The sequence below is a fragment of the Jaculus jaculus genome, chromosome 4, assembly GCF_020740685.1.
Source record: "Jaculus jaculus isolate mJacJac1 chromosome 4, mJacJac1.mat.Y.cur, whole genome shotgun sequence".
Lineage (NCBI taxonomy): Eukaryota > Metazoa > Chordata > Mammalia > Rodentia > Dipodidae > Jaculus > Jaculus jaculus.
In genome coordinates, this window is record NC_059105.1 from 146,283,897 (window position 1) to 146,355,985 (window position 72,089).

The 72,089-nt window shown below is 40.9% G+C and overlaps 2 pseudogenes; one reads left to right on the forward strand and one right to left on the reverse strand.

Annotated features, from left to right (window-relative positions):
• The first annotated feature begins 31,315 nt into the window (after window positions 1-31,315).
• Window positions 31,316-31,938, forward strand: LOC101615852 (annotated as a pseudogene).
• A 6,242-nt stretch (window positions 31,939-38,180) lies between these two features.
• LOC101616141 lies at window positions 38,181-39,132 on the reverse strand (annotated as a pseudogene).
• Window positions 39,133-72,089: the final 32,957 nt, after the last annotated feature.

Sequence of the window (72,089 nt, forward strand, 5' to 3'; positions counted from 1 at the left end):
GGTGCTGGGATTATAGGGGTGCACCACCATGCCCGGCCGGATGTTTTTGATACTTATTAACATAAAAACAAACATTCTTTTTTTAAATTTTTATTAACATTTTCCATGATTATAAAATATATCCCATGGTAATTCCCTCCCTCCCCACCCCCACACTTTCCCATTTGAAATTCCATTCTCCATCATATTACCTCCCCATTACAATCATTGTAATTACATATATACAATATCAACCTATTAAGTATCCTCCTCCCTTCCTTTCTCTACCCTTTATGTCTCCTTTTTATCTCACTGGCCTCTGCTACTAAGTTTTTTCCTTCTCAAGCAGAAGCCCAGTCATCTGTAGCTAGGATCCACATATGAGAGAGACATGTGGCGCTTGACTTTCTGGGCCTGGGTTACCTCACTTAGTATAATACTTCACAGGTCCATCCATTTTACTGCATATTTCATAACTTCATTTTTCTTTACCGCTGAGTAGAACTCCATTGTATAAATGTGCCACATCTTCATTATCCAATCATCTGTTGAAGGACATCTAGGCTGGTTCCATTTCCCAGCTATTACAGATTGAGCAGCAATAAACATGGTTGAGCACGTACTTCTAAGGAAATAAGATGAGTCCTTTGGATATATGCCTAGGAGTGCTATAGCTGAGTCATATGGTAGATCAATATTTAGCTGTTTTAGGAACCTCCACACTGTTTTCCACAATGGCTGGACCAGATTGCATTCCCAACAGCAGTGTAGAAGGGTTCCTTTTTTTCCACATCCCAGCCAACATTTATGATCATTTGTTTTCATGATGGTGGCCAATCTGACAGGAGTGAGATGGAATCTCAATGTAGTTTTAATCTGCATTTCCCTGATGACTAGTGACGTAGAACATTTTTTTTTAGATGCTTATATGCCATTTGTAGTTCTTCCTTTGAGAACTCTCTATTTAGCTCCATAGCCCATTTTTTGATTGGCTTGTTTGATTCCTTATTATTTAACTTTTTGAGTTCTTTGTATATCCTAGATATTAATCCTCTATCAGATATATAACTGGCGAAGATTTTTTTCCATTCTGTAGGTTGCCTCTTTGCTTTTTTCACTGTGTCCTTTGCAGTGCAAAATCTTTGTAATTTCATGAGGTCCCAGTGATTAATCTGTGGTTTTATTGCCTGAGCAATTGGGGCTGTATTCAGAAAGTCTTTGCCAAGACCAGTATGTTGAAGGGTTTCCCCTACTTTTTCCTCTAGCAGTTTCAGAGTTTCAGGTCTGATGTTAAGGTCTTTAATCCATTTGGACTTAATTCTTGTGCATGGCGAGAGAGAAGAATCTATTTTCATCCTTCTGCAGATATATATCCAGTTTTCAAAACACCATTTGCTGAAGAGGCTGCCTCTTCTCCAATGAGTATTTTTGGCATTTTTATCGAATATCAGGTGGCTATAGCTACTTGGGCTTACATCTGGGTCCTCTATTCTGTTCCACTGATATACATGTCTGTTTTTGTGCCAGTACCATGCTGTTTTTGTTACTATGGCTCTGTCGTATAGGTTAAAATCAGGTATGGTGATACCACCAGCCTCATTTTTGTAGCTCAGTATTATTTTAGATATTCGAGGTGTTTTGTGTTTCCAAATGAATTTTGGATTGTTTTTTCTATTTCCATGAAGAAAGCCTTTGGAGTTTTCATAGGGATTGCATTAAATGTGTAGATTGCTTTAGGTAAGATTGCCATTTTCACGATATTGATTCTTCCAATCCAGGAACAAGGGATGTTTCTCCACTTTCTAGTGTCTTCTCCAATTTCTCGCTTGAGTGTTTTAAAGCTCTCATTGTAGAGATTCTTTACTTCCTTGGTTAGGTTTATTCCAAGGTACTTTATTTTTTTTTGATGCAATTGTGAATGGGAGTGATTCTCTGATTTCATCTTCTGTGTGCTTGTTGTTAGCATATATGAAGGCTACTGATTTCTGTGCATTTATTTTGTATCCTGCTACATTGCTGTAGGTTTTGATCAGCTCTAACAGTTTTCTAGTAGAATCTTTAGGGTCCTTTATGTATAGAATCATGTCATCTGCAAATAATGATAACTTGATCTCTTCCTTTCCAATTTGTATCCCTTTTATGTGTATCTCTTGCTTTATTGCTATGGCTAAGACTTCCAAAACTATATTAAATAATAAAGTGGACACCCTTGTCTTGCTCCTGATTTTAGTGGAAAAGCTTCCAGTTTTTCCCCATTTAGTAATATGTTGGCTGTAGGCTTGTCATAAATAGCCTTTATTATATTGATTGAGTTCCTTCTATTCCCAGTCTCTGTAGGACTTTTATCATGAAGGGATGTTGGATTTTGTCAAATGCTTTCTCTCCGTCTAATGAGATGATCATGTGATTTTTGTCCTTCAACCCGTTTATGTAATGTATTACATTTATAGATTTGCGTATGTTGAACCATCCCTGCATCTCTGGAATAAAGCCTACTTGGTCAGGGTGACTGATCTTTTTGATATACTTTTGTATTCTGTTTGCCAATATTTTGTTGAGAATTTTTGCATCTATGTTCATGAGGGATATTGGTCTGTAATTTTCACTTTTTGTTCTATCTTTGCCTGGTTTTGGTATCGGGGTGATGCTGGCCTCATAGAAGGAGTTTGGTAGAGTTCCTTCTTTTTCTATTTCCTGGAAAAGCTTAAGAAGCAATGGTGTTAGCTCTTCCTTAAAGGTCTGGTAAAATTCAGCAGTGAATCCATCTGGGCCTGGGCTTTTTTTACTTGGGAGATTATTGATAACTGTTCGGATCTCCATGTTTGTTATAGGTCTATTTAAGTGATTAATCTCATTTTGATTTAATTTAGGTAGGTCATATAGATCAAGGAAATCATCCATTTCTTTCAGATTTTCATACTTTGTGGAGTATATGCTTTTATAGTATGTCCCTATGATTTTTTGAATTTCTCTGGAATCTGTTGTGATGTTACCTTGTTCATCTCTGATTTTATTAATTTGTGTCTCATCTCTCCTTCTTTTGGTCAGATTTGCTAAGGGTTTATCAATCTTGTTTATCCTTTCAAAGAACCAACTCTTTGTTTCATTAATTCTTTGGATTGTTCTTTTTGTTTCTATTTCACTAATTTCTGCCCTAATCTTTATTGTTTCTTCCCGTCTACTGATTTTTGGTTTGCCTTGTTCTTCTTTTTCCAAGGCTTTAAGGCGAAGCATTAGGTCGTTTACTTGCAACCTTTCTAATTTCTTAATATAGGCACTTAAGGCTATAAATTTACCTCTTAGAACTGCCTTCATTGTGTCCCAGAGATTTTGGTATGTTGTGTTCTCATTATCATTTGACTCTATAAATTTTTTGATTTCCTTTTTGATTTCTTCATTGACCCATTCATCATTTAGTAGTGTATTGTTTAGTTTCCATGATTTTGTGTATGCTCTATAGCCTTTCTTGCTACTGATTTGTAGTTTAATTCCATTGTGGTTAGATAGAATGCAAGGAATTATTTCAATTTTCCTGAATTTGCTAAGATTTGCTTTGTGTCCTAATATATGGTCTATTTTAGAGAATGTTCCATGTGCTGCTGAAAAGAATGTATATTCTGCAGCCTTTGGATGAAATGTCCTGTATATATCTGTTAAGTCCATTCCTTCTATGACCTCATTTAGTCCAGATGCCTCTCTGTTTATTTTTTCCCGGGATGACCTGTCAATTGATGAGAGTGGGGTGTTAAAGTCACCCACCACCACTGTGTTTGGTGTTATCTGTGACCTTAGTTCTAATAGTGTTTGTTTGACAAATTTGGGAGCCCCCATATTAGGTGCATATATATTTAGGATTGTAATGTCCTCCTGTTGGAGTGTAAAAACAAACATTCTTTTTTAAGGAGCAGGAGGCATAATCCCCCTTTTTCAGAAGTTAAGAGACCTAGTCTCTTTTGATTTTAGAAAGTTATTGCTGCTAGTAAGCTATAATTTTGAGGTTGTGTACATCATATTTATCTGCTGAAAAAAGTGTCTCCTTGGCATTTAGGGGTCTGTTTGTACACTTTGTGATTTTTTACTTATTTATTTATTTTTGTTTTGTTTTTTGATTTTTTGATGTAGGGTCTAACTCTAGCCCAGGTTGGCCTGAAATTCCCCATGTAGTCTCAGGGTTGCCTTGAATTCACAGTGATCTTCCTACCTCTGCCTCCCAGGTGCTAGGATTAAAGGCATGAGCCACCATGCCTGGCTTTTTTGTACATTTTAAAAGGTTTTGCCTAATAGTTACAAGGATGTCAGGCCACACACAGAGGCAAGTAACAAATTATAGGCTATTTCAGGGATGAAAGGTAACCCACAATAATTTGGCTCCCAAACAAGTTCGCTCTCCACAAACATTCTGTCAGCTTTGTACAATGTTTAACATAGGTATGGCTTTTTCTGGGAACTTTAGTTCACAGTTCCCCTTGTTTTCTTTTCTTTTTTTTAAGTTAGTATATTTGTTGAGGGAAGTAGAGCCAAGGAAAGGCACCCACATGGCTAGGAGGCCCAGGGAAAAACTCACCCACACCTGGAAGTCCCCAAGTGATCAGAGAGAGAGCCTGACCTTCCCTTGCAAGGTATTTATAACCTTTTAGTGGAAGTGGGCTGTCTTCTGACTCAAGTGAACCAGAGGTCCAGATAATTGGTTCCTTTTCTTTTTCTTTTTTGTTTTTTGAGGTAGGGTCTCGCAGTAGCCCAGGCTGACCTGGAGTTCACCATGTAGTCTCAGGGTGGCCTTGAACTCATGGTGATCCTCCTACCTCTGCCTACTGAGTGCTGGGATTAAAGGCATGCGCCCCCCCCCCACCTCCCACCGCCCGCTTGTTTTCTATCTATCACATTTTCTGCATGTGGAGACTGATTATTGTTTTATGTGCCATGGTGCTGAGAAGGCTTTTTTTTAAAAAAAAAATATATGTATTAGAGACAGAGGGAAAGAGAGAGAGAAAAAAAGAGAGAGTGAGAATGGGAGTGCCAGGACCTCTTGTCACTGCAAACAACTCCAGACTCATGTACTACCACAAGCATCTGGATTAGGTGGGACCTGGAGAATCGAACTAGGGTCTTTAGGCTTTGCAGGCCTGCACCTTAACCACTAAGCAATCTCTCCAGCCCAAGAAGTCTTATTCCTAGGATCTGATACAGAAGAAGCTCTGTAGGCAGGAAAGCAGGAGAGAGGATAATACAGCCATTAAGGAAGAAATCCCTTGGTCATATAAAATCTACTGACCATCATGATGTAGGATAGATTTTTATATTGTATTTTGTCTTCTGCATCTAACAACATTTACATATGACACAGAGTAGAAGTGATACAGGATTTGGGTCCAAGGAGGGATTAAATTCCATAAAGATGTAGGACCCCAAATTTTGGGACCTTATCTATATTATCAAAGAATTGAAAACATTAACTCCATAATTATGAAGTTTATTTAGGGAGAGGTAGGGTCCTAGGCTGGGAGGGGGAGAGGGGAGATGGAGAAAATGCCCTTCACATAGGGAAAAGCCTGCGCATGAACACATTTATATACACCAAGGTAAAGTGTGAGAGCCCAAGTCAAAAGATCCCCTCACATAAGAGATAGGAAGAGGATGAAGAGATAGAGAAGGACTCAGATTAAAGAGATTATGTATGTAGCAAAGCAAGAAGACCCCTCAAAACAAGGCAGGAAAGTACATGGAAAAGAAATTCTCCCTCTTCCTAGGCTGGCTGGGAAGGGGGAAAGCTTGCCCAAGTAAGGACCATGAGAGTCAGGGGCCAGAAAATGAAGAGCTAAGAGAGTTTTGCAGGAAGCTATTGCTGAGAAATTGCTTGTGGTCATCTTGAATGAGACTGGATCAGATATGGGTTTTAGTCCTGCCAGGGCAGGCAAGGTGGCATCCACGATATTCTTGGGCCACTGCCCTTGGCTGACTACCTATTAATAAAATAATCAAAAATAAAAAAGCTGCCTTACTCCTGTTCTCCTTCAGAAGTACTATACCTAAACTTAAAATACCAGGAACACAGATTGATTAAAAGATGTAAAGGGAGCAGATAAAGGAGGCAGGCATCCTAGCCAGCTAAAACCTCTAAACATCTGCATGTCTCACCATATCTTCAACTACTGACTTTGTCTCCTCTACTTCCCGGGTCTGCAGAGTCCTTTTTTTATCTTTAGTTTGAGAGAGAGAAAGAGAGAGAGAGAGAGAGAGAGAGAGACAAAGGGAGAGAGAGAGAATAGGCACACCAGGGCCTCCAGTCACTGCAAATGAACTCCAGATACATGCGCCCCCTTGTGCATCTGATTTATGTGGGTCCTGGGGAATCAAACTGGGGTTCTTTCTTTGGCTTTGCAGGCTAATGCCTTAACTGCTAAGCCATCTCTGCAGCCTCTGCAGAGTCCTTTTAACTATTAACACTGGATTCAAGTAAGGTTGCAGGTTTATGTAGGCAAACAGATCACTAAGAAAGCAACAAAGAATTCTAAACATCTTGGACAAGTTTTAAGTATCTAGATATGAAAGGATAGAAGAAACATTTTAAAAGTAAGATATGAATCTAAGTTTATCTCATAAAGTTTTGTAGTACAGAAGGTGGTTAAAAGTACCTGATATAGTACTATTTCTCCAGGCTGAAGGAATTCTTTGACATAATGTTCTTTTTTATTTTTCATTCAATAAGCACCTCATGTTAACTTTTATTTCCCTAGTTTTTGCTTTTGCTGGGAACTACTGGGGAAAGACTGTAACTAATTCTGAGCTTTAGTTATCCTCTTTAGCAAATGTTTCTCACCATGAAACCAACTCTGAGTTTCAGTTATCCTGTTTAGTAAATGTTCCTCATCATGAGAAGCAAAAAACCAAAACTGGGTGTGATGGTGCACATATTTAATCTCAGCACTTGGGAGGTAGAGGTAGGAGGATCACCATGAGTTCAAGGCCACCCTGAGACTACCGAGTGAATTTGAGGTCAGCCTGGGCTAGAGTGAGACCCTACTTTGAAAAACAAAAACGAAACAAAACAAAACAAAAAAGCCAAGATACCTTTAGATAGATTCTTCTACTCTTATTGGAGTTGATCTTACCCAGGCTTGGTGAACATAAAAATATGTCTAAGATTAAGTAATGGCTTGTTAGTGACATCATCTAATATTGTCTCCTTTCTCAAGGCCTAGGTGGGAAATGGGAGAGGGAAAATCCTTAGGATGTTTCATAAGTTTGATCCATTTGTAGGAGATTCTTCCCTAACTAGAGAAGAAGGATTATGCTAGCTCATGATGCAAAAGCGACAGGGTCCTGAGGTCCTTGAATCTGGTGATTGTACTAGTCTGGAAAAGTGAAGTCCCCAGAGTTTGGCAATGACATATTTGGAAACTCACAGATGTCAATCCTGGAAAGGGAAGACATTGCTCATTCCTGGTGGCCATACAAACACTGACATGACAGACACATGGACTTGTCTCTAGGAACATGAAGCCGGGCAGATGTTCTGCCCACAGCCCACCCAATCTCCTACTTAGCCCTAACCCAACTCTGGGAGGAGATGCAGGGCTGGGGGCAGTCATGCCACGGCAGGGGTGGCTTGCCTATCTACAGCCCAAGGGTGGGAAATGGAACTCTCTTCTTCCTTCATCTCTTGAAAGGTTCATGTGACCAGCACCACAATATCTTATGAAAATATTTGTTAATCTATGCCCACAAAGATTTTGGATTTCCCTTTCATTATTATCCAGGGCCACCTGCTGCTTGGTCAGTTCCTGAAAGAATGTAACTTAGCCTCACATGAGGACAAAGAAAAAAAGTGAGGGGAAAAAATCAGGAGAGAAGAGGTGTGTGTGTGGAAACCGTTTAAATTTATTTATTTGAGAGAGACAGACTGAAAAAGAAGCAGATAAGGGGGGGGAGGGAGGGAGAGAGGGAGGGAGAGGGAGGGAGGGAGGGAATATGACAAGTAGGGGCCTCCTGCCACTGCAAAGGTACTCCAGACGCATGTGCCAATTTGTGCATCTGGCTTTCTGTGGCTACTGGGGAATTGACTCCAGCTCGACAGGCTTTTGCAAGCAAGTGCCTTTAACTGCTGCTCCATCTCTTCTGCCCCTTGTGTCATTCTTGATCATGATCCACCTTATTTGCTAAGGCGGCTTACTTGTTTGGATCCAGGGTTCTCTGATTCAGCTAGTCTGCTTGCCCTGACTCAGTATCCCAAGTGCTGAGGTTCCGACATTCATGTGGAATCCAAACTCAGGTTCTCAGTCTCACCACATGAACTATTTACCCACTGATCCATTTTCCAGCCCCCCTCCCCCCACAAACCAAAAGTGGCACAGCAAACTGTGGTTCTGCTCTGAGGAGTTGAACCAACATTGGAAGGGAGCGGGCAGGGAAGAGTCTTAACTTGTCATGCCTCACTTCAGCCAATGAGTTCATTTGTCTGGCTGGGAGTCTGTTTCAAGTCTGCTCTCTGGAGGTATTGTTGTCTGATGGCCCCCCTTCTTCCTCCATCTCTGTCCTATAGGAAGCAGCTGCTGGAGGGCACCTGGCCACAGCTGAACCCTCCTCCCTAGGAATAGAGTCCTGTACTCTTTTGTCCTGTGTACCCCACTGCTCATGAGTATAGTATGTATGTGCCAGGCAAAGGAGGTGGGCGGCAGTGGACTGGTTAGTTGAACTGACTGTCAGGGCTGTAGGCACCAGAGTGAAAAGAACTGGAGAGTGACAAGGGAGATTTGTATCAGTGAGATAGGAGATTCATTCTCTTCCCTTCTCGCTGGCTCCATCAATTATGTTACCTGCGGTTTTGTCTAGATTGGGTGATTATAGGTTCTTGGTGTCTTACTCAACTGTTGGAGAAAGCATGACTGAATAGCAAAGCAGCCGCGGGTCTGCTGTGAAGCCGTAGTGTGGGATTGATAAAGTACTAGGGAGCGGTGGGCCCACCGGGAAGATGCTCAAAGTGCTGCTTCCTGCAGGGGACTTCCTTCCCCGGGGTCCAACTGCAAGAGGAGTTGCTTGTTAGGGCTGGAGTATGGGTGCTTTTCTGTATTGATTGACAACCTTGGGTTATGTAAACATTTGTTTATTGCATTCATCCTGTGGTGGTTTGATTCAGGTGTTCCTCATAAATTTAGGTGTTCTGAATGCTAGGTTCCCAGCTGATGGAGATTTGGGAATTAACAGCTCCAGGAGGTGGTGTATTGTTGGGGGCGGGCTTTTGGTTATTATACCCAGCTCCCTCTTGCTAATGTTTGGCACATTCTGCTGTTGCTGTTGCCCACCTGAGGTTGCCCAGGGGGTGATGTCCACCCTCTGTTCATGCCATCCTTTTCCCCTGGAGCTTGTAAGCCAAAAGAAACTTCTGTTCTCCCCTCCCCCGCAAGCTGCTCTTCGTTGGGTGATTTCTACCAGCAATGTGAACCCAATTGCAATAGTAAAGTGATCCTAGGAGTGGGATTGCTGCTAGACAGCTGACCATGTGGCTTTGGCCTTTTGGAGCTGATTTTCAAGAGGAGTGTGGAAGAATTTGAAGCCTTGGCCTAAGAGACACCTTGAAGTGCTGTAAGTGCAACTTGATGGACTATTTTGGTCAGAGTTGAAAGACTGAATTCAGTAAGAACTATGGACTGTGAGGTTTGGCTTATGAGGGTGAGAAAGAGCTTTGCTTGGACTAGGATAGCAGTTTGTATGAAAAGCTTGCTGTTATACCCATGTCCTGAGAAGTGCAGGGTTATTTTGAGTAGAAATGAACTGGTGTGTGCTGAGGGATATGGCACTGATGCCCATTCAGCTGCAACTGAGAGATTATAACGTTTGAGATTGGCCCAGCTGACCTGCACTGGGGCAATAGGAAGAATGTAGACTCTTTTGAAGGGGCCTGAATGCTCAAGGAGTGTCCTGTTCTTAAAGTCTGCTTTATTCCCTGCTGGATTAACAAATTGGCATGCTACCTGGTATTGTGGAGTATAAGAAATGCAGGAAAGAGAGGGTCATTGAGTTTGTAACATGGTCTTGTGTTTTGGAAATGGCCATGGGCAGCGTGAAACAGGTTTGCTGGATGCCTTCATGAAGACCTGCCGCTGGTCTGCCTCTGCTGTGTCCTGATTCCGTACCCACATCATCTGCCTCTGCACTACAATTGCACATGCAGCGGGCCCACTCCCACAGCAAGAGCCACACAAGTCCACACTGAGTCACTAGTGCCAGCGCAGGTGCCATCCCCTACCTGTACATTGCCACCCATCCCCCACTCCCCTGAGGCGGGAGAGCACAGACTGCTTACAGACCCCAGTGTACCCAGCCAGAGTCTGGGCACCTTCAGGGCTTGCTACCTCAGTCCCCTTTCAAGCTCAAAGGCAGGCAGCTTAGGTGCATTACTGGGTGAGCATTCAGGCAACTTTGGTGCCCCTGTCAGGCTATAGATAGGCGGCTTTGGCAAGAGTGAGCAAAACCCCAGGCTGCTTGCAACTGCCCCAGGCTGCCTTGGATTCGCATTAAGCTAGATCCCAGGCTGCTCCACCCACCTACCTACCCATAAACTGACACGGGTAGACCACAGCGCAAAAGAAATAACACGAAAAATAAAATGGAAGAAAATCCAGACAGATCACCCAGTCCAACAAGGATCACAACTAACCAAAACATAGAAGAGTGTTTAGGATCAGAATATCAAGTGGAAGCAATGAACAATGCAACCCTGACCAAACTACTGCTAGAACTGACAGGAAAGCTACAAAGGATAGATAATCATATGGATGCTACCATCACTAAGCTAGAGCAATATGATAAGACACTGGAAGGAATTCAAAGAGAGCTAAGAGAGTTGAGGGAGAGTGAAAAAAAAGAGGACCTTAAAAATCAGCTGGCCACACTAAATGAAAACAGACATCTACAGAACTTTCCATCCCAAATCCACAGATTACACATTCTTCTCAGCAGCCCATGGAACATTCTCTAAAATAGACCATATACTGGGTCACAAAGATAGCCTCCACATATTTAGGAAAATCGACATAATTCCCTGCATGATATGAGATCATAATGCTATATTCCTAGAAATCAACAACAACAAAACCAACAAAAACCCCAATGGCAACTGGAAACTGAATAGCACACTCTTAAACAATAAATGGATAGTGGATGAAATAAAAAATGAAATTGCAAAATTCCTGGAATTGAATGACAATGAGAACTCATCATACCAAAACTTATGGGACACAATGAAGGCAGTCCCCAGGGGAAAATTCATAGCACTCAATGCCTTCATAAAAAAGACAGAAAGATCCCAAATCAATAGCCTAACCATCCACCTAAAGGCATTGGAAAAACAAGAAAAATCCAACCCAAAGAGCTCCAGAAGGAAAGAAATAATTAAAATCAGAGCAGAAATTAATGAATTGGAAACCAAGGAACAAGGCAATTAACAAAACAAAGAGCTGGTTCTTTGAAAAAATAAACAAGATTGACAAACCTCTGGCCAATTTGATCAAGCAAAAAAAGGAGAGACTCCAAATTAACAAAATTCAAAATGAAAAAGGAGAGATCACAACAGACGTGAGTGAAATCGGCAGAGTCATCAGGTCTTATTTCAAAAACCTCTACTCCAAAAAACTGGAAAATGTGGAGGAGATGGATAAATTCCTGGATGCATATCATCTACCAAAGCTAAACTCAGAGCAGATCAACCACCTCAATGAACCCATCACACTGATGGAGATTGAAAAAGTAATAAAAAACCTCCCAAAAAAGAAGAGTCCAGGACTAGATGGATTCCCAGCCGATTTTTATCAAACCTTCATGGAAGAACTCAAACCAATCTTCCTAAAACTGTGCCACACAATTGAAGAACAGGGAAAGCTACCCAACTCCTTCTATGAAGCTAGTATCACCCTAATCCCAAAACCAGGCAGAGATGCCACAAGAAAAGAAAACTATTGGCCTATTTCCCTAATGAACATAGAAGCAAAGATCCTCAACAAAATACTCGCAAACCGAATCCAACAACACATCAAAAGCATTATCCACCTTGACCAAGTGGGATTTATCCCAGGAACACAAGGGTGGTTCAACATATGAAAATCTGTCAATGTAATACACCACATAAACAAGCTTAAACATAAAAATCACATGATCATTTTGATAGATGCAGAAAAGGCCTTTGACAAGATACAACATCACTTCATGATCAAAACATTGGAGAGAATCGGCATGGCCGGTTCACATCTTACCATAATAAAGGCAATATACAAAGCTCCAAAGGCCCAAATAATACTTAATGGAGAGAGACTGGAGGAATTCCCATTGAGATCAGGGATGTCTTCTCTCACCTCTGCTCTTCAATATAGTTCTGGAAGTCCTAGCCCAAGCAATAAGGCAGGAGAAGGAAATAAAAGGGATACAATTTGGAAAGGAAAAAGTTAAGTTAGCTCTATTCGCTGATGACATGATTGTATATGTAAGAGACCCGAGAGACTCCATCCCAAAACTCCTGAAGGTGATTAACTCCTATAGCAAAGTAGCAGGATACAAAATCAATGCACAAAAATCAGTAGCATTTCTGTATGCAAATGACAAAGACACAGAAAAAGAAATAAAGGACATAGTCCCATTTTCAATAGCAACAACAACAACAAAAATACCTTGGAATAACGTTAACCAAGGAAGTAAAAGATCTATACAATGAAAATATAAAAACTCTCAAAAAAGAAATTGAGGAGGACTTGAAAAGAGGGAAAGACCTCCCATGCTCCTGGATAGGCAGAATTAACATTGTGAAGATGAAAATCCTACCAAAGGCAATATATAGATTTAACGCAATTCCAATTAAAATCCCTACAGTGTTCTTCACAGAGGTAGAAAAAATGATCTCAAATTTCATATGGAAAGGCAGAAGGCCTCACATATCCAAACATATCCTCAGCAAAACAAATACCTCTGGCGGCATCACCATACCCGATATAAAGCTATATTACAAAGCCATAGTAATAAAAACAGCATGGTACTGGCATAAAAACAGGACCAATGGAATAGACTTGAGGACCCGGATTTTGGGCCAAGCAACTATAGCTACTTGATATTCGACAAAGGCCCAAACAATATAGACTGGAAAAAAGATAGCATCTTCAACAAATGGTGCTGGACAAACTGGATAACCACATGCAGGAACCTAAAACTTGATCCACACATTTCATCATGCACAACACTCAAATCCAAATGGATCAAAGACCTCAACATAAGACCAGGAACTCGAAAGCTACTGGAAGAAAAGGTAGGAAGTACTTTCCATGATATAGGAATGGAAAAAGACTTCCTGAATAAAACCCCAGTGGCTCAAGTTCTTAAACAGTCACTCAACCATTGGAATCATATGAAGCTGAAGAGTTTCTTTACAGACAAGCATATAATAAGCAAAGCCAATAGAATACCCACAGAATGGGAGAAAATATTTGCAGGTTATCCAACTGATAGAGGCCTTATCTCTAGAATTTACAAAGAACTCAAAAGTCTAAACAATAAGAAGACAAATACCCCACTCACAAAATGGGGCACAGAGTTAAACAGGCAATTCACAGAGGAAGAGATACAAATGGCAAACACACACTTAAAAAAATGTTCATCATCCCTAATCATCAGAGAAATGCAAATTAAAACAACTATGAGATTCCACCTTACCCCAATAAGGATAGCCAACATCAAAAGGTCAAATGAAAATAAATGCTGGCGAGGATGTGGAGAAGCAGGGACACTCATTCACTGTTGGTGGGAATGCAGGATGGTACAACCACTTTGGAAAGCAATATGGAGACTCCTGAAAAAGCTGACTATAGAAATGCCAACAGACCCAGTTATACCATTACTGGGCACCTACCCTAAAACCTTCAAACCAAAAGCCAGAGAAATTTGCTCAACCATGTTTGTAGCAGCTCAATTTGTAATAGCTAAAAGCTGGAATCAACCCAGATGTCCATCATTAGAAGAATGGATAACAAAGATGTGGTATATCTACACAATTGAATTCTATACAGCAGTAAGAAAAAATGACATAAAGAAATTTGAGGAAAAATAGTTGAACCTGGAACATATCATTCTCAGTGAACTTACCCAATCACAGAAAAAAAATCGACACATAGTCTCACTCATCTGCAACACCTAACCTGAATCTGCCCAAGATGCCTTACATACCCAGCAAGCACCTCATGGACTAGACAATAAGATGGATGGGAGGGTGGGGAGGGAATCAAAGGGTGAAAAACAGTAATCCGGACCCAAACGGCAATGGTACCATAAAATTCTACTTCCTAAAAGACAGACCAAATGGCTGAACCTTTACTAGACCCTTACAGGGAACACCTGAACCACAAGACACTGGAGAGGGTAGGATCAAGACTGACCTAAATCTCCTACATCTTCCCTCCCTCCCTCTCCCCCTCTCCCCTCTCTAACTCTTGTATATTAGTTATCTTTTTCCTCAATTTCTTAGTGGACACTGACCTGTAACCCCCACTTCCAGCTTGGGCCTACCATCCACAATGAGCTTTTGATCAGAGAAACCTACAAGGTTTCCCAAAACAATGACAGACTTCTGTCAGAGTACCTGATGACCCACCAAAGGCCAGTGGTAAGACCCTATTGCTGAAGACTCCATACGCAGCTGACGCGTAAAATGGAATGACATGGCTGGAAGCCAGGAGAGAGTCAGTCCCCAGACAGTCAGTGTGTCTAGTGCCAGAAGGCGCTACATGGGCGACTGGGGGAAATGACCAAGATCTGTCCAAGCGACACATTGTTTAACCTAATTAGCAACAAATAACCAGATGTGATGCCCACACAAGTGCAATAGTGGTACACAGCCATGGTGAGGAACCAATTGCTCTTGATTTGGCTAACTGACCCACTCAGTGGTACTAGACCCATAGCTGGAGCTGGGAAACAAGTCAGAACCATACTCAAACACAAGCCCACTCTACAATATCAAGCTACCATCAATCACAGGGTATAAGAGGGCCTAAACCTATCATACTGTCTATCAAAAAAGTAAGTGGTATCTCAATTTTCCGGGTGCTAACTTACTCTCCGTTGGAGAATCTGCTTCTCTTTTCCAGATAGATGCAAATCCTAAGAAGAGAACTGCCCCAACATACCTCAAAAGGGACCCAACTGAAACTAAGGACAACTGGCGAAATAAGCAAGGGTGATGTTTTCCTGTGAACCGGATACCAGCACAAAGGGGAAGGAGACCAACGCAGAGAAAAATCAACTCCTACCAAATCAGAGAGCCAGAGCCTCAGAGGCCCCCAACACCTTAGCACTGAAGCAGACCAAAAATGAACCCAACATGGCTCAGGAAAATTTTGCGGAAGAGGGGGCGGAAAGAATGTCAGAGTCACATGTTGAGTCATGATTTGCAGAGACATTTATCATACCAATAACTGGGGGCTAACTCCACAATGCCAGACCCATTTTCATTAACAAGGAGGGTCTAATGGGAGGGGGTAGATCACAGATGAGCCTAAATAATGGTACCAAACTGCCTGTATTTACTGAAAAGAAAATTAATAAATTAAATTAAAAAAAATAAAATAAAAATAAAACCCTAAAAAAAAAATAAATCAGTTATGGTTCCTTTGGTCGCTCGCTAGAAAAAAAAAAAAAGAAAAAAAAAAAAAGATCTTGGACTGCCTGGGGGTGTATGAATATCATTGGAGTTGATAAAAACTGTGGGAACTGGGCTGGAGAGATGGCTTAGCGGTTAAGCGCTTGCCTGTGAAGCCTAAGGACCCCGGTTCGAGGCTCAGTTCCCCAGGTCCCACGTTAGCCAGATGCACAAGGGGGCGCACGCGTCTGCAGTTCGTTTGCAGAGGCTGGAAGCCCTGGCGCGCCCATTCTCTCTCTCTCCCTCTATCTGTCTTTCTCTCTATGTCTGTCGCTCTCAAATAAATAAATAAAAAATTAAAAAAAACAAAAAACAAAAAACTGTGGGAACTAATTTTTTTTTTTTGAGGTAGGGTCTTGCTTTAGTCCATACTGACCTGGAATTTGCTATGAAATTTCAGGGTGGCCTTGAACCTCACGGTGATACAACTACCTCTGCCTCCAGAGTGCTGGGATTAAAGGCGTGTGCCACAACACCCGGTTTATGGGACTTTCAAGGTTGGATGAATGCATTGCATTTTAAATCATGTACAATTATCAGTTTATGAGTGGCCCGGGCAGAATGTGGTGGTTTGATTCAGATGTTCCCCATAAACTTGGGTGTTTTGACTGCTAGGTTCCCAGCTGATGAAGATTTGGTAATTAACACCTGCAGGAGGTGGTGTATTGTTGGGGGTGGGCTTGTGGGTGTTATAACCAGTTCTTCCTTGCTAGTGTTTGGCACATTCTCCTGTTGCTATTTTCCACTTGATGTTGGCTAGGGGGTGATGTCTACCCTCTGCTCATGCCATCATTTTCCCCTGCCATCATTTCAGCTTCCCCCCTGCCACTCTTGGTTGGGTGATTTCTTCCAGCAATATGAACCTGATCGCAACTTGATGCATCTGCATAGGATGATTAATGAGGGATTTTACCTAAAAGTTCATTTCCAGGGTACATTTTGTGGTATTGCTCATGTGCCCATAACCAGATCAGGCTGGACTGGCCCAGTGCCTCTAATTCCAGCATGAGCTCCGGGTTGTGTTTGAATGGAAACCAGCCACAAAAGGGAGGTTACTAGGGCAGAATTGGCATCACTTTGTTTGGAGAGGGGTGGGTAGTGATTGCAGGAAGGGTCTTGGGTTGCTAAGCTACCCTGTCAGCTACCTGCCTCACTGGAAATGAAGAGTAAGTCTTCAATACTGGAAGAAAGATGAAGGTGCCAGGTGTGATGGCTCATGCCTGTAATCCCAGAACTCAGGAGGTTTAGGTAGATTGCTGTGAATCTAGGAGGGCCTGGCCTAGAGTCAGACCCTGCCTCAAAAAGAAGGTGAAAGAGATGTGTCCACACTAGAAAAATATGGTAGAATATCTTAGTAGCATTTAAAAAATTTTATTTATTTATTTGCAAGTAGAGAGATAGAAGAGAAACAGAGAGAATGGGCATGCCAGGGCCTGTAATCACTGCAAACAAACCCCAGATGCATGTGCCCCTTGTGCATCTGGTTTACGTGGGTCCTGGGGAATCAAACCTAGGTCCTTTGCCTTCTCAGGCAAATGCCTTAACCACAAAGCCATTTCTCCATGCCCCCCATTTTTTTTTTTTTTAATTTTTTTGAGGTAGGGTGTTGCTCTAGTCTAGGCTGACCTGCAGTTCACTATATAGTCTCAGGCTGGCCTTGAACTCATAGTGATCCTCCTACGTCTGCCTCCTGAGTGCTGGGATTAAAAGTTTGAACTCGGGCTGGAGAGATGGCTTAGCGGTTAAGCGCTTGCCTGTGAAGCCTAAGGACCCCGGTTCGAGGCTTGCTTCCCCAGGTCCCACGTTAGCCAGATGCACAAGGGGGCGCACGCGTCTGGAGTTTGTTTGCAGAGGCTGGAAGCCCTGGCGCGCCCATTCTCTCTCTCCCTCTACCTGTCTTTCTCTCTGTGTCTGTCGCTCTCAAATAAAAAATAAAATAAAAATTAAAAAAAAAATATTTAAAAGTTTGAACTCAGCCGGGCATGGTGGTGCACGCCTTTAATCCCAGCACTCAGGAGGCAGAGGTAGGAGGATTGCCATGAGTTCAAGGCCACCCTGAGATGACAGAGTTAATTCCAGGTCAGCCTGGACCAGAGTGAGACCCTACCTTGAAAAACCAAAAAACCAACTAAATAAATAAAAAAATAAAAGTGTGAACCCACCACACCTGGCCTTACTATCATTTTGTTCTCTTTGAATTTATTCTCAGAAAGTTATTCCAAAGCCAGATATGTTTATGATTGCCTTTACATTCATTTTCTTGAGGAGTAGACATCAAACTGAATTGAACTGTGTCTGGGCTTTGGATAGCTGAACACAATGAAGGAAAGGCAGAAGAGGTAAGGATACACACAGATGAGAGTTAGTGACAAGGAAGTTTGGTGAGTGCAAAGAAGGGACTTCAAGTACTAACGTCTACATGTGATAGTAAAGCCTTCAGGATTAATAGACTTCTTTTTTTTTTTAATATGACACCAAAACAAAAGTGAGTGAGCTAGAAATGTAACAGGTAGTGGTAGAAAACTCGATGCCTCAACTGTATTTGAAAATGGTATAGTCCCCACTTCTAGGGAATTTGAGGTAGAAGGATCAGGAGCCAAGAGTTTGAGACCATCCTGGACAATATAGTGTTCTCTCCATCTCAAAGAAAAAATACAAAATTGAAAATAAAGCAGGGAGGGCTATAGTTACAGGGAATAAGCAGAGTACGGTGCTAGGAGTGGACAGTGTTTCATTCACACTGGGTTGTCTTGTAAAAGAACAGACATTTATTTTACAGTCATGGAAACTGGGATTTCCAGATCCAGGCAGCCACAGGGTTGATTTCACAGAAGGTTCCCTGTCTGGGTTCCAGATGGCTGCCTTGGTGGTGTATCATCATGTGACCTTTCCTTGGTAAATGCTGCTGGGGAATGAAGGAAGCTCTGAATTACTTTTTCTTATGCATCTCTTCAAGAGGGGTTCACCCCATGACCCACGTTTGCAAATACCATCACACTGCGCATTAGGGCTACAGGCTATAAATGGTTCTGGAGTGTAATTTCAGCCTATGGTAGGAGGGAAGTACAAGTGAGACCCAGGTCATTTAGAAAAGGATTGTGAACTATTGGTATGACCATCTGTGAAGTTACAGGAATATTGCCCTAAAAGGTAATATTAATTTTTTTTTTTTTCCGAGATAGGGTCTCACTCTAGCCCAGGCTGACCTGGAATTCACTATGGAGTCTCAGGGTGGCCTCGAACTCATGGTGATCCTCCTACCTCTGCCTCCCGAGTGCTGGGGATTAAAGGTGTGCACCACCACATCCAGCCTAAAAATATATTTTTAAATTTATTTGAGAGAGAAAGAATAAGAGAGAGAGAGAGGTGCAGATAGAAAATGGGCATGCCAGGGCCTCTAGCCAGTGCAAACAAACTCCAGACACATACACCACCTTGTTCATCAGGCTTACTTGGGCCCTTTGGCATCAAACATAGGTGCTTTGGCTTTACAGGTAAGCACCTTAACCACCAAACCATCTCTCCAGCTCAAGGCTTTTCTCTTTTTTTTTTTTTTTTTTTAACCAGACAAGGTAGCACAGGTGGAGAAGAATGTTTTGTGAAATATGTTTCACAATCAAAAAGAGGGTTGTCAGCTCCAGGGTGATGGTGACAGACACAGTGATCAATAAATACCTATCAAAGCAGAAATCCAGAGGCTACAGAGAACTCAGCACTAAATCATACTGCCAACAGGCCTTCAACAGGTCAAGGAACATTGCGGAAAAGGGGCCAGAAAGATTGGAAGAGTCAGAGTGGATAGGAATACCTTAAGGCACAGTCTCCTACTACCCCACAGGGACTACCGAGGCCTTCATAACCCCATAACTCCACTGAGGAGGGCCTCTAGCGTAATAGGAGCAGGAGTGATGGGATAAAAGAGTATAAGCTGTCTGTCTGTCTGTCTGTCTATCTATCTATCTATATACATTAAGCTGGGCATTGTGGCATATGCCTTTAATCCCAGCACCCAGGAGGCAGAGTTCGAGGCCACTCTGAGACTACTACATAGTGAATTCCAGGTCAGCCTGAGCTAAAGTGAGACCCTACCTCAAAAAAACAAAATAAATAAATATAAATAAATAAAAGAGGGTTGGTAGCTGCGTGACTCCCAACCCCATCCTCTCTCCACTTCCAGTGCCTAGTGACATAGACTATCAGTTTCTCCTTCTCCCCACTGAGCTCAAAGGAGATCCACATTCTTGAGCACATTTTTCCCCCCAGGCACTGTTCTTATTAGAAAGAGGGAGGAAACCCAACCATCATCTCGAGTCAAGAAGTCTGTATTTTGTGGGAAAGATGATCTGTTTCATTCTTCAAAAAGCTATATCCTTGACCATTTGCTGATATGGTCACTTATTCAACATTTATTTTATATCCCAATTATGAAAGCTATTATGTTCCAGGAGTGTGGGATAAATAGTTTGAAATGTAGAGCTATTTCTCTAATGCATCATTTAGTGGGAGATGATTAATAGTGTAGAAGAATCCTCCCTATGATTATAATGATTACATCCAGATTTGGTTTCATCATTTGAAACCTGTATTTTTAATATCAATATATTATGCAAATTGACTTTTTAGGTTAATCATGTTACTTATATTTAACATTTACATGTGAATAGATATTTGTTTACATTCTACTTTAAATTCAGCAAAAATTATTTAAGTTCAGGAAAAATTATTTTGTCAATTAAAAAAATTTAATTAAGTAGTATAATTCAATATAAATAATGCATTCATCATGTGTTACAGTCAGGTTTGCATTGCTGTAGAAATCACCCAACCAAGAGCAGCTTGTGGGGGGGGAAAAAAAAGGTTTATTTTGGCTTACAGGCTCACAGGGGAAGCTGCATGATGGCAGGGAAAATGATGGTATGAACAGAAGGTGGACATCACCCCCTGGCCAACATCAGGTGGACAATAGCAACAGGAAAGTGTGCCAAACAATGGCATGTTGAAACTGGCTATAATTCCCATAAGCCTGGCCCCAACAATACAATACTGCCTCCACGAGGTGTTAGTTCCAAAATCTCCATCAGTTGGAAACCTAGCATTCAAAACAACTAAGTTTATGGCGGGGGGGGGGGGTCCACCTGAATCAAACCACCATATCATGTAATTATACTGTTTAGAATTTGGAGAGGGGGCTGGAGGGATGGCTTAGTGGTTAAGGCATTGGCTTGCAAGACAAAGGACCCAGGTTTGATTTCCCCAGGACCAACGTTAGCCAGATGCACAAGGGGGTGCATGTGTCTGGAGTTCATTTGCAGTGGCTGGAGGCCCTGACATGCCCATTCTCTCTCTGCCCCTCTTTCTCTGTCAAATAAATAAAAATAAAATATTTAAAAAAATAGAATTTGGAGAAAGCTTAGTGACTCTTCCTTTCTCCCTAAGAAGTATTGAGGTTGCTTGTGTAGCTTTCCTTAGCAGTAGCCATTATTTTAGTCAAGGTTCTCCAGAGAAACAGAGCCAAATGGGAGGAAGAATTATGATGAAGACTGGGCTCCTGTGATTGCATGAACTGTTTGATCTTCAAGCTTGAAAACTAGACCAGCAAGTGAAGTGATTCCATCTGAGACCAGAGTGAGGTAAGTGAGGAGTCTCAGCTTAGGCAGTGAGGCAAGAAGAGGAGACAGCATCTGTCTCTTGTTCTGTTCAGTCCTACAGTGTATCCAAAACGACCACCCATTGCATAGTCCTCACAACAGGTCCATTGAGTCAAATTCCAATCTTATTCAGGAACATGTTCTTGAAAACAGCAGTTTCAGAAACAATGTTTAAATGGAGCACCTCATATACTAGTCAAGTTACTAGTGGGGAGACTCAAAGCTAGTCAGTGCTGAGAATAAGTGACTGTTGAGAGACATCTCCATTGCACCCACCAAGGGAGCATTGCAGAGGGAGGCAGAAAGAATCAAAAGCCAAATGATGTGTCAAAGTACTTTGTCTCTAAAAGGGCGTCACATCCATCACCTCACAGATGGTGTGCTTACCTGCACAAGATATGCATAACATTGGGACCTTCAGCATATTGTCATGGATGATGGAGGAGGGCAAGAAAATGACATAAAATTAGGAGTGACTAGTTGGAAAAAGGAAGGGGTTCTGTGGAAGGGAAATAGGAAAGGGTTGTAAAAGAAAGTAGTGGGAGGGAATTATGATTAAGATACTTTATGCATATGTATGAAAATTATCAATAACAAGAAAATGGTTCATTCAAAAAATTCACCATCATGGTTAATTTTTTTTTTTTTTTTTTTCTGAGGTAGGGTTTCACTATAGCTCAGGCTGACCTGGAATTCACTAGGTAGTCATGTGATGTTGACGATCTTCCTACCTCTGCCTCCCAGTGCTGGGATTAAAGGCGTGGGCCACCATGCCCCGCTAATCTAAAATTTTAAATTATTTAGACACATTAGGTGAGAGAGAGGCTTTGTGATATTAAACTTGAGTGCAACTATAGTTATTCAAAGATCTTCTTTTTTTTTGTTGTTTGTTTGTTTTACAAGGTAGGGTCTCACTCTGGTCCAGGCTGACCTGGAATTCACTATGGAGTCTCAGGGTGGCCTCGAACTCACGGCGATCCTCCTACCTCTGCCTCCCTAGTGCTGGGATTAAAGGCGTGCACTACCATGCCTGGCGAAGATCATTGTTTTTAAAAGAAAATCTCAGATATTATGTTATTCCATCTTTAACTATTTCAACAATTTTATTTTTGTAGTTTTTCTGGTTTTATTTAAGCATAAATAAAAGATGTACATGAGCCGTTCATTAATTTTTTTTTCCCCACTGTGCAACCTGGCATTGGGATTGGTGACTCTAATGGCAAGCTGGGCAGCTCTTTCCACAATGGCTTTGTGGTTCTTGGAAGAAACGTTGTGAACAATCTCAGCACAGTAAGATTTGTTGCATATCAGGAGCATTTCTGGCTTCTTGACACTTGACGTTGTGGACCAGAAATTTCCAGAAGCCTCTGGGAAGCACGTGCTTTATTTTCTTGTTGCTACCAGAACCAATGCTGGGCTTCAGAATTTGGCCTTTGTCCAGGGAAGTCCCTGATGACCCCCAAAACATGGTAGGCCATTGCTGAGGCTCTTGGTTTCTACCACGAATAGATGATAAGACCCTATTGCTGAAGACTCCACATACTTGGGCTGCAAGGCCACTAAGAAATCCTGCTGGAACTGAGCTGATAACCTCCTCCATGTAGACCAGCTGACAGAAAGCTGGAAGACGCCATTCTGCATGCAGTTCAATGGGAGAAAGAGAAATCACCAGTGAAGATAGTCAACAGTGGACACTGCAAGCCTTAGATTTGGCCAGCAAGGCCAAATGAGCCAATGGGTGCAATAGTGGCACGTCTGTCATGGTGGAAACCAACTGCCCACTAATTGGGCTGGAGGCCCACTCCATGGGAGGGAACACATCCCTGATACTGAAAACTTAAAACAGCGGGAGACATGAGCCCTAGGGGTGTACCATCTGCCGCAGTCTGGCTAAATGTATACACTATGCTTATCAAACTGCCCAGTAAGCATTTCTGTTAATGTTCACATCCTTATATTAACGCTACTCTCACTTTGGGTAGAGAATCTTTCCTTTTCAGATGCCAGTGACCTTGGGATGACTCAGAAGGCATCATGGTGCTGAAAAGAGGTGACAGGAGTGCTTGGTACTGTAATATCTCAATCACAAATTCCAAGGCTCAGGGTCTATTGTGGAAGAGATGACAGAAAGAATGTAAGAGCCAGAGGAAGGGTAGGACTCCTTACAACGTGCTCCCCCTAGGCACAAAATGGCCTGGATATCCACGACCTCACAGTGCCTGATACTACCTACACAAGACCATCATAAGAGGAGGAGAAGACCAAAATAACAAAGACTGATTGAGAGGGGGAGGGGATAAGATGGAGAATGGAGTTTCAAAGGGGAAAGTGGGGGGGGAGGGGAGGGTATTACCATGGGATATTTTTTATAATCGTGGAAGTTGTTCATGACAATTAAAAAAAAAAAAAAGAATTTGGCTTTTGAATCTTTTCCGCACTATGGTGGTCGGTACCTCTAGCTCACTGACCTGGAGTTCACTGTGTGGTCGCCGTCTGGTCTCCTACTCGCAGCCGTCCTCAGGCCTCCAGCCACTGCAAATTCCCGATGCATGTGCCACCTTGTGCATCTGGTTTATATGGGTCCTAGGGAATCCAAGTGGCGTCCTTTGGCTTTGCAGGCAAGTGCTTTAATTGCTAAGCCATGTCTCTAGCCCATTTCCTTATTTTTAATGTGGAAGATGTTTGTATATACTTCAGAATTTATTTTCAACATATGTGTGTAAGATATACAACTTGGTATGCTTAAACGGTTATAAACAGTGAAATTGGTACTTTCGTCAAGCAAATAAATGTCTATTACCTCAATGCTACTTGTTCTGGGTGTATGTCCATTGCATTTACTATGCCTTGCTTAAGCAAACATTCCTCAACACAATTAAAAAAAATATTTTGCTTATTTATTTGCAAGGAAAGAGAGAGAGAAGAGCATGTGCCACTTTGTGCATCAGGCTTTACATGGGTTCTGAGGAACTGAACTGGGGTTGTTAGGCTTTGCAGGCCAGCACCTTAATCATTGCACCATCTCTCCAGCCCCTAAACACAATTTTTTTTTTTTTTTTGTTTTTTGAGGTAGGGTCTCACTCTAGCCCAGGCTGACCTGGAATTCACTATGTAGTCTCAGGGTGGCCTCGAACTAACGGTGATCCTACCTCTGCCTCCCAAGTGCTGGAATTAAAGGCGTGCGCCACCACGCCCAGCTTCACAATTTTTAAGCTAAAGTCCTAATGTTATAATTTACATGTGTTCATGTTTACCTTGCTACTTTGTATCATTTGACTCACTTCACTCCATTTCTTTACTCATCTTGCCCCTGTAATCACTGTTACTTTTCATCCCTGTGTATTTGATAATTATTTTTAGAGATTCTGAAAATAGGTGAGGTAATGAAGTATTTTTTTCTTCTTGTTTTTCGAGGTAGGGTCTCACTCTAGCCCAGGCTAACCAGGGTGACCTCGAACTTACAGTGATCCTCCTGCCTCTGGCTCCTGAGTGCTGGGATTAAAGGCGTGTGCTACCACACCTGGCTCCATGAAGTATTTTTTATTATTTATTTATTTTTTATTTTTTTGAGGTGGGGTCTCACTCTGGCTCAGGCTGACCTAGAATTTACTATGTAGTCTCAGGGTGGTCTCGAACTCTCAGCGATCCTCCTACCTCTGCCTCCCGAGTGCTGAGATTAAAGGCCACGCCTGGCTCCATGAAGTATTTTTTAATGTGTTTATTTCAATGAGCATATCTTCTACTACGTCATGTTGTGAATGTTAGGATCTCCTTATTTACTTGTTTATTTTTTTTTTTTTTGTTTTTGTTTTTCAAGGTAGGATCTTGCTCTAGCCCAGGCTGAGGTGAAATTCATATGTAGTTTCAGAGTGGCTTTGAATTTGCAGCAACCCTCCTGTTTCCCAAGTGCTGGGACTAAAGTCGTGTGTTACCACACCTGACTCCTTTTTTTTTTTTTTTTTCAAGGTAGGGTCTCACTCTAGTCCAAGCTACTGGGAACTCACTCTGTAGTTTCAGGCTGGCCTCAACTTTACAGCAATCCTCCTGCCTCTGCTTCCTAAGTGCTGGGATTAAAGGTGTGTACCACCATGCCTGGCTGTATCTCCTCCTTTTTGAAGGCTGATTGATATTCCAGCTGGTCCTGACTAATGATGTTTGAGATTTATAGTTTTCAACTTTATAATATGTAAAAGTGATACTTAAACTAGAAAGCATACTTTGTGTTTTTAATTTTGACTTTCTTGGCCTAGCAATATGTGATTCCATGTTTTTATTGTCCTGGGTAGCAAGACCTGAACTCCTAAATGGAAATGGCATGCCATGGGCAAACACCTGACCATGTACAAGTATGTATGCACATACTTGGCTAAGTTAGATGTTATGGGGTTAGGTGGATAAATACATTCTCAAGGTAACAATATTTGTGACTGATAATGTTTCTGTTAAAACCTAGCCCTATTGTCAACCTCAAAGAATACATATCTACCACGTTTTTTGTACCAATGGACATTGAAGTTATTTTCATATATTTCCCAGTGTAGATAATGCTACAATGAAGAATATTTTACAATATATATTTTTTTAGTTAGCTTGTAGGCCAGGCTGACCTCACTCTGTCATCCCAAATTGGCCTGTGCTCTGTTTCCCTAGTGCTGGGATTAAACGCATGTGCCACCAAGCCGGCCTACAACATGCTTTTGAAAAGATAGGAGTTGGAGATAAATAAACACACCAGTTTTAGCTGGAAGGAATGAAGGGAAGTGACTCCCTGCCCAGAGAAGCGAGGCGTGAAGGTGCAGATGAGTATAAGGTGGGAAGCACCCATGGGAGAGGATTTCATGGGCTTCTGGAGAGACCCCAGGAGAAAGGGGTAAGTGCAAGACTTTCCTGCTCCATGGCGTAGATGCAGAAGAGAAATTCAAGGCGTGTCAGGAAACACTTTGATCATTAACATTCTTTTATTTTGTTCGCAAATGATAAAAATGTATTTATGGGTTTTTGGAAGAAAATTGTAAAATATAGCCCTAGGTTTTATGAGTATTCAAACAGTGAAAGATTTATATGATTTGAAGAGAAACAAGAGTATGAAAATACCATTATGGAAACTACCACTGTGTACAACAAATACACACCAGTAAAAAAAAAAAAATCCTACAAAAATATTAAAATGGCACAAAGAAAACGAAGCCTTACTACAGGCTGGAGGACTATGATACGCGAAGTGTTCCTAGGAAAGGACGTGACATCGGCGTTCTGCACGCGAGCAGGGAGCGATGCCTGTGAGCTGGCCTAGCTCTGGAGGTGCGGGAGGGGGCAGTGAGGAAGGGCCAGAGCGTGACCGAGCACAGAGCGCAGGGAATGGGTAGGAGGCTCCTACATAATGGCAGGTTTTAAGGTTAAGTGGCAAAGCAGTTGTGGAAGTAATGTCAGTTTGTATCAGTATACGGTATTTGAAAAGCCAGAAAAAGTGTACACATACTGAATTGGCCCTTCCTCCACAGAGGCGCTGACGGGGGCCCCCAAGAATGATGATGTCAGCAGCTACATACTTGTGACTCCAAAGAAAACAAGTCAATATTAGAACAGAATAGTCTGGACTATTTTTTAGCATGCAAATAGACAAACAGAAAGTGTTTCATAGCCCACTTTGTAAGTTGTAAAAGAGGGTTGAAGAGCTGGTCATGTTGGAGCTCTGAGAACATTGAGAACTGGGTTTAGTGACTGAGAGCTCACCGAGGTCTGCTGGAAGCCTGGCTTTAATGCAGGGTCTAAGAATGTCTGACATGCATTGATATTATCGGAACAATGGTCTAGTCAAACCAGATTTATTTTAGTTTGCAAAAATATTTTATTTATGGGAGAGCAAGGGAGAGAGGGAGGAGAGAGAATGAGCGCACCTGGACCTCCTGCCCACTGTAAATGAACTGCAGACACATGTTCTGCCTTGTGCATCTGGCTTCATATGGGTACTGGGGAATTGAACCCAGGTGGACAGGCTTTGCAAGTAAGTGCCTTTAAACCACTGAACCATCTCCCCAGCCCTATAACTTTGTCTTACATACATAAAATTTCCAATGTTCTTTGAATTCATTGTGACATTTGGTTACAATCCGTTGATTGTTTCTGACTTCCCTTCCTGCTCATAGTTCTTCTATGGATGGCATTTTCTCACCTCCTGGGCATTTGCCAAACAACAGTTTCTAGAAGAGTTTATAGGACAAATGAAGTGTAGTAAAACTGTCTTGTTTCATTATTCTCTTTCTTTCATTAACAGAGACTACTTTCAAACCCCCAAGGTTTCAACAATGACTTGCTTCAGTTACTTTAGTGATAAAAGTGACTATTATGTTTACCTATTTTAGCATTTCCCTTTGAAGTAATGGAATTAATTTACATTTTCTGACTCGAGTCATCAATCTGTCAGACCTTTCAGATACAGCCATATCATTTTGATGTTTTGTGCAAAGCTCCTTATCTAGAACATCTGTGTGCTGTAATTCATATCTCTAAATACCCACAGCTGCTATCCTGTTGAAATATTTTCATAAACAAGTCATAGGAAATTCAAAGTATTTGTCTTTTGGTTTAAAATTTTGATTTGTTCAATATTATTCTCACATATGGACTCATCTTTCAAGGCCTCCTTCTGTCTTGCTCTGTAGCTCAGGCTGCCCTGGAATTCCAGATGCTCCTGATTCAGCCTCTCAAGTGTGTAGAATTAAGGCATGTTCCTGAAAGTAATGTTCTTTTTCAAGTAAATGTTTGTGTTTGTGTGTTACAAAGATGTGTGTATGTGTGTGATGTGTATGTGAATATACATGCCACAGTGTGCATGTGAAGGTCATCTTGGGGTGTTGTTCCCCTCCTTCCACCTTGTGTGAGACTGGGCTCTCTTATTTGGGAAGGAAGGGTGTGTTAGGTTTACAGACACATGTGCTGCTTTATGTGGGTGATGGGGATTCAAACTCCTGTTGGTGAGCAGGCTTCTGTAGCAGTTGTCTCTAATCACCAGCCATCTCCCCCAACCCCTAATTTCATTTTATAGTATTCAGGCTTGGGGCTAAAGCTAAGCCTTACACATGCTATACAAGAGCCCTATGACTAAGCTGTATCCCTAATCTACAGTCTCACATTTTAAAAAAGTTATTATTTATTTGAGGGAGGGGGAGGGAGGGAGGGAGGGAAACAGGGAAAGAGGGAAAGAAAAAAGGGCATGCCAGGGCCTCCAGTCACTGCAAAGGAACTCCAGACACATGTACCCTCTTGTGCACCTGGCTTATGTGGGTCTTGCGGAATCGAACTGAGGCCCTTTGGCTTTGTAGGCAAATGCCTTAACTTCTAAGCCATCTCTCCAGTCCACACAATCTCACATTTTGAAGAGGCCTTAGAGAAACTTATCATCATTTGACTTTTAAGAAATGAGAAAGTCAGAAAAGTTAACGATGAAAAGGCCAAATGGCATGTAAACACATAAAACATGATTGAAAGTTAATAGAATAGCAAGTGCAAATGCATGCCACACAGATTAAAAATTACCTGCCTATTTCTCCATTCTAGAGATTACCAGATTTCCATTACAGACATCAAATTTCAGGAAGCCACAAGGAAACATCATCATGACATTGCCATTGTCCTCCAGGAAGTTTGCACTTGGGGAAAAGTTTCCTTGTGCTTTCTGCAGCTCCAGTATAGAACTGTTTCAAGTGGTGGGTGAAGGGGCACTGTACAAATGATAACAAAAGGCCTTTTTTTTGTTTGAAGTAGGGTTTCACTCAAGCTCAGGCTGACCTGGAATTCACTATGTAGTTTCAGGGTGGCCTCGAACTCATGGTGATCCTCCTACCTCTTTCTAGGTGGGACCTCACTCCAGCCCAGGCTGACCTGGAATTTACTATGTAATCTCAGGGTGGCTATGAACTCACGGCACTCCTCCTACCTCTGCTCCCCAATGCTGGGATTAAAGGCCTGCATCATCACGCCCGGCTTGGTTAAATACTTTTTAAAATAATGTTTGGTAGATGTGTGGGAAAAGTTGCAAACCATCAAATAATAAACCTTCGCCAAATGTGCCAACGCAGTAGTAGTGCTGAGCCCTGTTGAAGAAGGGGCCCCAATACGTTTGAACTTTCAAGAGACTATTCAAACGGATTCTTTCTGCGTAATAATGACTGCTTGGGAGCTTTTCCATTATAGTCTGCAAAGCACAGGTAAACATGGGAACCATAAGCGATTCTGCATCTGGCCACAGTGAGGCGCTGTTGCGACACGGATCTACCTTGCCGTGAGGTAGGAATGCTGAGTTCTCTTGAACATGGACTTCCTTGCTTGTGCTCATTTTCCTTTTATTTTATAGTATCTTATCTTAAGCTGGTGTTTCCATTTCCTGGTAAAAAGTACATAAATGAGCACAACACACTTCCTTTTGGCAGGGGTCATTAGACTTTTATATATCTGGTACCCCTAAGTGTTCAAATGTAATATAATGCTTTTAACTGTTTGATACTTCATACCACGGCCAGGAATCTATGCAACAGTAAATACATGAACTTCACTATGTAGCACTCTCCAAAGAACCTGTAGAGCATTTAGAATAACAGCAAATACCACTAAGAATGAAATGCTACTCCTTGTAAATAGTTGTCTTAAGTTCATATGCAAATATAGCTGTTGAGGAAATGAAGAGAGGTTCAGTGGATAAAATACTTTCAAAGTAGCTCATGGAAGTTGATGGAGGGAGAAATGTTGGGTAAAGAAAAGGGATGAGAGTTGGAGAGAGCTCAGCTGTTAAAGGTGCTTGGTTATGGCCTGGGTTTGAGTTCCCAGTACCCATGTAAAGCCAGATGCACAAGGAGGTACATGCATCTGGAGTTCCTTTGCAGTGGCTAGAGGCCCTGGCATGCCCGGGGGGAGGGGGGGGGGAGGAGGAGAGAAATGGATGTGCCAGGGCCTTTGGCCATTGCAAATAAACTCCAGATGCATGTGCCACTTTGCAACTCTCTTTACACGGGTGAGGAATCAAATCCGGCCCATCAGGCTTTGCAAGCAAGTGCCCATAACCTCTGAGTTATTTTCACAACCCCCTCCCTCCCTCCCTCCCTTCCTCCTTCCTTCTTTCCTCCCTCTTTCTTTTCTTCTCTCCCTTCTTTCCTTTGTTCTTCCGTCTCTCTGATTCCTTCTCTTCCCTTTCTCTTCTTCTTTCCCCCTCCCTCCCTCCCTCCCTCTTTCTTTCTTTCTTTTTTTTTTTTTTTTTTTTGAGGTAGGGTCTCACTCTAGCCCAGGCTGACCTGGAATTCACTATGGATTCTCAGGGTGGTCTCAAACTCATGGCGATCCTCCTACCTCTGCCTCCCGAGTGCTGGGATTAAAGGAGTGCGCCACCACACCCGGCTCTTTTTCTGTTTTTCAAGTAGCGGTCTCACTCTAGTCCAGGTTCACCTGAAATTCCCTATGTAGTCTCAGGGTGACATTGAACTTATGGAGCTCCTCCTGCCTATGCCTCGCAAGTGCTGAGATTAAAGGCGTGTACGATCATGCCTGTCCCTTTTCCTTTCTTTCTAGGACCTCACTCTTGTTCAACCACTGAACTATATTTCCTGTTCCAAAGATTATATCTTGTTATTTACATTGAGTTTGTTTTTAATTGACACAAACATGAAAATTAAATATATAAATATAAATAAGTTGATGTTTCCATATATATACACATTGTGTATGATTTAAATCAAGTTAAATATATTTATCTCCTTAAACATTCCTTTTTCATTAATATGCAAATACTTGTGATGGTTTGTATTATCAACTCGACAAGACCTAGAATCATGTGTTAGGGGTTATTAGATTAGGTTAGCCTCTCTGCACGTCCGTGAGGTATTATCTTGATTAGGTTAATTAAGGTGGGAAGACTCACCTTTGCTATGGTGGCATCACTGGGTTGGGGTCTGGACTGTATGTGGAGAAGAGAGATGACACTGTGCCTACCAAACTAAGTGGTTACTTTTGCAGCCCCTTCAACTCCATCATGACCTCTGCCTGTCTGAAGATTCTGGGGATTGCCCTGACATTGCTGGGCTGGGTAAATGTCCTGGTGTATTGTGCCCTGCCCATGTGGAAGGTGACTGTCTTCATCAGCTGTGGCATCGCGGTGGCCCAGGTGGCGTGGGAGGGACTGTGGATGTCCTGTGCAGTGCCAAATGTTGCTGCCCCAGGATTTGGAGGCCGCCAGAGCTCTTAAGTGACATCACGTCCTGTGGACCTGTTCAGCTTGCTGGTCTACCTCACTGGCGCCAACTGCACCTCCTGTGTGGAAGACAAGGAGTCCAGGTCTCGCCTGGTATCCATTTCTGGGATCATCTTTCTCATTTCTGGTGTCTCGACCCTCAGCTCAGTGTAGTGGGCTGCCTATATCATCATCTGGAGCTTCTGTAACACCCTGATAGTTGATGCACCAAAATTGTGAGCTTCCCTTTACCTGGGCTGGGCAGCCTCAAGCCTTTTGCTTCTGGGTATGGGGGACACTGTGCTGCACCTGCCCCTCCAGATGGTCCTGGGACCCCCAGTCATTACATGGTCCACTATTCAGCATCTGTCCCACATTCCCCCTCCCAACATCCCTCTGAGTAACCCACCAAGAAGTATGGTTGATATCCTTGGGAGATTGAGACTCTGCTGTCTAGGGAGTCCTGGCCTCTGAGCCATCCTACACCTTTGGAGTTGGTGTGTTGTTTTGTTTGCACAGTACTGGCTATTGAACCTAGGGCCTTGCACACACATTGGGTAAGCCCTGTACCAAATGAGTGGTGCTATATCCTTATATTGTATGGTACCCAGATGCCTGGGTTGGTTCTTCTGTTTTATTTTTGGGACAGGTTCCCACTGCATAGCCAGGCTGGCCTCAAACTTTCAATCCTTCTTCCTCAGCCTTTAGGGTTCTAGAATTAAAGTTATGTGTCTGTTTGGCTTTTGCTTTTTTTTTTTTTTTTCGTTTCTGTGGTGGAGAGCAATTTTTTTAAATCCATTTGATAACCAAGATGACCCAGACTCCACCACAATACTGCTACTGGCATATTACTTACCTTGGGATAAAGGAGCCAGAGGGGAGCTTTTGAGTTTCTAGATCTTCTTTCTGGACATTTCTATCTTGGAAGCCAAACTGCAGCTATGAAGCTATTTGTGGCACTGGCCTTTGTGATCACAAGGTGGCCTATCACAAGCGTTCCTGCTGATGTTGGGGGTTGGACTTCCTTAAACTTGTAAGAACAGTCATACCCTTTCCTAGTTAGACCTTTCTTCTCAGACCTAGAAGTGCAGGTGAAAAGTTACCAAAGAACTATCCACCTCAAGTCTTCTGACTTAGTCCTGAGGCCCATTACCACAGTCACCACTGCCCTGTCCAAGTCAGGGCCCAGCTGACCTCCCACCTGTACCTCCAACCTTGCACACTGCCCATTCTTGCCCCACACAAGGTTTTACTAAATAAAGCATGGCTTACATAAAAAATAAAATAAAAAGGGCAGAGGTGGATGAGAGCAGCATTGTCACTCTGCTTCATTGTGGATTGAACATGAGCAGCTACCTCACCTTCCTCACCACGATGGACTCACTTGGAACTGGAAGCTGGAATAAAGCCTTCCTCCCTTAAACTAATTTTTATTTTATTTTATTTATTTTATTTTATTTTTTACCAAGGTAGGGCCTCACTCTAGCCCAGGTTGACATGGAATTCACTATGGAGTCTCAGGGTGGCCTCAAACTCATGGCAATCCTCCTACCTCTGCCTCCCCAGTACTGGGATTAAAGGCGTGCACCCAGCCTTTGAACTGATTTTTTAAAAAAATTGTTTATTTTTATTTATTTATTTGAGAGAGAAAGAGGCAGAGAGAGAGAGAGAGAATGGGTGTGCCCAGACCTCCAGCCACTGCAAATGAACTCCAGTTGTGTGTGCCCCCTTGTGCATCTGGCTAATTGGGTCCTGGGGAATAGAGTCTTGAACTGTGGTCCTTAGGCTTCACAGGCAAGTGCTTAACTGCTAAGCCATTTCTCCAGCCCTTATTTTATTCTTTACTAAAATTACTTTTTGTTCCAGCAGTGAGAAGGTAAGTGATACAATAATTTATTAGTTTCTGTAGTCAAGCCCATACACTTAAGACCTTATATACTTAATATCGTGTGTTGCTCCTATACAAATGGAAAAATGTTAAGTTCAGCATTTCTAGACTAAGGTGGATGTTAATGTCTGTAAATGCCAATTCTACATGGTAAACTGGGCGTTTGCTTCCCAAAGTTGGCAGCACAGCTAAAGTTTCCAAAATTCACATCACACACACACACACACACACACACACACATGTTTATATAGATAAACGGATACCACACACACACACACACACACACACACGTTTATATAGAAAAACGGATACCTCTATTGACCAACATTTCCCCATTTCTTCATCCATATATTTGATTTTTTTTTTTTTTTGAAAAGCTGGAGTGTTTGTGAGAAGAAGAACAAGAAGATTAGATATTTTTCTTTTTGCTATATAATGTTAATTTCAACTTATAACATTAGGGCTGCTGCGTTATTTTGTTTAAACATTCTAAGATTAAATTAAAACATACTAAGCTTTTTAAAAATAGCTTTATTTAGTTGTTTTTATTTTTTTTTTTTTTTCCCCCAAGAGGGAAAATTGCTTGGACATTAGATGTTTGGTGTTTAGGGTATAGAATAGAGCTTTTGGGATACGTGGTAGTTTGCATGTATGTCATCCATCGCCTCGGGGATTTTTTTTTTTTTTTTTTTTTTTTTTTTAGGTAGAGTCTGGCTTTAGCCCAGGCTGACCTGGAATTCACTATGTAATCTCAAAATGGCCTCAAACTCACAGTGATCATTCTACCTGTTCCTCCTAAGTACTGGAATAAAAGGTGTGAGTCGCCTCACCCAGATCCCAGCTGATGGAGATTAAGGAATTAACGCCTCCTGGAGGGATTGTATTGTTGGGGGCGGGCTTATGGGTGTTATAGCCAGTTTCCCCATGCCAGTGTCTGGCACACTCTCCTATTGCTATGGCCCACCTTATATTGGCCAGGGGGTCCACTCTCTGTTCATGCCATTATTTTCCTTGCCATCATGGAGCTTCCCCCTCGATCCTGTAAGCCAAAATAAACCTTTTCTTTCCCACAAGCTGCTTTTGGTTGGATGATTTCTCCCAGCAATGCGAACCTGACTGCAACAGTTGATAAAGTTTATGGGATCTTTGCAGTTGGACTAAATGCACTTTACAGTGTGGGATTGTTATGAGGCTATGGGGATTAAGGGCAGAACATGGTAGTTTAAAAAAATTTTTTTTTCTTCATTTTTATTTAGTTTTTGAGAGTGACAGATAAAGAAAGAAGAAGATAGAGAATGGAAGCGACAGGGCCTCCAGCCACTGGAAACGAACTCCAGACGCGTTCGCCCCCTTGTGCATCTGGCTAACGTGGGTCCTGGGGAATCGAGCCTCAAACCGGGGTCCTTAGGCTTCACAGGCAAGCGCTTAACCATTAAGCCATCTCTCCAGCCCAGAACATGATAGTTTTAACATATGTCCTCCATAGTTTTTTTTTTTTTTTGTTGTTGTTGTTTTCAAGGTAGGGTCTCACTGTAGCCCAGGCTGACCTGGAATTCACTATGTAGTCTTAGGGTAGCCTTGAACTCATAGTGATCCTCCTACCTCAGCTTCCCAACTACTGGGATTAAAGGCGTGCACCACCACACCCGGCTCTCAGGTATTTTTTATTAAGTTTAAACTTCCTGCTTAAGTCTCCAGTGCTGGAGGGGCATGCCACTGGGTGTGTATATAATTCTGGGTGAAAGGTGCAGAGAGCAGTGTGAGTTCTGGTGGTTTGTGTCTGCTAGTGTTGGTGTTTTGCTTTTGGCAATTTGTTTTTCCTCTGCTAGGATGTTTGGAAATAAATAGCTCTTCCCCATTTGATAGAACTTCCCCTGGATCTGTGAGCTTGAAATAAAACTTGTTCCTTCCATAAACTGTGTCTGCTTGGATATTCATCCAAGCAACATGGAGCCGACTGTAACAGCATGAAAAAAAAAAAAAATAGAAAATCACCCTTTCTGTTTTTATTTTTTTCACTGCTAAGGCTTCATGAATGATAGACTATGCTACACACCATAGGAATATAGTCCTATACCCCTCTTTTTACTTTTTGTTTTCTTGAGGGTAAGGTCTTGCTCTAACCCAGTCTGTCCTGGAATTCCCAATGTAATCTCAGGGTGGCCTCAAACTCAGGTTATCCTCCTACCTCTGCCTCCCGAGTGCTGGGATTAAAGGCGTGCACCACAATACCCAGCCCCCTCTTTCTACTTATCAAGACAGGGTCTCACTGAGTTGTCCACGTTGGTCTTGTTCTTTCAATGTTCCTGTCTCTGCCTCCCAAGTATCTTGGATTACTGTCCTATGCCATTAGGCCCAGCTCTATAAAATGCCTGTGAAATTGTTTGATTTTATGTTAGCATCCTATTTTTATATTGTAACATCTTTAGCAAAGGATTGTGTAACTGAGAGTTGAAAGTGATCTATTATTATTTGAACAAAATTGGACCATGACACTATTAAACTATATCTTTCTTTTTTTTCTTTTTTTTTTTTTTTAGTTTTTAAATTTTTATTAACATTTTCCATGATTATAAAAAAAAAATCCCATGGTAATTCCCTCCCTCCCCCCTGACTAAACTATATCTTTATAATGTTCATGGAATTTATTATTAAGGAACATTCTCAAACAGGAATGTAGGTCATCAGAGCCAAACCTAGGATGAAACAGTGAGGAAACACCAGGCCTTCTCTGTTGAGTGAACTTTTCTCTGTCACTCTGCAGCCTTATGCTTGCTCTGGTCACTCCAGCGCCTTCCTACCATATGCATGTCTTGGAGCATAGCATGTGACCGAAGTAACTGGAGGGGCATCCAAATGGCTACATGGCTTTTCCAATGAATTCTGTGCTATTCATCATTTAGCTATTCAACAGCTGCCAGTATGTTACACACAAGAAAAGAAAAAAGGTGTGCTACAAAGTGGATATTAACCATATATGTGTAATGAACATGTGAAAAATTTCCTTTCTGTCTCCTTCCCTCCCTTCCTTCCCTCTTTCATTTCTTCTTTCCTTCTTTATATCTCTTCCTCTGTTCTTTGCCTTTCTTCTTCTTTCTTTTTTAAAAAATATTTATTTACTACCAAGAAAGAGTGGGAGAGGTTGAGAATGGCGTGCCAGTCTCTTAGCCACCTTGTGCATCTGGCATAGTGGGTTCTGGGGAATTGAACTGGGTCCTTAGGCTTTTCAGACAGCTACTAAGCCATCCTCTAATCCTTCTTATTCTTTCTTTCTGGGATTTGTTAATTGCTTGAATCTCTAGTTTTATTTAGTTTTTAAATTAAATTTGGAAAAATCTCCATTATTTGTACAATTATTTTTTATTTCATACTTTACTGATCTGTCTATTTTATCTATGACATCACCAGTAATGCATAGGTCAGGCTGTTTGATATTATCTCTCAGGACAGTGAACCTCCATTTTTTTTTTTTTTCCTCTGTGATTTATTGTCTTGCCTCATCCAGGGAAATTTTTATTATGAGTAATGTATTTTTTTAAATTTTGTTAGGCTTTATTTGTGTTTTTATTATATCTACTTTTTCTTTCCTTATTGCACTTAGTACATTCTCTTGATCTGTTTACATTTATTTTCCCCCTACCCCTTGGGTGGTTAAGATTCATGCTTTTCACTAGGGGTTTTTTTTTTTTTTTTTTTTTTGTGGTTGGGTCTCACTCTAGCCCAGGTTAACCTGGAATTCACTCTATATTCTCAGGCTGGCCTCAAGCTCATGGCGATCCTCCCTCTGCTTCCCAAGTGCTGGGATTAAAGGTGTGTGTCACCACACACAGCTTTTTTTAAATTTAATTTAATTTTTTCTTAGAGGTAGGATCTCACTCTAGCCCTGGCAGATTTGGAATTCACTATGTAGTCTAAGGGTGGCCTTGAACTCCTGCTGATTCTTCTACCTCAGCCTCTCCAGTGCTGGAATTAAAGGTGAGCTCCACCATTGCCTGATCTTGGCACTTACATTCTTTTGGCCACTTCTGGAATGATCTCTGAGTCTGTCCTTTTTTTTTTTTTTCTTAAAAGGAAACTAGTCCCCTTGAATTATGAATCATAACAAACAGAAGTAGAACATTTCCTTATCTAGAATATATATATTTTGATTTTTTGATGTAGGGTCTCACTCTAGCTCAGGCTGACCTGAAATTCACTTTGCAGTATCAGTATGGCCTCGAACTCACACAGTCGTCCTATCTCTGCCTCCCGTGTACTGGGATCAAAGGTGTGTGCCACCATGCCCAGCTAGAATATTTACATTCTTGTCTAGCCTCTCTAAGCTGGTTTTAATCCTTCAAACCAATTCTGCTACTATCCTATCACTGTCACACAACTGTGGTAAGAATCTAATAATAAAATGACACAAAGCTCTCCATGTTAGATGTTAGCATTATCTTCTGCTGTCCAAGACTGTTTAAAAGCCTCTTCCACTGTGAAGCTTTCTCAGATAAGTTATCTGACTATCACAGCTTACTACCAATGCACTTCTTCAGCATTTAAACATATGAGCGATATTCTGCAGAGGTGCTCAAACTATGATTCACAGGCTAAACTCCACCAACTGTCAGCTGTAGGAATGAGATCATATTGTAACACATCCATGCTGGTACACTCCACATGGTGCATTGGTCTTGTGCTTCAACAGGCCAGAGTTATATTTTATACAGAGACCATATGTTTTGCTTTATGTGTTTTAGAAACAGTTTAATTTTTTTTTTTTTAAAGAGAAGTAAGACTTTATTTCCATGTTTTCCAAATAAAGTTGGCTGTTTGGTTGCTTTCTGGTGATGAGTTGAAGAGACTGAATTCCATGTCCTCATCTGACTCCTCTGGCTCTTCCTTCTCTTCCATCTTGGCTGGGGTTGTGGTGGGAGCAGGGGCAGTGGCCACAAATGCAGATGGATAAGCCAAGAAGGCCTTGACCTTCTCAGCAAGTGGGAAGGTGTACTCAGTCTCCACAGATGAAGCCTGGACCTGCTTGTACCCATCAATGATAGAATGAGGCAATGAGGCAGCATCTGGGTAACTGATCTGCAGCAAACACTGGCAACATTTCGGACACCCTCCAAGAAGCGAGAATGCAGGATATCCTCTGTGATGTCAAGCACTTCGGGGTTGTAGATGCTGCCATTGTCAAATACCTGCTGGATGATCAGCCCAAAGGAGAAGGGGGACATGTTCAGCATGCCCTGCAGGGTGGCCTTGCTGGCTCCCACTTTGTCTCTAGTCTTCATGAGCCCCACATCACTCAGAGTTTGAAGGGTACCCCTGGAGATTTTGTTGGTGATGCCTCAAGCCTGAAAGAAGGTCTTCTCGGGCCCCAGACCCGTGTTCTGAGCAGGCACAGTGACTTTGCTTGGGGCAATGGCACCAGCATGGGCAGCAGCATGTCCCCGATCTCAGTGAGGTCCTTCTTGGTGAACACAAAGCCCACATTCTCCAGCATAGGAGGCAACAGCTTCTCCAGAGCTGGGGGGTTCTCCAGGTGTCCTCAGATGACCTTGCGTGCCATGGTGTTCTTGCCCCTCCGCACCTCAGCCTTCCCTGGAGGGACATGCGGATCTGCTGCATCTGCTTAGAGCCCACACTCTCTGATCCCACCATGAAGCATTTGAACAACTCTATCCAAGAGTTGGAGGGTCTTAAGGAAGTAGTTGGACTTCCAGGTTGTCCTGTCTTCCCCAGGCATCACGGTGGTGCGTCTGGGATTGCCACGTAGGGTTTAAGGATGATGTCACTCTAAAGAGGAGGCCTGGTGAGAGAAGAGAACAATTTAATTGTGTAGTCTATAGTGCTCTATGTTGCTGAGGCTAGCCTTGAACTTGTGGCCATCCACCTGCCTTAGCTCTGTGAGTGCTGAGATTATAGGTGAGAGCCAATACCCCCAGTATACCCAGACTATATATTCTTCAAAGCCTAAATTACTGATTACATTGTGTAACAGTCCCTGAATTCTCTCCTCCCCCCTATTCCCCTCTCTCCTTCCTCCCACCCAACCATGTTCAGACTAGGTCTGAGATTGGAAACTGTCTCTTGTTATGGTAATTGGCCACTCCAGGGCTGAGAACAGGGAGATGTCACCTTCCCCAGACCCTACCTTAGTCATATCATGCAAGAATCCCTTTTTCTCACTTTTTGACTTTATGGCTTTGGGCCCTGCCAGTATCTCCTGGTGTTAAAAATAAAAATCTTGGGCTTGAGAAATAGCTTGTATCGGTTCCTCTATCTGAAACCTAGAACCTGACCCACTATTTTTCACTGATAAAGTTTACCACATGGTTCACATTAAAATGTTTTTAGTGAGGAGGACAGACCATTCATTCATGGATCATATTTTAAATATGCATTGCATCTTTCTCAGTATTCCTCCTCCTATAGTTCAGTTTCCTAATCATGACACTGCTGACATTTGTGGCTAAAAGTCTGTTATGTGTGTGTTTAAGGACTGTAGAATTCAGGGCACTGTAGAATATTTGTCAGTTTTCACAGACTTTTCTCTGCCTAGATATCAATAGTAACCACTTTCCAGTTGAAGAAAAAGTAAAAATGGTTCTTGACATTGCCCATGTTGTTGTGGTGAGAAAATCATCCCAAATTGAGAAACACTATATAATATATCCTTAAATTGACCAAACATGAAATGAATGGACATTTTTATTAAACAGTGCATGTTCTACTCTTGGACATCCCATTGTAAGGTCACTTGGGATCTTTCTACAAGTGGTAATTACAGAAATGCAAGTGTGTGAAGCATATGTGAGATGAAATGTTGTATAGATAGTGCAGCAGATACTGAGGATTGTCGTAGTGGTGGTTTGAGTTTAAAAAGTCCCTGTGGGGCTGGAGAGATGGCTTAGCGGTTAAGCGCTTGCCTGTGAAGCCTAAGGACCCCGGTTCGAGGCTCGGTTCCCAGGTCCCACATTAGCCAAATGCACAAGGGGGTGCACACATCTGGAGTTCGTTTGCAGAGGCTGGAAGCCCTGGCGCGCCCATTCTCTCTCTCTCCCTCTATCTGTCTTTCTCTCTGTGTCTGTCACTCTCAAATAAATAAATAAATTAAAAATTTAAAAAAAAAAAGTCCCTGTGGACTCCTGTGTTTGAACACTTAATCCCCAGTTGGTGGTACTGTTCTGGAAGGTTATGGAACCTTTAGGAGGTGGAGCCTCATTGGAGAAAGTGTGTCGCTGTGGGCCTGGTCTTGAGGTGTTATGACCAGTCACACTTACTCTTGCACGTCTTCCTGAGGTTGTGAAGATAGGACTCTGCTTGCTGCTTCTGCCACACTTTCCCTGTCATAATGAACACTTCCTTTGGAAACGAAACCGGAGAAAACCTTCTCTTTCTATAAGATGCTTCTGGTTGGGTGTTTCGTCCCAGCAATGAAAAAGTAACTGCTGCAATCATTTTTACCACACCTTTTCCCCTTATACATACTTCATAGAAAAAAAAAAATATGTCAATACTAGAGTTTGGATTCTTGTTGATTGAAAAATCCTTAAGCAGAAAAAGTAAAATTCACTTGAGGACCTTTTATTGTAGTAACTGGAGAATTTGAATTTATTTTTTAATGAGAATTTATATATTTTTATAAGAAAGAAAGAAGGAAGGAAAGAAAGAAAGGAAAAGTGTGTGTGGGGGGGAGAATGAATGAGAACAGGAGCACCAAAGCCTGTTGCTACTACAAACAAACTCTAGATGTATGTATGTGCCACACTGTGCATCTGGTTTTTCATGGGTACTGGAGAGTTGAACACTGGGGGCATCGGGCTTGCAAGCAAGCATCTTTAACCACTGGGCCAATTCCTCAGCCCAGTAAATGATCTATTTTGGCCAGTTTGGGATCAGTCTCAGTGCAGTGGTCCTGTGTTCTGCTTACATAGAGTGCATTTTCTTGGAGTATACAAATTTTGGGTTTACTTTTGAACTAACCCACACTTTTGAGATTCTAATAATTTGGGGGTATAATTAGGAACATATTCAGTATGGTTATTGATACTCAAAATATTTCTGTCTGCCCTTCCTCCCTTTGTGGACTCTGCATTATTATTATTATTTTTTTGTTATTTTTGAGGAGTGAACATGATTTTGCTAGAAAGTTTAGTCAAAAGCTTTTTCAGAAGTGGAGAGATTTCTTAGGGGTTAAGGCACTTGCCTGCAAACCCAAAGGACCCAGGTTCAATTCTTCAGGACTCATGTAAGACAGATGAAAAAGGTGGCACATGTATCTGGAGTTTGTTTGCAGTGGCGAAAGTCCCTAGCATGCCCAATCTTTCTTTCTCTGTATCTGCCTCTTTCTCTGTCTCTCTCAAATCAATAAATAAACTTTAAAAAGTTTTGCCAGCAAGACACATTGGTCACGAGGAGACCACTTCTCAGGATGCGCAAGCCACACAATATGCTTGGGAACATGTTCCTGCTGCAAGGGTGCGTAATGCCTATTACCACTTCTGTCATTAGGGGAATGGATCTTGCTTAGCATGACATTTTGTGGGATCCTTGTTGTGTGGTATTTACAGGCATCTCGTTGGATGAATAACATTTGATGTGTTCAAAGCAAACACACTCGTGGTAGTATGAACATCTCTGTGATAAATCTGAATTCTGTGGTAATGATCCCAGCTGTCTTGTGATGGTCATCACTGCAGACGGCCCTGAAGCATGGGTGTCACAAGTGTGGTGTCTCGGGAGCATTGTGTAACCTTGGGAGAAGAAATATCTGAAGAACCAAAGGAGAGTCAAGGCTATAATTAAAAATAAGCCCTAAGAAATAGTTTCCATGTGGTTGGGAGAAGCCTTGAGCACAGCTGGAAAATTTCAGGCTGAAGTATGTTGGAACAATAGTTTACAGAGGAAAGTAGCTGCATTTGTGGTTACACTTGGAAGTGAAATTTCCTTGCTTGGTCATAATAGTAAACTAGCTATAAAGCTCAGAAGAATATTCCCTGAAGTAGCTTTTTACTCTCTGAATTACAAAAAGAAACATAATAGAGGGTTTCATAAATGAGAGTATGGGCTTATACTCACATTACAATACTCATGGTATATGCAAATGAAAACAGGTTTTAAGGTACAAAGAAAAATAGAGATTTACTTAGTAATGAAGGGTTGAGGAATCTAAAAGACAAAAGAAATTAGTTGTTGTGTAAAGCTGTAAAATAAATTTACACTCTAAAGCTTTGGATGCAAATCTTTCATTTTTTAGGTTTAAATAATCAACCTTATTTCCTTTGTTATTATTGTACTTGGTCTGTTCTTCTATTAAATCTAATCTTCAGAATTAAAAAAGAAAATTCTCCCTCTATTTACTGTCCATGTTAAACAAGTCTTCTTTATTTCTTTTGAGGCAAAGTCTCCCTGTATAGCCTGGACTAGACTGGAGCTTGCCATGTAGCCCACACTAGCTTCAAAATTGGTCTTCCTGTTTCTGCCTCCCAAGTACTGGGATTACAGGTATGTACCATCATGCTTAGATTTAAATGAAAATTTAAAATTTCATTTATTATTTATTTATATTTGCAAGGAAGGAGGGAGATGGAGAGAGAATGGGTATGAATTGGTACAACAGGGCCTTTTGCCACTGCAAACATACTCCAAACACATGTGCTACTTTGTGCATCTGTTTTTTTGAGTACTGGAGAATAAACTGGCCATCAGGCTTTGCAAGCAAGTGTCTTTAACTGCTAAGCCATTTTTCCAACCGAAAACCAATTTTAATTTCTTTTAAATCATTCTGATAATGAGTCTTATTAATATTTATTTATTATATTATGTTAATCAGGATTACTGGCTATTAGTTTAAATGAAATTCTAGGAAATAGAGAAGTATTGTAAGTTTTGAAGTCAGATGTGGATAATCACGGGAACATGGGAAAAAGGAGGAGTAGGATGGTTAGTTTGTGGTTGATGGAATTTTGAGAAATCAATGCCTTAAAAATTATAGTAGAATTCTGAGGTAGAGAAGGGAAAAAAAAATAAAAACAGATGTGTGGTGGGCATATGTGGGTAGTAATGAATGATAGTTTGGGTGATAAGGGTGAATTTTAGAGCAAGAATGGATGGTTTTGCTGACAAGTAGTATCATCAAACTATAAAGAATAATGTAAATCCCATCTGGGGTAGAAATGAATCTTTGTAGAAATTTAGCAGTTTCAATCAATGCTGTTTAACTGTAAGACACACTATTAGGCAACTGTTTAGTTGTTAGAAAGCAACAATTGAATTTTGTTCAATTTTTTTTTTTCTATTTCAAGACTAAAGCTGTAGTTCAATTGGTAGAATGTTTGCCTAGCATGCAGTAATTCCAAGATTTAACTACCAGCACCATCTAAAATAGGCATGATGCTATAGGCCTTTAAACCCTGAATTGGAATTGTGGAGGCTAGAGGCTCACAAGTTCAAGGAAAACCTTGGCTACATAGTGACATTGAGATCAGGCAAATAATGTCTTTGCAATATTGGACAAAGCTTATTATTACAAAAGTGATGTCTAAAAGTGATTTGGGCTGGAGAGATGGCTAAGTGGTTAAAGGATCTTGCTTGCAGGGCCTGTTGGTTTAGTTTGCTTCTCCAGTACCCACATAAAGCCAGACACATAAAGTGTCACACGCATATGGAGTTTGTTTGAAGTAAAAGGCCCTGGTACACCCATTCTTCCCCTCTCTCAAATAAATAAATATATTTTTAAAATAAAAGGTGATCTATAGAACCCACAGTTTTATCAATATGATTGCTGGTTGGTTGTTTGGATTATAATGCCTGATAAATGAATATTTGAGACCTAAGTTAGCATTGTACATTCAAGGGACTAATGGATATCAAAGAGTTCTCCATGGCTCTCTGCTGTTGCATATCAAATCACAAGACCTCTGGTACTTAAAATCCATGTTTGCAATCCCATCTTTGAGCAGCAGAAGTAGGCATAGGCAGCTCTCTGCTCAGTGTCTCCCAAGGCTGAATGCAGGTCTTGGCTGGCTGTGTTCTGGGCAGGAGCTGGGCATCTTGTCATGCTTTCTGGTGTTGGCAGAATGTAGCTCCTTGCAGTTGTCAGAGAGAGGTGCCCATTTATAGCTGGGCATCTGGTGGGCAGGGGAAGGCATAGTGTTTACATCTTGAAGGCCATGTGTTTTTCCTAAGTACTCTTCATCCTTAAAGCAGTCACCGCACCTGATGGTGTCCTGGTCAGGAATCGGGTCTCTCTGAGGTCCTCTTTGCCTTTACCTCGCTGGGCTCTCTACTTCTCATGCCTGAAGATAATCAACCTCACCCGGACAACCTCCATATGGTCATGGTCATATCCTCTGGGAATATGGGGGAAGTGTGTATGACTCTCTGAGGCTTCTGTGGTGGCTGTGGGTCACAGTGTAATGTGATAAGAGAGCTAGGATGAGATTGTGCTGTGAGCTGATTTAAACAAATTGCAGCCTAAAACCCACACAAACCAGTTTCTTTTATTTTTTCCAAACTTTTTTTTATTAACAACTTCCATGATTATAAAAAGTATCCGATGGTAATACCCTCCCTCTCCCCACTTTCCCCTTTGAAACTCCATTCTCCATCATATTCCCTCCCCATTAGTTTCTTATTTCATCTCCTCTCTCTCCTCATCTTTTTTTTTTTTTTTTTTTTTTTTTTTTTTTTTTCAGGCAGGGTCTCACTGTACCCAGGCTGGCCTTAAATTCATGGAGATTCTACCTCAGCTTCCTGGCGCTGGCACTACAGGGTAACACACCATCCTGCTTAATAATGTCCTCATTAAATGGGAGTGAATATGGCAGAGTTAATGTTTCTTAAAGAATAGAGTAAAGTTCAATAAGTAAGATGAATTTTACTCACCATATATTCTATGCTGCTCTTGAACTGATGGTGATCCTTCTGCCTCAGCCTCCTAAATGCAAGATAGTATTAAAAACTTAATATGGAGATACTTGCAATTTGAAGACAAATAATTTTCTATTATGGTGATAATTTGTGTACAATTTAATAACTTTTGCTAACTGATTATTACTAAAATTACTATTCTGAGATATTTTAAAGGAGAATACAGTGAAAAAACCCTGTATTGCCATGACTTTCCATGGCATAAGAGAAAAACAGTGCATTGAAAAACACTGTTTTCTTTTTTTTAAATTTTCTTTATCTTTTCACAATTTTTATTAACATTTTCCATGATTATAAAAAATAACCCATGGTAATAACCTCCCTCCCGCACTTTCCTCGTTTAAATTCCATTCTCCATCATAATACCTCCCCATCTCAATCATTTTACTTACAACCTATTAAGTACCCTCTTACCTTCCTTTCTCTTCCTTTTATATCTCCTTTTTAACTTACTGGCCTCCGCTACTAAGTATTTTCCTTTTCATGCAGAAGCCCAATCATCTGTAGCTAGGATCCACATATGAGGGAGAACATGTGGCGCTTGGCTTTCTGGGCCTGGGTTACCTCACTTAGTATAATCCTCTCCAGATCCATCCATTTTTTTATGCAAATTTCATAACTTCGTTTTTCTTTACTGCTGAGTAGATCTCCATTGTATAAATGTGCCATATCTTCATTATCCACTCATCAGTTGAGGGATATCTAGGCTGGTTCCATTTCCCAGCTACTATAAATTGAGCAGCAATAAACATGGTTGAGCATGTACTTCTAGGAAATGAGATGAGTCCTTAGGATATATGCCTTGGAGTGCTATAGCTGGGTCATATGGTAGCTCAATCTTTAGCTATTTTAGGAATCTTCACACTGATTTCCACAATGGCTGGTCCAGATTGCATTCCCACCAGCAGTGTAGAAGGGTTCCTCTTTTTCCACATCCCCACCAACATTTATGATCATTTGTTTTCATGATGGTGGCCAATCTGACAGGAGTGAGATGGAATCTCAATGTAGTTTTAATCTGCATTTCCCTGACTAGTGACGTAGAACACTTTTTTAGTTGCTTGTATGCCATTCGTATTTCTTCCTTTGAGAATGCTCTATTTAGCTCCATAGCTCATTTTTTGATTGGCTTATTTGCTTCCTTATTATTTAACTTTTTGAGTTCTTTGTATATCCTAGATATTAATCCTCTATCAGATGTATAGCTGGTGAAGATTTTTTCCCATTCTGTAGGTTCCTCTTTGCTTTATTCACTGTGTCCTTTGCAGAACATTGTTTTCTTGAGAAAACATATTTGAAGAAAATTATTGAGCCTTTAAAAAGATTTTCAGTAAAATGTATGTGTATACCCCTTTTCCAACAAATCCTTTTCTTATGAATATTATTAAAAACTCTCACAGGAAGACTATTTTTGCAAAAGAATTGGGGGAAAGATTATGGTTAGTTATATTAACCACTGTAATTTAATGCAATTCCATTAAGACAAATTCAAATGCACAAATAATGATTTGAAGCCATGAATATATCCTTTGGGAATTTAATGGATGTTTCATTCTGAGAGAAAATGTAAAATTAAATTATTAAAAGAAAATGAGTGAATATGTGTCTGGAATTAGCTATAACCAAGACTCACTGTCTCTGACACACACACACACACACACACACACACACACACACGATTTAATAATTGAAAAAATTTAAGTTATTGGGATGAAACCAAGTAAATTTGCATTTTGGTTTTCTCACAGTAAATTTGTTACTAATATAAAAGGGCAAAAGTTACTAAGAAAGTAATTTGGAAAGTTATGGATTGTTGAATGAGTATTATTATAACAAGCTAATAGGGATCATCACATATGACTATAATATAACTAAAACAAACTATTTTTAGTACTATCAACATTATTATTGTTTAGGAACATAGGCATCAGTACTTTCTTCCCTTTTTAATGGTAGTGCTGGGGCAGGAACGAAGGCCTTGCACATACTAGGCAAATGTTGTGCCCTCCAGTTCCATTCAAAGCCCTTTTGGCTTTTAAATTTGAACACTATTATTATACTTACTGGCTCCTACAAATTCAGTCTAATTATCATTCATGAATATTTTCCTGTAATCTTAAAGCACAGCAAATTATATAATGAATTGGCAGCACTAATTATAGCAAGAGGAGCACAGCCTTTCCCTTCTCTCTTTCTCTTTCTCTGGTTTTTCAAGGTAGGGTCTCACTTGAGCCCAAACTGACCTGGAATTTACTATGTAGTCTTAGGCTGGCCTCGAACTCAGTCATCCTCCTACCTCAGCCTCCCAAGTGATGGGATTAGAGGCATGCACCACCATGCCCTGTTTTCCTCTTTTTTTCCCCATTTATTTATTTATTGAGGTAGGGTTTCACTCTAGTCCAGGCTGACCTGGAATTCATTATGTAGTCTCAGGGTGGCCTCAAACTCACAGTGATCCTCCTACCTCTGCCTCCTGAGTGCTGGGATTAAAGGCGTATGCCACCACGCCCAGCTTCTTTTTCTTCTTAATAAAGAGTTAATTGTTCGGGATGGAGTGATGGTTCAGAGGTTAAAGCACTTGCCTGCAAAGTCTAAGAACCTAGGTCCAATTCTCCAGCACCCACATAAAGCTAGATGCACAAGGTGGCATGGGTATCTGGAGTTTATTTGCAGTGACAGGAGGTACTGGCATGCCCATATTCATTCTTTTTCTTTCTGTCTGCCTCTTTCTTTCTCAAACAAGAACAATATTTAAAAGATTTAGTTGTTTCCTTTTGATTTCATGTGTCAATGTTTTTTTTTTTTAGTAATTGTAATAACCTGCATATGTTCTTTGATTTGAATATTTTTTAATTATTTCACTTAAAGATGCTTATGTAAATCAAATTGAATAATTTATCAGCATATCAAATTTACTTCTAGTGTAGAATAAGCTACAAATAAAGAAAATCATATAAATCAAAATGTTACCAGTTGCAAAATGTATAAGTTTACAAGTTGGACTAATTGGAGCTAAGTCTTTTTTACAAAAAAGATATTTATTTATTTGAGAGAAAGATAGAAAGAGGCAGAGAGAGAGAGAGAGAGAGAGAGAGAGTGAGATAGAGAGAGAGAGAGAGATATATGCCAGAGCCTCTAGCCACTGCAAACAAACTCCAGACACATGCACCACCTTGTGCATCTGGCTTATGTGGGTCCTGGGAAGTCAAACCTGGTTCCATAGGCTTTGCTTTAACTGCTAAGCCATCTATCCAGCTTGGAGCTAACTTGTATTTGACTTAAACAGTAATTAATTTTTCTTTTTGACACAGAGTAGGCATTGAGTCAAACAAAATGTTTAGCCTGTTATGAAACATTTTTTTTCTAGTTCTTCCATGTACTGCCATACCTTTAAAAGTATATCTAGCATATGTTTATAGAGTATCACATTGAAATATTATTTACTCAATCACCCATTAAATTCTTACTGAATATCATTATAGTGTACCATGTTAATAAAATAATGATGATGATAATAAGAATAGAACTACTGGTCAAAAATATTTTATGATAAGGGAACTTATATACAGGGACAAATTATTTTCTATTGTCACAGCTAGTTCTAGAGTCTACATTGTATAGTTTTACTCTTGAGTTAAAATAATCACCATTATACTAGTAATACTGAAAGCACAAAAATAATATCTCAACCCTCATAAAACATCTTATACTCATTAGACATAGCATTAGATAAAAAAAATCGCATAAATACTCGATTTATCTATTACAAACAATTCTGAGAAACTGTCACTTAGGCCTAAAGGCAAGTGCAGATTTCTCCGAAGAGAGTGCAGGCACATAAGTAGAGAGAGGGTTGTTAGCCTTGCCAAAAACGAGACAGATGTAGGTGTTTTTCATCTGGAGCAATGAGTAGGGAGGAAGGTTCTAAAGTGGAGAAGGCATGGTAGGTGAGGAACTCAACACAAATCATTGAAGGGGACAACAGCATGCAATGGAGAGAGGCTTAGTAAGATTGAATTTTATTTTAAAAACAATGGGAAATAATCAATCTTCTAATATTCAATCTTTTCCACTCTTCAAATAGCCATTTAGGATGTCCTTTTAAAGAGAACACTGAGAAGACCAATTAGAATGCTAAACCAGGCATGGTAGCACATGTCTTTAGTCTCTGCACTCAGGAAGCTGAGGTAGGAGCTCATGACAAATTTGAGACAATTATAGAGTGAAACCCTGCCTTTTTTTTTTTTTTTAATCCTATTTTAGGCTGGAGAAGTGAGTAGGATTGATCAGATTAGTAGCAGCAGAAATAAAAAAGATGATGAATTTGTGTACTAGATAAAATAGTAATAACAATGGTGTGAATATGTGTGGACTTGAATGGGGCGACAGAGAAGAAGGTCATAGGGGGAAGAAAAGTTAAAGGAGATAAATAATCTGCTGGATAGATAGGACATCTGGAGAGGGTGGTGTCACTGAGTTCAAGAGATCAGTGGGGTTCTTACACTTCTAGAACCTGAGAAACAAGAAAAAGGATGCTGACCTTTCCATTAGGTTTATTAACATGGCTGCCTTTAGACATGTTTGCAAGAAAAATTTTAGTGGACTAATAAGGCCTAAGATCAGATAGAGAAAAAAAAAAAAGGTAGTTAGGTAGTAAGTAGAGAAAGTCTGGGTAAAGAGTTCTTATGAGGGCTGGAGAGATGGCTTAGCGGTTAAGCGCTTGCCTGTGAAGCCTAAGGACCCCGGTTCGAGGCTCAGTTCTCCAGGTCCCACGTTAGCCAGATGCACAAGGGGGCACACGCGTCTGGAGTTCGTTTGCAGAGGCTGGAAGCCCTGGCGCGCCCATTCTCTCTCTCCCTCTATCTGTTTTTCTCTCTATGTCTGTCGCTCTCAAATAAATAAATAAAAAATTTAAAAAAAAAAAAGAGTTCTTATGAGAAGGTTGATATTTAAGGGCTTGGAAAGCATACAAGGTAAGGTTGATTATTTGCTGATTTTGGAAGTCAATTAAAGGACCCAAAATTTCAGTGTCTTCTTCTTTTTTTAAAATTTAATTTAATTTTTTATCTTTTCACAATTTTTATTAACATTTTCCATGATTATAAAAATTATCCCATGGTAATATCCTCCCCCCACCCGCACTTTCTCCTTTGAAATTCCATTCTCCATCATATTACCTCCCCATCTCAATCATTCTACTTACATATATACAATACCTAATAAGTACCCTCCTCTCTTCCTTTCTCTTCCCTTTATATCTCATTTTTAACTTACTGGCCTTTGTTACTAAGTATTTTCCTTCTCATGCAGAAGCCCAATCATCTGTAGCTAGGATCCACGTATGAGGGAGAACATGTGGTGCTTGGCTTTCTGGGCTTGGGTTACCTTGCTTAGTATAATCCTTTCCAGATCCATCCTTCAGTGTCTTCTATTGAGAAGCAGTTTTTAGTTATTCTCCCATTGATTTTTGGCTAGACTTAGTGTCTTGCCAATAAATAGGATGTGGTACAAGTGATGTTTTGGGGGTTTCTGAGGAAAAGTCATTAAAACCCTTCCAGCATTTGCCTGGGCTCCTGGAGCTATGACTTTCTAGTAGAAGTCTGAGAACTGAGGAGGTCATGTTCTGAGGAAGCCCTGACTGGTAACATTGAGGGGGAGAGGCTGCATTAACACAGTCATCCTGGGACAGCCCCAACTAGTCTACCTGATGCAGGCAGCAGGCCTTGGGTAAAGAGGGCAGTGTGATCACTGAAGTCTCTGCATATGCAGAGATGAAGTGTGGGGAAAAGCTGCCCATCCAAGATGATGTCAGGATGTATGGCCTGAGTTGGGCTGTATAGCCGTCTGGAACCTGCTAAAGCAATATATATTATGGAGAGGAGACAAATCATTACCCCTGCTCTCCTTGGATATATAACAAGACAGTTGTTCTATGTATATGTTGCCAAAAACTTTTCATAATAATAGGTTAGAATAAGCTTATGTGTAGTATTTGTTCATTTAGTGTGTATTAAGATTCACAAAATTTCAATTTATTTGATTTACTTTAAAATTCCCAAATATATAGGTGTTAGACAAGATATACAACTATGTATAGTCACAAACAGCTTAGTGATGAGGATACCTGAAGATGTACACTTGCCTATTTTATCACTGTGTGAATATTATAGAATACATTAGTTATGTTAGAATAGCTATGATAAATACTCCAAGAAAAAAAAAAACTCAAAGGGAAGAATTAACTTATCTCAGCTTGTATTTTCAGAGGCTTCATCCCACAGTTCTTAGCTTCATTGAGGTAGAACTTGATGGTGGTGGGAACAGTATGGCAGAGGATACTCACCTTATGGTGGACAGGAAGCAGAGACTGAGGAAGAGAGTGATAATTCAGCATAACCTTCAAAGAGAGATGCCCAGTGACTTATTCCTCCAGTGAGGACCTCCTAAAGTTTCTAAAACTTCTCAAAATACCCTCACCAGCTGAGGAGCAAGTATTCAGCATGTGAGCCTGTGGAAAATACTTGATATTCAAACCATGATGTGTACTACTTACATACAACCTTAACTGTTAAAAGGTTCTCCACACGTAGGCTATATGGTATATATGTAGAATATTGCCTATTATTCACATGACAATTGTGACTAAACAACCATTGCAAGAAAAATATGCAGTTAACAGGAAGTAAACATGAAATGTTTGAGGCTGCAGCATAGCATGGCATAGTGTTGAACCAGGAAACTGTTTTTCATAAGAGAAAAGTATATATGCTGAAGTCATGATAAAACTATGGTGTAGTCAATACATAAATGAGTGACATGGTTATATCAGGATTTATGTACTGCAAATAATTTTGTGTGCTTTGTTTCTATATAGCCTATAGCAGAGTGCTTATCTGCACCAGCAGCACCACAAACGTGTGTAACGCATTGTTGTGATGCAGGAATACACAAACTCCATGATAGTTAGGATCTCATTTGACAGCAGGAATTTTCAGCTTCCTTGTATTTGTGTAAAACCACTTTCATAAACTGGTTGCCAAACACATTGCTGTCCAATGTACAACTATACAAAATAAAGATTCCTTCCCATGTAATTAAATATTTCAGTCACTTAATTGGCCTTTTGCCTTGCTAGTCAAAATTAGTAAAGGCTTTTATATTCACAAATTATTTACATTCAAATAATATAAAGTTTTTATATTGCTAAAGTAACTTTTTAAAAATCCCAACATTGAAAAACGTTTTGTATTGACATCATATACACTTACTCCGCTCTGGGCATTTTTATAAAGGCGTCATATGTTTCAAATAATTTAACCTCAGAACAACTATGGCAGGTCAGTATGGTTTTTATCTGCATTTTCCAGCAGAGAGAATTGGAGTATAATGAAGTTAAATAATATTGTCAAGGTTGTACAGCTAACACTTGATCAAAGCACTTGGGCTTGAGAGCACCTTGTGTCTTTAAGCACTCCCTCTCCCTGTTCTGTCTCTTTCCCAATCTCTCTCTGTCTCTCTTGCTATCTCCCTTATTGTTTGGATCTTTCCTTTTCAGGATTTGGTTGAGAAAGTATTTGTTGACCGGAGTCTGGGAGGGAAAAGAAAGACTAGAACCTGGAGCTTCTTCCCAAGCTAGGGGTGGGCCACTGGATATGCAGACTTGAAAAAGAGAAGAAAAGAGAAGGCATTTTTTTTTTTCTGGGAAGGATGAACAACACAGGCCTTTCCTGCATAGTCTAGGTATGGCTCTCTCTCCTGTTGCAGAATGATTGCTTTCTGAGCCTGCATCAGTTACAGGGTAGGTTGGAGGTTTTATATCTGCTTCAATATAAAATCTGAGTTTCCTTTGATGTTGAGATTCCTATACATTTTGGCTATGCTAAATGAGGTCTGAATGTTTCTATACATATACAACTTAGTCATCAAGTTTCTCAGTCTCACATACACCCAGCTCAATATTTATTGCCAAATGCATTACAAAGACAGCTCTTTCTCTTCAAAGTGAGCATAATCCTTGAAATCTCTGAACAGGGTAAGTGCTATGCTATTCTTCAGGAAGGTCTCGGCAGCTTTCAAATAGTCCACACCAACCTTCAAGGAAATGGGACTGGACTGCTACCAGAGCTTTGTTACGTGTTACCTAGAAATATGGCTCTCAGTGGTGCATTCTTGTAGCATTCTCTGAATGGATGGCTCCCACCAGAAACATTATGTGTTAGAGGTGACTACTGAATGAGTTGGCAGGAGATAATTCTTTAGCAGGAAAAGCAACTTGAATCTTTTTTAATATAAAGTTGACTTTGTGAAATTAATAGTATATGAAATGAAAATATCTTAAAATGGAATGTTATAAATAAATGCTAAACATTTGCTTGTTTTTATAGATAAGATTTTATTCATCAAATAATTCTGTAAATTAATATTTCAGGTTAAGCAGAGGCAGTTCTCAGAATAAAATCTTGGATCCATAGCATTCTCACTAGCAAACATTCCTTTGATGAAACTCACTTTGAATAGGGAACAAGGTATTCCTGTGAGTGAACGTGTGGGCAGATGTGAATTTATCCTGGGAAGGAAGTCGGGAAATGGAGGTGAAAGTGAAGCAGCCCAGACAGGCATGCAGGTGTGTGCACTGCAGGGGAGAGGGACAGATGCAGTATGAAAGGCAGGTTGGGGCCAGAGAGATGGCTTAGTGGTTAAGGCGCTTGCCTACAAAGCCAAAGGACCTCAGTTTGATTCCCCAGAAGCCACCCACATAAGCCAGGTGTACAAGATGGCACATGCATCTGGAGTTCATTTGTGGTAGCTAAAAGCCCGGTGCACCCATTCTCTCTGTCTAATAAATAAATAAAAATAAAATATTTAAAAAGGCAGGCTGGTAACTAGTCAAAAGGAATACCAGGCTGCATCAGAGGGCTGCAGTGACGATGGTTAGGTGACCAAACAGTTTCTAAGGAATTCTATAGGTGAGGATTAGAAAAAGATTTTATTGATGTGCACTTGAATTTGTCTTCTTTTTTCTTTCTAAACAAAGATTAACATTTTCCTTCTTGTAAGAAGTGTTATTTACAGTTTTGATATAAAATATCCCCCACAGGTTCATGGGTTTAAACATGTGTGTGTGTGTATTACCTTCTTATTGCTGCAACTGCATGGGACCAAAAGCAGCTGATTAGGAGGTAAGTTTTCATTTTGGTTTAGAGACTTAAGGAGATATGTCTTCATGGCCATGGAAAAATGGCAGAGCAGAGGCTAGACATCACTTCTGCCCCAGCAGGTAGAAAACAATAGTAGGAGAAGGAGTGGAGTTCTGGCAAGGGGGAGCTGGCTGTAATACTCCTAAACAGGCACCTGACAACTCACCTCCTCTTGCAAGGCTCCACCTTCAAATTGCCATCAGCTGGGGACCAGGCATTCAGAACACATAAGTTTACAGGGGTCAGCTACTCAAACCACCATCAGTGTGTGTTCTAGTAGTACGATTTTAATCTTAGGAAGTTGTAGCTTCTTTGAGAGACGGGGCTTAACAGCTGGAACCGAGTCACAGTGATGCTATATTCCAGCCTTACTTTATCTTCATTCTTTCCCCTTTTCCTGACTGCCATCTTGATGAAAACAGCTGCCTCATGTCCCTGATGCCTCAGCCTCAAGCTGTTCTCACTGGTATTCCTTCCCTGCCCAGATGGACTGTATTCCTTTAAACCATGAGATAAAATAATTTTTCCCTCCTTCAAGTTTCTTCTTTCAGGTATTTTAATCACAGTGGCCAGAAAATTATTTAATATATGCTTCTTATAAGAGATAAATACAATGATACTTACACATCATGAAAAATGTATGTAGATTTTTCTTATTAGCCTGTGCTCCTTAAGGATTATAGTATTCTGATCTCTGATAATATCTGCCTCCAGATTGTTTTTTTTTTTTTTTTTTTCTGAGGTAGGGTCTCACTCTGACCCAGGCTGACCTGGAATTCACTATCTAGTCTCAGGGTGGCCTCAAACTCATGGAAATCCTCCTATATCTGCCTCCTGAGTTCAGGGATTAAAGGCATGTGCCACCACACCTGGCTTGCCTTCAGATTTTTAATTTGCTGTAGTTATTATGTTTCTGTTGTATTAAAATTTTCTTGGGGAGACATGAACAAATGTTTGTTCACATCCAGAAAGGACATCAACAACAGACCAAAGTAATGATTATACCAGAATCTAATTTGGCAAACTAATGAATTTATTGGGATTACTTACAAAACAAGGATGAGGGTTAAATTATAGGAGCATGAGTGAATAAGATGCATTTGCAATGAGAAAACTGGACCAGAGCATAGGTGGTAACTCACAAAAGCTGCATTCTGGGAGCTTCTGGCACAAGTTGCAGATGGCTGGTGGGACAGTCTGTTCTCTTAGGCAGTTCCAGTGTTTTATATAACACCAGGGAGGAGTCTTGTAAATCTTGTAAGTTCTAGAGACTTCCTGAGGCTGGTAAGCCTTTTACGTCCCAATCCTTGCTTACTTCCTGAAACTTAATGACGCTTCCTTCAAGTTGGAAGTATTTTTTTGTAATTTTTTAGTTAGCGTACAAAAGAACCTGTTCAATGTTACATTTCTGAAGGTGTATTACTGTACCTTGCTCACACTTGCTTCCCGGTCACCATTTGCTCTCCCTTTTCCCCATTGGGTGGTCATCTTTCTCCCCCTAAAGGTCCTCCTTCCTTTCTGCTTTCTTGTCACACACACACTCTTTCTATGTTCTGTCTATATATCTATCATAATTTATCATATATCTATCATCTATTATCTATCATCTATCATTTTCTATCTATCTTTCTATCTATCTATTTATCTAAATTTAGGTTTTTCATATGATAGAAAACATGTAGTATTTGTCTTTCTGTATCTGTGTTATGTCACTTAGCATCATGATCTGCAATTCCATCTATTTTTTTCTACAAATGACATTTCATTCTTCTTTATGACTGAATAAACTAAAATATGTAAAATCACATTTCTTTATCCATTCCTTTGTTAATGGTAATCTAGGCTGGTTCCAAATCTTGGCTATATTGAATTGCACTGCTATAAACATGGATGTGCAGGTTATCTCTGTAGTATGTTATTTCTGTTCTTTTGGGTACATCCTGGGACCACCGAATACAGTTTTAAACATATGTATATCATATACTTCGAGCCAGGAAGATATGGGAGAAAGTCATCTGGGACTGTGTCAGCTTTTGATTTATTGTCTCAGGTCTGAATTCACCCTTTGATACAGGCACTATGATTAATCACGGGAATTCTTTAAACCTTTCTCCTCAAAGTGAATCTAAGGTTAAGAATCCTCAGTAGAGGGCGCTAGAAGGACATTGCCTGAGGAAAATGCTTCTTGCAATAGGATCTGCGATCTGCCCTGGGATTGTGGGGACATGAAACCTGCCTGAGCTACAAGAACATGATGTGTGTTTGACCTTGTAGCCTTGTAGCCTGGGCCTGGTAACGGCCTGGTTGGCCCGAATAGTTGCCCGTGACCCAAGGGGAAGGAGTGTCTGGGGTAATGCTGCCCACACCCCTGAGGATCTTCGATCTTCGCCTTGCCCCAGATCTGCAGCCAGGGAAGTGGTTCCCACCAACTCCGCATCAGGGCAGGTCAGCTTAAACCTCACCATTATTTTTTCCTATCAAGTGCCTGAAGCAAACATTTTCAATATAATTTTTTTTCCTAAATTTGTCTGTATCTTAGGCTTCTTTGTTTTGTTTGTTTTTTAGAGGTAGGGTCTCATTCTGGTCCAGGATGATCTGGAATTCACTATGTAGTCTCAGGGTGGCCTCGAACTCATGGCGATCCTCCTACCTCTGCCTCTCAAGTGCTGGTCTTAAAGATGCGTGCTATCGGGCTGGAGAGATGGCTTAGCGGTTAAGCGCTTGCCTGTGAAGCCTAAGGACCCCGGTTCGAGGCTCGGTTCCCCAGGTCCCACGTTAGCCAGATGCACAAGGGGGCACACGCGTCTGGAGTTCGTTTGCAGAGGCTGGAAGCCCTGGCGCGCCCATTCTCTCTCTCTCCCTCTATCTGTCTTTCTCTCTGTGTCTGTCGCTCTCAAATAAATAAATAAAAAATTTATAAAAAAAAAAAAAAGATGCGTGCTACCACGACTGGCACTCTCTTTTTATTGAGGGTAGTTTCTATGTTCAACTTCCTGTGTTTAAACTACTGTGTGATTTCTCTCCTCAGTTTAGTTCTGTACTGCTCCAGAGGAGTTCTGGGCAATAGTCACATCTGTCTTAAAAAACGAGTGTGGTTGGCCCTTTCAGCCTTGGAGTGACAGGCTGTGGAACCCTGGAACCTCAAAGGTCATTTTCGGCTAGCAGGAAGAATACTGGGCTTTTGAGTCATCTTGAATCCACCAGCCCTGGTGTAGCCCTGTCTTCAGACTTCTTATGATGAGGGGCACTCACATTAAGATACTTTTGGTTGCAGTTTCACTTAGTTGCAGCACAGATGTATCATATACCTTTGGTTAAGGCCATCATTATTGTGAAAGGTTTTTATAGCCCTTGCATTGTCTCTTGGTAACACTGGATGATAACATCAATCATTACTCTTACAGGTCCTGTCTTTCTTAACAAGCTCACGGTTATGAACTTTAACATCTTGTCTCTTTTCACTGCTACACACATGCAGGTTTCTCATATCACACAATTCTATTCATATTTCTTTGAATTTTCAGTTTGGTTTTTTTTTTTTTTGCAGTTTATGTTAAATTTCCATTAGCCTTTATGACAAAAATACCACTGATAGGAAAGACCTTTGCGTTATTTCTTAACAGGTTAAAACACATCTTAAGCATCAATCATTCCTCAGAAATTTAGAATGGCCCTTTTTCCTGGAATTAGCACACCAGCTAATTTTCAGCTTCTTGCTTTCATACAACTGGGTACAAGACCTGAATGTAATTCTGTAGCATCAATGCTATACTCTTACAAGAAGGTGAAACTAAAAAAATGCAGATTTCTAAGGTCTGTTGTGTCACACTCCTTTTATCGTCAAATAAATACTTGTAATTTTCACCCCAATTGGGGGAGAGCTTTCTACAGTGAGTTGGGACACAGGGCAGAACTCTGCTGCAAGGCTTCTGTGGGTGAGGTCTGCTCATCACACCATCTTCACGGACATTTGGCTCCATGGCTGCACTTTTTGGCTGCTTTCACTTATGTGCTCATTGTGACTTCTTCCAGGCTTACTGCAGGAATATTTCCAGCCCTCTTGCTTCCACTGGCCTCTCCCTGTTGGAGCCACTGATTGTTACTGTGGGATACCAAAGATCCCAAAATAATCCAACCAGTCCCACCACAGCCAGTGCCTCTCCTTAATCCCCTCCCCTTCCTAGGATAGCACAGCTGATGATGGATCTGCTGTCTCTCTTTGCCAGCATGTTCTACATGAGCTGGCCTAAAAGATTTTTTTTTTTTGTCCCCTTCTTCAGAGTGACATACTCTGCACTCCTATAAAGTGTGGCATTTAGTTTGGGCTTTCAGGGTAACAGCATCCCCGAGTCCTCTCCCAGACAGACCTGGTGGCTTGTGTCAATATTCTTCTGACTTGTCCACATTTGATGCACATGTTTCCCTGCAGCTGTCTGACCAGGAAGACTGTTAACACTGCTTTACTCACAGGACAGAAAGACCAGGTTCCTTAATGGGGAGAATTAACCGTGTGGGGTTTGCCTGAAAAGAAATAGGCTCTAGGATTTAGATAACTTTTAAATAGCAGAAAACCCGAGAAAGAAGGGGTTTCCTCTTGTTGTCTATCTTCTTTTCTTCTGCTGCAGTACTTATGAACAACTGCTGTTGTTAGAAAACAGTGTAAGACAGTGTTTATCTAGTGGGAGAAGCAAAACCTCCTATCAAGCCACTGGCAGTGATCAGGTCCTTCACAGGCATCACCCACTATAGCACAACGGTGTCGTATCCAGTGACTTGCTGATCTGAAAATGTCTTCATATTTGATTTCTAACAGTCAGAAAAATAAAGGTCAGTGAATATAGTCCTGTGAAAGTCAGAAATGTCCAAGGATGCAAACAACAAATTCAGAGCTGAACTTGAGAATCTATTCATTATATAGTAGGGAATGTGAAAATGAAATATCAAGAGTAGCTTTTTGTGTGAATTTATTCTAAGACCTGCCTTCTGTCTTTCAGAACCTTTGATTCTGTTGTCCTTGCCACTTTCATCTTTAGTGAGAAATGGAGGACTCCTAAAAGGAACTGGAGATTGGTCCCTGTCTTGCTTCTTTTCCAGCTAGATCCTAGAAGGCAAAGGCGATGGTTTCAGTGAGGATAGCTGCTGCTGCCCTGCGTTTGGCTGTGTTCTTAACTTGAACTCATTGAGGTCAGGATAGCACGGGCGGGTACCTCACACCCTCTTCCCATTCTTATTAGAGGCTGCTTAATTTTATCCAAATTGTGCCTCAGGTCCTTAATACAGTATTTAACATATGTTTGACTTGTCAGTTGGTAGCTTTAGAATTTTTACGGCATTCAAATTCTACTTTTCATGTCCAAGAGTTTCAGTTAAAGATTATAGGTACATAAGAAAGCTATAGGTCATTGATCATAAAATTTAGAAAGTTAATATGTATTCATACATATAGGTGGATATGTATATATGTAGTATATATGTGCCTTTTATGTATAGTAGGCCTTAATCATGTAGCTTTCAAAAAGGTTTATTTAGCCAGGTGTGGTGACACATGCCTTTATCCCAGCACTTTGGGAGGCAGAGGTAGGTAGGTCATTGTAAGTTCGAGCCCAGTCTGAGACTACATAGTAAATTCCAGGTTAGCCTGGGATCGAGAGTGATACTCTTCCTTGAAAAACCAAAAACAGGGCTGGAGGGATGGCTTAGGTTAACGTGCTTTACCTGAGAAGCCTAAGAGTGCATGTTTGAATCTCCAGGTTCCACTTAAGCCAGATCCACAATGATGCAAGGGATCCATGTCACACATGCACACAAGGGGGAGTCTGGAGTTCATTTCCAGTGGTTGAAGACCTTGGCATGCCCAGTCTCTCTCTCTCTCTTTCTCTCTCTCAAATAAATAAGACAAAACCCCAAATGCTAATCTGGACTGTAGAGATGGCTCATTGATTTAGTCGCTTTCCTGCAAAGCCTAAGGGCCAGCATTTGACTCCCCAGTACCCATGTAAAGCTAGATGAACAAGATGGCACAGGTATCTGGAGTTCATTTGCAGAGGCTACAGGCTCTGGCATGCCCATTCTCTCTCTCACTCTCTGCCTCTCTCTTAAATAAACAAATAAATTCAAAAAGATTAAAAAAGGTTAATCTAAGAAAATATTGAGTTATGTATGTCAATTCAAGCTCAAAAATGAGAATGGAATGCCAAATCTTTATCTCCTTAAATAATTTATGTCTACGTGTGCCATATCTATAGTCACATCTATCCTGGCATTGTTACCCACACCATCTGTCTCTTCTGTCTGGCATTTTCTCCAGCACACTCTTATTCTCCTCTCTGTTCCATCTACTCAATAAACTCTCAAGAACAATGATACCTAGAAATTAAGATTATGGATGACTTATATTTTATTCCTTCTATTTGCCTGTGCTTTATCATTTTTCTATCATAATTGTGTGCAATTTGGCAAGCTCACTGATTCCTCCTTGACTTCCTGTAATGACTCATGTTTAGAACTTCAGAAGACCAAGAAATAACCTCAGCTACAATGAAAATGACATTCTGCCTGAATTATTAGTGGTTTCATACAGTTTGACTGGTTCTCAGTTTACATAGAGCCTGAGATCTGGAAAAACCTTAAAGGTTATCCAAATTAGTCCCTCATCTTAAGGGCAGTAAACTGAAACCTAGGGAGGCTGATGCTCGATCATAGCAATACAGGGACTCACAGAGTTGGGGGCCAATGAAAGATTCTTACTGTACAGTCATTTTTATGCCTCTACCATGAACTTCTTTGAAATTCCCTTGTTTTATTTAAGTGGCTATTGGAGAAAATACACATCAAATGCAGGTATGTTTAATAATGACAGTGGGATGGGCATCTCTACCTCAGAATAAAGTGGAAGAAATAGTTGAAATTCCTGCAGGGATGTTTACAACTTGAACTTGCTGTGCTCAAAGGAGCATCAAATTATGAATTTAATGTCATTTCAATTTGAAAAGAGGAACTTTATACAAAAGCTCATTATTAAAAGAGAATCTTTGTGAAGTTACCATGCAAACCAAAATTAAGCTGCATACCCCTTAAGAATTCAATGCCACTCTACCATGGGGATTGCCGAAGCACTTGCTATGTTTGTTATAAACTTCAAACACAAGGTTAAAATAATTCTTGTATTGAATATGTGGCTGTGTGAGAAAGTAATTGCTGCTCTTACTGAGGCAGACACAGTAGCTGCTTTATCTAGTTCAGCTACATTTTTTTTTTTTTTTTTGTCTGCAAAGAGAACCTCTGCCGCCTATCTCCTAACCAGCCAACCCACATGAATTGACAACCTAGACCAGACCATGCTTTGTAAAATTGCAGCAGAAAAATTTGCAAAGGCTCCCATTTGAGCTTCTGATTCCCAGCCCCTCGGTTATTTGATCTGGTTCAGTCTGGCATGTTGTTTGTATTTCTCCAGCACTGTAGGACATCTGCCTCCCCCAGAACCGCCATCATCTGTGGCCCTTTGCAGCTGACTGCCATGCTATTTATATTAATGGAATGCAGTGCATTCTGCATACACTGCTGATTACCCTCATTTATTTCAGTTCCTAAAGACCGAGGATTTCTCTCTGTGCCCTTACAATATCGTTCTACTCATTTGGCTCCAATTAGTTTCAGCTAACGAAAATACATTACAACAAAACTCTGGTTAGCCATTGCTGTTTCTAATGATATAATTTGTGAGTTTTTAGCCCTTGAAAGTAGACATTAGGAATTAAGTTAGAGTATCTTCTAAGGGGTTGAGAAATATTAATTGCAGGCATCTGGGATCACTTCCTTAAGGAAGATTTGTGATTTCTATTTAACTAATAAATGTTGACATAATTGAAGGGCTATAAGCTCCATATGTTGGACTTTTGAAGAATTTCTGATCATGCCCTTGCTCAGTTAAGTAAGAAATCATGGTTTATTTGCACTAAATATTTCATGATTATACTGAATCATCAAAATACTCACCCACAGGTTCCTTTAGGAATTTGTTATAGCATACAAACTTACCCCAAAACCATAAAAGTGTTGTTAATTTGGTGAATAACTATGCATTTATAATGTAAAGCTTTGTTTGTAATGAACTGATTTTTTTTTTTTTTCCATGCTACTGTTCTGTTTTAACTCTAGGATATGTGGTTAGGTTCTCAGACCCTCAAAGCTTGTACTCTGATAATAGTCTCTGAAATTGTGTTTTGTGATGGTGATAATTATTTCAAGTGGTATTTTATTTTTATAAACTTTTTACTGACATTTTTCACATATGTATAAAATGCATTTTGATCATAATCTCCTCTCTTTACCTTCTTTTGTTCTCTTTACCCATGCCTCTTCCACTGAACCCCTTCTTTTCAACTAGTCCTTCTAGTTTGATGTTTGTTTTCCCCACCTACAATATCGACGACAGAATATTGATGGGCCCAATACTGTGCAGGACTTGTGAAGGTAATGACAGTTGTTGTGCGGACATGAACAAAGTTGCCAGTTCATGTTCACCCAGGAGACAACATTCCAAAGCACTCCTCTGCAGCCTCTGGCTTATCCACTTTCTTCTTTCTCTTCTGCAAATTTCCTTGAGTCTTGGAGGACGTGATAGGGATGTCTCATTTGCAGCTGAGCACTCAAGAGTCACTTATTCTCAGCACTTAGATGATCTTTTAAAATCATTTTTCCTGATATAATCTGGATATACAAAATGACAATTTAGAAAACACCACATGAGACTATATAGCAAATTAAATTACCTTACACCTTAATGAGAATGCTTGCCAAGAACTTCAGCAAGTTCCATCTTGTACAGGGTATTTAATGTTGAGCAACTGTCCATGGTACAAATTTGAATTTTTCTCTATTTTGAAATATTGAATATCAATTATAATACACTAAGTATGAGGAAATTTCATTGCTGCATCATAACCTCTAGCAAAGGGTCTTTTTAGACTTCACAGCCCTTTGGATGTTTTTGTTTTTAAATGCTGTTCCATTGTACTTCAACTTTTCCCTCCCTTCTACCCTAAACCTGAAAAGACAAGGCTGATCGTTGTCAAGTACTGTAAAAGCTGTGCTCCCATGGTTTTTATGTAAAGTTAATAAAACAAATAAAAGGCAGCTGTGCATTTCAGGAAATCACTCCATTGAGGGGTTCTGGGAATACCATAACCACAAGTGTGAAGCTGGAGTCACCAGAAACCCCCGATGGACTTACAGCCCTGTAAATCTGAATCTGCTCCCTTTCACCCTTACAGCCCAGCCGGCGCTCTCTGTGGAGCCTGCACACGACAGCGTTTTCACTGCTATCGTCTTAACCACCAGTCGGAACTTCTTGCTTCCTGATCCTGCAGTTCGGGATGTTTTAGGAGAATGTTCACTGTGTGCTTGGTTACTGTGGGTTTCAAACTCTGTTGGTCAAGTGACCAAGGCATGGTGATAAACCCCTCCCACCTGCCGCCATGGAATAAGAAAGAAAGAGTGAGTCTGCAGAATTGAAAGGCATTTTGATAGCACTTCATGGTAATATCACACTTGACAATAGATCTAGGAACAGGTAAGTGGACACTTTGGTGCCCTGCAGTGTTGTTGACTGACAACTGCAATACTTACGCATTCACTGGCAACAAACCTGGTAAAGATTGTTTTTCAGGACTGCTTACTCTTATATATCTTTCCTAGCTCCATTTTTTTTTTTTTTTTTAGAATAATGGAAAAATCTTAGTTTCCTTAGTTGGGGAAACACTACATTGGTTCTTATGTCTAATCAGACTAAATGACAAAACAATATGTATCAACTTAGAGTGGGGGATCAAATCCTTGTCTCCATAACCTGTTAGTTTTATAACCATGGGAAAATTACTTCATGCTCTCGTCTTAATTTTTCCCTAAAATTGCAATAATATTAATATCTTCTGTCATTCAGATCTTAAGTGTTCCTCAAATACCCATGTGTTAAAGGCTTTCTCTTCATGGAATTGCAATTTTTTTCACTTTTTTTTCTTTATTAGATATGTACGTACTCAGTGTGTAAAAAGCACATTGTGTATAATGTCCCAACTTGTGGCTCTAACAATCTTTCCGCCCCCTCTTCCACAAATTTCCCTGAGCCATGTTTGGTTTGTTTTAGGTCTATTTCAGTGATAAAGTCTTGGGAGCCTCTGTATCTCTGTATCTCTGGTTTGGTAGGAGTTGAGTGTTCTGTGTCTATCTCCTTCACCCTTGTGTTGATGCCATGTTCACCATGAAAGCAGCACTCTTGCTCATTTCAACAGTTACTCTATGGTTTCAGCTGGGGCCCTGGTGAAGTATGATGGGATAATCTTCTTCTCATGTTCTGCATCCATCTGAAAAAGGGAAGCAAATTCTCCAATCCAGAGTGAAGTCAGCTCCAGATAAATGGGATAACCATTATTATTTTAGAGAGACTTTAGTAAGTGTAGGTCCTCTTGTAGCCCAAGATTGGTAGGAGCTTGATATTGGAGAGCAAATTCACTTTTTGGATATGATTCTGACTTGTTTCCCAGTTCCAGCTATGAGTTCTATTCCATTGAGCAGATACGCTAGCCAATTCAAGAGCCGTTGGTTACCCACCATGGCTGTGTGCCACTGTTGCACTTGAGTGAGTGTTATGTCCAGTTGTTTGCTGCTGAGTAACTTACACCATGAGTTGCTTGGACAGATATTGGCCATTTTTCATCCAGTAGCTCATGTAGAACCTTCTGGTACTAAACAAAATAACTGTCTGGGGACTGACTCTCTTCTAGATTCCAGCCAAGTCTCCCCATGTTCTGTACCAGTAGCATATGGTGTCATCAGCAGTAGGGTCTTACTATTAACCTTTGGTGGGTAATCAAGTGCTCTGACAAAAGTCTTTTTTCTTTTGGGAAAACTTGTAGGTCTCTCTGATCAACAGCTCATTGTGGATGTTAACTGCATCCTGGTACTGGGAGTTACAGGCCAGCACCAAGGCAAAAGAGAAAGAAAAAGATAGGTAATATACAAGAGGAAGAGAGAAGAGAGAAGAAAGTGTATGTGTGAAAGAGAGAGAGAGAATGGGTGTGGTATGGTCTCCAGCCACTGCAAACAAACTCCAGATGCATGCGCCCCCTTATGCATCTGCCTTATGTGGGTCCTGAAGAATTGAATCTGGGTCCTTTGGCTTTGCAGGCAAACACCTTAATGGCTAAGCCATTCCTCCAGCCCTGTTTTTTTCAATTAAACCAGATTATTTTAATGATGTGAAATATTTAGTCCTCTTGTTAGATACGTAAAACTAAGTTAAGACATTCAAACTTGAGTGGTACAGGTGAAAAAGAATAAAATGACCAAGATTTTTATATAGACAATATTTTTCTAGTGGAATTAAAATAAATATGTACCTTAAAAAAAAACTCAGTCTGGAAAGAGTCAAGCTCTGTCTGGCTCAGGCCACTGGCAATGTGTATATTCTCTGCCTGTAACACCTCCTCTCCCTGTCTTAGCCTATTTCTTTTCTTTTAATTATTAATTATAATTAACAACTTTCATGATTGTAAATAATATCTCATGGTAATTCCCCCCCCCCCCACACTTTCCCCTTTGAAACTCCCCTCCCATTCTCAGTCTCTCTTTTATTTTGATGTCATCATCTTTTCCTCCTTGTAGTAGTTTGATTCAGATGTCTCCTATAAACTTAGGTGTTCTGGAGGTTAGGTTCCCCAGCTGATGGAAATTGGGAATTAAAGCCTCCTGGAGGCAGTGTGTTGTTGGGGGCAGGCCTTTGGGTGTTATAGCCAGTTTCACTTTGCCAGTATTTGGCACACTCTTCTGTTGCTATGGTCCACGTTATGTTGGCCAGAGGGTGATGTCCACCCTCTGCTCATGCCGTTGTTTTCCCTTGCCATTGTGGAGCTTCCCTTCGAACCTGTAAGCCAAAATAAACCTTTTGTTACCCACAAGCTGCTTTTAGTTGGATGATTTCTACCAGCAATGACAACCTGACTGCAACAGTAAAGTGGTGCCGAGGAGTGGGATTGCTGCTAGACACCTGACTGTGTGGCTTTGGCCTTTTGGAACTTTTTTTCAAGAGAAATGTAGAAGGATTTGAAACCTTGGCCTAAGAGATGCCTTATAGTGCTTTTAAGTACAGCTTGATGGACTATTCTGGTCAGAGCTGAAAGACCTGAATGCAGTAAGAACTATGGACTGTGAGGTTTGGCTTATGAGGGTGAGTAAGAGCTTTGCTTGGACTGGGGTGGTAGTTTATGTAGGAAGCTTGCTCTTTTGCCCATGTCCTGAGAAGTTGTGGAGGGTTGCTTTGCATAGAAATGAACTGGTATGAGCAGAGGGATATGGCACAGAAAGAAAAATCTTTGGGTTAACTACTGCCCATTCAGCTGCAATTGAGAGATTACAACCTTTGAGACTGGGGCAGCTGACCTGCACTGGGGCAACAGGAAGAATGTAGACTCTTTTGGAGGGGCCAGAGTGCTCAAAAAGTGTCCTGTTCTTCAAAGTATATTTTATTACCTCCCCCCCCCCCGGATTAATAAATTGGTACCCTACCTAGTATTGTGGAGTATAGAAATGCAGGAAAGAGAGGGTCATTGAATTTGCAACACGGTCTTGTGTTTTGGAAATGGCCATGGGCAGTGTGAAGCAGGTTTTCTGGATGCCTGCATGAAGACCCATGGGGTCATGAAGATGAACCGTGGCTTGCAGTGGAGACCCAATGGAGATGCCAGGACCACGAGATGGCTGCTAAGGAAAGCTGCGGGGCCTGATGAAGTTTTCCAGGACTGTGAGTAGCCTAGCTGGAGGGGCAAAATTGGAATGCCAGAGACTTGTTGCTGGTTAGAATTATCAGATTTGGAGATTTGTCATTGGCTAGAGTTGTTGGCCTTGGAGTTACAGAGTTTGATATTTTCCCTAGTTGTTTTAAATATTGTATTGGTTTAATATTTCTTTGTTATGCCCAATGCCATCTTTTGCAGAGTGAGTATTTATTCTGTGCTATTATGGGTTTTTTGAAGTTATTTTTTTCAGTATTATGGTTCAGTTAAAACACCTTGGATTATGGGGATGTATGAACATCATTGGGACTAATTAAAAACTATGGGGACTTTTAAAGTTGGACTGGATGCATTGTATTTTACATTATGTATAGATATCAGTTTATGGGGGCCAGGGACAGAATATGGTATTTTGATTCAGATGTCCCTCATAAACTTAGGTGTTCTGGAGGTAGGTTCCCCAGCTGATGGCAATTGGCAATTAGAGCCTCCTGGAGGCAGTGTATTGCTAGGTGTGGACTTATGGGTGTTATAGCCAGTTTCCCCTTGCCAGTATTTGGCACACTCTCCTGTTGCTATGGTCCACCTTCTGTTGGCCAGGGGTTGATGTCTGCCCTCTGCTCATGCCATCATTTCCCCTGCCATCATGGAGCTTCCCTTCAAGCCTGTAAGCCAAAATAAACCTCTTTTTTTTTCCCACAAGCTGCTTTTGGTTAGGTGATTTCTAACAGCAATGAGAATCTGACTGCAACAGTCCTATTATGGTGGTCTAGTGTAGGTAGTGTCAGACACTGTGAGGTCATGGATATCCAGGCCATTTTTGTGTCTGGAGGAGCATGTTGTAAGGAGTCCTGCCTTCCTTTGGCTCTTACATTCTTTCTACCATCTCTTCATCAATGGACCCTGATCCTTGGAAGGTGTGATAGAGGTGTTTCAGTGCTGAGCACTCCTCTGTCACTTCTCAGCACTGTAATGTCTTTTGAGTCATCCCAAGGTCACTGCCATCTGAAAAGAGAAAGTTCTCTAAAGAAAAAGTGGGAGTAGCATTAATATATGGGTATGAACCTTAAGAGAAGTGCTTACTGGGCAGTTTGATGAGCATAGTATAAACATTTATCCAGAAAGCAGCAGATGTTACACCCCTAGGTCTCATGACTACACCTGTTGTAGGTTTTCAATATCAGGGATGTATTCTCTTCTATGAAGTGGGCCTCCAGTCCAATGAGAGGGCTGTTGGTTTCCATCATGACAGACATGCCACTATTGCACCATTGGCTCATTTGGCCTGGCTGGCCAAATCTAAGGCTTGCAGTGTCCACTGTTGAGTATCTTGACTGGTGATTTCTCTCTCTCCCATTGAACTGCATGCAGCATGGCTTTTTCCAGCTTTCTGTCAGCTGATATACATGGAGGAAGTTTTCAGCTGAGCTCCAGCAGGGTTTCTCAGTGACCTTGCAGCCCAACTGTGTGCAGTCTTCAGCAATAGAGTCTTACCATCTATTCCTGCTGGGAAACTAAGGGCTTCGAAATTAAGGCCTGTAATGTTTTGGAGGCATCTGGGACCACCCTGGTCAATAACTCACTGGAAGGTATTCCATCACTGGCACTGAAAATTTTCTAGTAACAATCTGTGGCTCCTGGGTGTTCCACTATCCAAAAATGTAGGTTTCCATATGATTTATTTATATCCTATTAGATTTTGATAGCCCATTTCTTTTTCTTTATTTTTGAAAATATTTAATTTAATTTATTTATTTGAGAGAGAGAGAGAAAGAGGCAGGGGGGTGGGTGGAGAATAGGTGTGCCAGGTCCTTCAGCCACTGCAAACGACCTCCAGATGCTTGTGCCTCCTTGTGCATCTGGCTTATGTGGGTCCTGGAGAATCAAACTGGGATTCTTTGGCTTTGCAGTTAAACACAACTTCTCCGCTAAGCCATCGCTCCAGCCCTCTCTTTTCTTTTCTTTTCTTTTTTTTTGACAACTCCATACTTATAGACAATAAACCATGATAGTTCCCTCATCTCCCCCACTTTCCCCTTCACAAATTCACTCTCCATCATATCCCTCCATCTCTCCATTAATGTCTCTCTTATTTGGTGTCATCATCTTTTCCTGGAAGGTATTCCATCACTGGCACTTGGTCTTGTAAAGGTAGTGCTTGGCACTGCAAGGTTCTTTATTTTTTATGTGTAGTATGTGTGGTGGTAGTGGTGTGTGTGGTAAGTGTATATGTACGTGTATATGTACATGTATAGAGATAAGCCGATGCTGAGGAGAACATAGTTGGGTGTCATTCCTCTGACTTTTATCAGTGTATTTCCTAGTGGAATATCTTTGAACTCTGAAATGCTTTTTTTTTTTTTTTTTTTTTTTGTGAGGCCTCATAAGTCTCTACTTTTATTTTCCAGTCTCTGCTCCTCACAGAACTGGGGTTACAGATATGCAAGGCCATGTGCAGTTGTTTACTTGAGTCCTGGGAAATGGAACGCTGCTGGTCTCAAGCCCTCATGCTGTGGCAAGTGTGCTTACCCTCTGAGCCATTGCCCAACCCTTCTCATATTCTTTTTTTAGTTTTGAATAATACTTATTTATTTGAAAGAGACAGAGAGAAAGGCAGATAGGGAGAATGGACACACCAGGGCCTCTAGCCACTGTAAGGAACAAACTCCAGATGCATGTGCCACCTTTGTGCTTCTGGCTCTATATGGATACTGGGGAATAGAACTGGGGTCCTTAGGTTTTTTCAGGCAAGTACTTTAACTGCAGGACTCTCTCTCCAGCCCTCTCATAATATTCATAATTAGCACCATCCTCTTATTTAGTCTTGTCCTTTGAGCAGCTTTTTTTCCTGGTTATCTCTTTTACATGTAAATGAGAAATGAAACCAATTTCATTTATGTTGAAATTTTAATCTCCAGTGTAAAACCTTTTCTGGGTGGAATCCCTTTTGAAGAAGGATATGTATGTATGTATGTATGTGTGTGTGTATATTCTCCTTACTTTTTTTCCAGTTGATCTTTCAAGCTCTTGTTAGAATGATGTCAAAAGTCTGCATTTTTGTCTTTCAATTTCAGTTTTGTCAGCCCCCACTTCCTAAAATTCTCAGCCTGCTTAGGACAGCTCTCACAATTCTCCAGCCCTGTTAGTGCTGCCATTCAAACACTGCCTTACAGTATGTCTAATACTGGCCTGGCTCCAATCTTTGGGTTTCCATTCCTTTATAGGATTACGCTTAAATAACAGAGTATAATTCTTTAACAATCTGTTTTACAATGACAATAATTTTACTAAATATAGCATTATCCATTTTCTTTTCTTGAAAGTAAAATCTTTAAAGATGTACTTTAAAAGTTAAGTGGTTTTGAAGAGATTTTTATTTTAAATGAAGCAGAAACTGACCAATTGAACTGAAAATGGCTTTGAAATAGACTAAGCTGACTTCCTTTAACTGTGGAGCCTCTTGGTGATAGTAGCAGAGCCTCAGTTAAAAAGCGGTGTTCACAACCTGGACCTTCAGCCTGTGGGGGGGGGGGTGGGAGGAGAGAGAAGGGAGAAGGGAGAAGGGAGAAGGGAGAAGGGAGAAGAGAGAAGGGAGAAGAGAGAAGGGAGAAGGGAGAAGGGAGAAGGGAGAAGGGAGAAGGGAGAAGGGAGAAGGGAGAAGGGAGAAGGGAGAGTGTCTTGGAGGCTGACAGAGTAGATGAACTCTTATAGGTTTGGATTTCATTATGCTTAATAAGTATGATCAATGCCAGTCATAAATTCTTGAAAATTCATTCCTGGGAAAGTTTCCACAAAGATGTGACTCAGGTAAAACAAATGTGTTTTAAGTATCTAATCTACTATGAACAATTTGTCCTATCCCCGAGGAATGAATAATTTCAAACACATGTTTGGGTAACTGGACAGTAAAGGCAATATGAGGGCTTTCATAGTTGATCATTTAAGAAAACAGTGTTCATTTGCAGCAGTTTCACCAGTGACGTTCCACTCACATAATAAGATGATAGTGTGCAGGGAAGAGAGGCATTCGTTACCTTTCAGGGGTGCATTCTCCCCCTTGTACCCTAGATAGCACACCCTGTACTCACCACACAGATCCCCGGGGGACCACATGCCCCTCCTTAATCACTTCCAGGTGATCCTCCCTTCCCACTTCTCATACAGAGATGGGGGAGCTCTTCTTTCCCTCCCCTGAAATACTTGAGGGGAGATCCTACTGGCTTCCACATCCAAACCACATGACTGTTTGCTTATTTATTGAAAATTAGTGGGAGGCAAATAGCACAGCTGGGCACAGTGATTTCAGGACGATAGAAGAGAAGTCCTCACAAATGCCTGGGGAGTAAAAGATCCTTTTCTTGTGAATATTTCTTTGACTGAGTTCAGAATATTACTTTTTTAGTCAGAGTTACAACTACACTAGCTGAAAGCCTCAAATTCCTTTCTTCATATAGACAGGGCTCAAGACTATGGTGAGACTTGCATCTTTGGTGAGGAAGCTCTATACATTCATTTGAGGCATTGCTATCCTGGAGAGGAGTCTGGGTGTGCACATTTGAGGACTGTTGTACCCACCCACAGTTTTCCATGGGACATTGTTTTATGGTGCTGTTGTGGCTGCCCAAGTTTGTAGAATCTGAATGAAGAGAAGAGTATCTTCTTAAACAGCTGGGAGTTGTGTGTTTTGAGGCAGTAACCTCAGGTGAATGATGCAATGAAAGTAAATGGATTAACACCTTAAATCCTTTTAGCAAGGTTGAGTCCAAGGATAGGGATCAATGCAC